General features: G+C 46.0%; 2 protein-coding genes across 2 annotated transcripts; one reads left to right on the top strand and one right to left on the bottom strand.

Moving 5' to 3' along the window:
* Positions 1-25,609: 25,609 nt before the first annotated feature.
* RHOV (ras homolog family member V) lies at positions 25,610-33,208 on the bottom strand. Its single transcript, XM_077820271.1, has 3 exons — positions 33,013-33,208; positions 26,371-26,429; positions 25,610-26,050 (listed from the first exon to the last, which is right to left on the bottom strand). The coding sequence occupies exons 1-3, from the start codon at positions 33,206-33,208 to the stop codon at positions 25,610-25,612; spliced, it is 696 nt and encodes a 231-aa protein (XP_077676397.1).
* Positions 33,209-42,782: 9,574 nt separating this feature from the next.
* VPS18 (VPS18 core subunit of CORVET and HOPS complexes) lies at positions 42,783-57,215 on the top strand. Its single transcript, XM_077818872.1, has 5 exons — positions 42,783-42,920; positions 51,497-51,638; positions 51,822-51,913; positions 52,718-54,588; positions 55,822-57,215. The coding sequence occupies exons 1-5, from the start codon at positions 42,830-42,832 to the stop codon at positions 56,548-56,550; spliced, it is 2,925 nt and encodes a 974-aa protein (XP_077674998.1). The 5' UTR covers positions 42,783-42,829; the 3' UTR covers positions 56,551-57,215.
* The last annotated feature ends 7,132 nt before the right edge of the window (positions 57,216-64,347 follow it).

Raw genomic sequence — 64,347 nt, 5'->3', positions numbered from 1 at the left:
CTATATGGGGCATGGCTTAATAATTGGGTGTCAGTGACTTAAGACCTGGGTTTAATTATGCTTGAGGAGTGGTTTGATGCTACAGTTTTCACCCTAAACCCCTTATTTCTTGGACCTTTGTTTTAGGGCTTGTCTACATGCAGAAGTTATTCCAGAATAAGGTATGGTGTGAATTTAAAATGCTAGAGCTATTCTGGAATAGCTTTTTGTGTGGACACCCTTATTCCAGAAAAAGTGCCAAGACGGGGCTATTCTGGTCAATTTCCCTATGAAGACAAGCCTTATACTGACCCCTGTTCATCAGGAATAGATCTGAGTGTCATTACATAGATATAATATAGGGTGGGTTTTCCCTGTGGGTATTAGAGCCTTATTAAAAAGAAGTTACAGTATTCTGCAGTACAGTATCACTATTGTAATGTGGCCCATATAAGGTATTGGAGTATCTTTTTACAAGGAAGGAGTTGGTTGACTATGGGTATGACTTGGTGCAATATGACTCTGGGTTTCCTTGTTCATAAGCCAGCCTAGGTGTGACTGGAGTCCCTGTGAGTCTCTGTCACTGATTGGCACTCAGAAATGCCTTTGCCCATTTCTGTCTGTATCCACGATGTGGTTTTCATGAAAAGCCTCCCCTTGTTGCTGGAGCACTGATGCTAGTGAGACTGGGAGTGTTGGTGTTGAGTAGCCACTGGCAGTTTTACTACGGTTTTGCCTAAGTTGCTCACAGCAAGTCTAGACAAAATTATATTTAAAATGCCAGCAAATATTGGACACTGGTGCTCTTTCTTTCCCTCCCCTCCTCATCCCCCCATTGCTGGTGAAGCCACATATGATAGGGATATTTTCACAAATCTCTATGTAGACAAGGTGTCTGCATCTTTGTTCTCAGTTCTGACACGCCCAAGGAGTGACCAGACGCTCTGGTCTGTTGAAAAATGCCTGCAAACACTTTTGAAGACAAACTTTTATTCTGTTAGCCTGAGAATTGGAGCTTTCTGAACTCCCCAAACCAGAAATTCTGCTCTTTACAGTAAGTTGTTCTGTCATTTGTGTGTGTACACGTTTCCAGCCAACCATTCATTACACCAATTCTACCCCTATGGAAACTCACTTCCCCACCCAGTGACTTCTGGCTTAATGAAGATCAGTACTGTACTGAAATTAACATGCTAGAGCCTTTTCTCCCTTCAGGCTCAAGGAGCAACAGCCTCTCGTTCCATCCCACCCTCCTTATTGCATCCTTCTGTGTACCCAAGGTGCTTATATGGCCCCCCCTCACAATAGTATTTGAGCACATCACCCTATTTCATGTATTTATCCTCACAACACCACCGTGATGTAGGGAAGTGCTATTATCCCATCTTACTAATGGGAACTGATTTACAAACTAAGTCATAAAATTTAAGGCCAGAAGGGATCACTAGTTCATTCTAGTCAGACCCCTGTATATCACAGGCCACCAACACCACCCAGTACCCGCCCAGTAAACCCAACAACAGAAATGAGACCTCCAGGAGACTAGACTGTTATGTGCCATAGGCAGAGAACAGGAGACATTGAGATGCACCAGTGCTCAATGGTAATTTCATCTAGCTCACGCTGCCCCAGTTTGCTTATGAGATCTCACATGGGAGTGTGTCAAAAGCCTTACAAAAACTGAGATATATCACATCTACTGTTTCTCCTCATGCACAAGGCCAGTAACCCTGTCAAAAAAGGTTTCAGAGTAACAGCCGTGTTAGTCTGTATTCGCAAAAAGAAAAGGAGTACTTGTGGCACCTTAGTCTCTAAGGTGCCACAAGTACTCCTTTTCTTCCTGTCAAAAAAGGAAATTAGGTTGGTTTTACATGATTTGTTCTTGCTGAAGCCAAGTTGACTATTTATCACTAGAGCCCTGTGAAATTCTTTTTTAATTTTCCATTTTATTTCTGGGGAATTTTGTGTTATTTCATTTTATCCAGGCTGGGGGAGGGTGTATGTGTGTCAAGTCCTGCCCCCACAGAGGTGGGATGCTCTCAGGGTCGGGGGGTTGCAGAATGAGCCCTCCCTGTGCTCACCACATAGTGATGACTCCTGTCCTGCAGGGCTGGGCCCAGCTTCCCACTCCAGGCATCGTGTCCTGGCACTCAGGTTGTCAATGTCACTCATCCTTGACCCAGCTGTCCCTCTATATTCATGATACAGAGGCAGCTGTGCCAACTTGAGTGGTTCTGTGACTCTGTACACCAGGTCACAACGCCCAGAGCAGGAAACCAACCAGGCCTAGCCTCGCAGGGGTGGGAACTGCCACTGAGGGGGGAGTTTTTCATTTTATATGTTGTTTTTCATTTTATTTTGTGTTATTTCAGATTTGCAAAAAACATGGGGCTCTCCGTATCACCCTATTGTCCTCCAGGTGCTCATAAACGGATTGTTTAACAATTTTGTGACGGGTTGGATCACAGAACTCCCCTTGGGAACTGCCTCCTGATGTGCTGAGACTACCTCTGAGCCCGTTTTCCCTGCCAGCTTGGGACTCCAGTGCCCTGCCTGGTTGTGCCAGACACGCTAGCCTGCTACAAACCCAGACCCAGGTCTGAACCACGTCCCTCATAAGCTGCTGGCTTAACTGAAAACAGCTTAAGAAGTGTTCCTGTCTCCAGCACTCAGATACCCAACTCCCAATTTGGGGTTCAAACCCCAAATAAATCCATTTTACCCTGTATAAAGCTTACACAGGGTAAACTCATAAATTGTTCACCGTCTATAACATTGATAGAAAGATATGCACAGCTGTTTATCCCCCGTATTAATACATACTCTGGGCTAAATAATATGTAAAAAATGATTTTATTAAATACTGAAAGTAGGATTCAAATGGTTCCAAGTAGTAACAGACAGAACAAAGTGAATTACCGAGCAAAATAAAATAAAACACACAAGTCTAAGCCTAATACAGTAAGAAAACTGAATACAGATAAAACCTCACCCTCAGAGGTGTTACAGTAAGCTTCCTTTTACAGACTAGTCTTCTTCTAGTCTTGGTCCAGCAGTCACTCACACCCCCTGTAAAAAGAAAAGGAGTACTTGTGGCACCTTAGAGACTAACCAATTTATTTGAGCATGAGCTTTCGTGAGCTATAGCTCACTTCATCGGATGCATACCGTGGAAACTGCAGCAGACTTTATATACACACAGAGAATATGAAACAATACCTCCTCCCACCCCCCTGTCCTGCTGGTAATAGCTTATCTAAAGTGATCATCAAGTTGGGCCATTTCCAGCACAAATCCAGGTTTTCTCACCCTCCACCCCCCCACACAAATTCACTCTCCTGCTGGTGATAGCCCATGTAACACACAAGTCTAAGCCTAATACAGTAAGAAAACTGAATACAGATAAAATCTCACCCTCAGAGATGTTTCAAGAAGCTTCTATCACAGACTGGACACCTTCCTAGTCTGGGCACAATCCTTTCCCTTGGTACAGTCCTTGTTCCAGCTCAGGTCGTAGGTAGGGGATTTCTCATGACTGCAGCCCTCTTTGTTCTGTTCCACCCCCTGATATATCTTTTGCACAAGGCAGGAATCCTTTGTCCCTCTCTGGGTTCCTACCCCTCCTTCTAAATGGAAAAGCATCAGGTTAAAGATGGATTCCAGTTCAGGTGACATGATCACATATCACTGTAAGACTTCATTACCCACTTGCCAGCACACAGGTATACAGGAACAGTTACAAGTAAACAGAGCCATCTACAGTCAATTGTCCTGGTTAATAGGGAGCCATCAAGATTCCAAACCACCATTAATGGCCCACACTTTGCATAATTACAATAGGCCCTCAGAGTTGTATTTCATATTTCTAGTTTCAGATACAAGAATGATCCATACATACAAATAGAATCACCACACTCAGTAGATTATAAACTTTGTAATGGTGCCTTACAAGAGACCTTTTGCATGAAGCATATTTCAGTTACATTATATTAAAACTCATTAGCATAGTTTCATAAAATCATATAGAGTGCAACATCACAAATTTGTTCCATGAATGGAAGTTCGGCTGACTGTTGTATAATTCCCAAGGTTCTCTTTGTTCCCCTTTGCAAAGATAGGTACTTTAATCTAAAAAAGAAAAGGAGTACTTGTGGCACCGTGAGAGTGAGCTGTAGCTCACGAAAGTTTATGCTCAAATAAATTCGTTAGTCTCTAAGGTGCCACAAGTACTCCTTTTCTTTTTGCGAATACAGACTAACACAGCTGTTACTCTGAAACCTGTACTTTAATCTGTCTCTTCCCTTCTCTAGCTGGCCTTGTATTTTCTGCTTCTTTCTTCTTTCTCTTCCCTTTCCTTGAAGTCTGAACCTTCGCTGAAGTCTGCCCAAGCACAGTCCATACCCATTCAACCATTGTTAACTTATTCATCCAGCCATATGGGCAGCGTATGACTCCCACATTTGACGAGGCTAGGCCTGAGCGCCGGAAGCTCCCCGGAAGTGTGGGGAGGGCCACCAGCGCCTGGACTGTGGCCCCGCCCATGCTCCATCCCAGGCCCAGGTCCCACTTGGCTTCCTCCCCTGAGCCCCTTCCCATCACCTGGAGGATGCACAAGAGCCTTAGCCTCCCCTGGCCCATTATACCTGCTGCCCATGTCCAGTCATACACTTTCCAAACCCCTCTTCATTTCTCTCTCTATCCAGTCAGCCTGCTCATAGGCTTCTCTTAGAGGCTTAGGATCTGCTCAGAGAGCAAGGAGCTATTTAAAGTGATCAGCCTCCATAATGTGTGCACCCAGATTGACACTTCTCATACACACCCACTCAGCCATCAAATCACCCCCCACCCTCTCACTTTCTGTTGAACCCACAGCCATGGGCATAGTTTGACTCCCCAAACTGCAAGCCTCAGGCAGGTGTGGAATTTGCCCCTCCCCTGCCCCCGCCACGCATGGCCCCATTGGCCTGACTGGAGCTGTCCCCCCAAATATAGAAGTCAAACTATGCCTATGTCTCCAGCCCCCACAAGTGCAGTAGAAACTTGGACACCCAGCTAGCCAATCAGATGTCAGGGACATTTAGTATCTCTGACCCAGAGAAGAAAACGCCAACCAAATACACAATGAGAGGGGTATTGGCATCTCCCATTCAACCACTGAGACACTGGCCTTGTCTACACAAGGGAGGGAAACTTTCTAAAACATTCCACCCTTGCTAACAGTGGTTTGGCTCCTGTAGTGTTAGCAACATTGCACCCCTGCCCCCAGGACAGAGTGGCTATCCGTTATCAACAGCATTTTTTATCACCACATCAAGTAACCCTGCTTAGACAGGTCTGAGTGAGACACGGATGAGTTTCAAAGGCACCTAACTCTTGTTGACTATCGGTGGGAGTTAGGTGCCTAATTCAGAGAGGCAGTGTGGCCTAGCAGATAGAGCAGTGGACTGGGATTCAGGACAGTGGTGGGCTAATGCTGGCTCTGCCAGTGGCCTGTTGGGTGAACTTGGGCAAGTCACCTCCCTGCTCTGTGCCTCAGTTTCCCCATCTGTAAAATAGGGATAAAAGTGCTTTGAGATCTAGGGAATGAAAAGCACTATGCAATAGCTAGGTATTTATTATGACTGACATTTAAACACTAGGGAGGCTTTCAAATACAAAACAGTGGTGAGAGCTGGCAGGATGTGTGCCCTAGGAGACTCCTGATTTTGCCAATGGCAGTGGAGCTGAAACTGCCTTAGCAACAGTAGGAAACTTTTCTGAAATTGCTGTAGGTCCGCTCCCTCCTTATGGAGTCCAGCAACAACCTCAGGAAGGATTTACTCCTGCCCCAGCCCCCTGGGCTTTCTGTAAATTGCCTGATCCAGCTGTGAGGAAAGGGTGTGTGTGGGTTTCCCCAGCCTTCACTTTCCTTAGTGCAGTTGGCTTATGTTCATTTGTTCAGTGATTAACTGGCCATGGGCTGGACCTATTATTAAAGCCAGTTCCAAAAGAGGTGTGAGGAAATAGCTGGGAAATGATGGTGGAGAGGGAGGTAAAGACACCACATGGGCAGCTTTTCATTGGCAGCCTGGATTTCCACAGCAAAGGACAGCTGGGTGTGAAGGACACACAGACATGAAGATAAGAATGAGAAAAAGAGCTTTAAAAAGGAGACACAGCAGACTGAATCTGCTTCTCGGAGCTGGGGCATAGACCAGCCACACAGTCTCCCTTGCTCCCAGAAGGGCAAAAGAAATCCCAGCCCAAAGAATGGATCTAAATGACTTTGAGATGGAGCTATTACTGAAATCCTTACAGCAGATAGATAAAATAAGACTTTGTACTCAGCATTTCTGGGTGTTCTTGTAATAACGGTTTATATATTAAAGTATCTCAATTTTACAGAGGGGAAAAGTGAAGCGCAGTGAGGTTTAAAGCAAACATTTTCAGATGTGGCCTCTGGTTCTGGGTGTCACAATTTTGCAGTGCACAACTTTGAGACACCAAGATCAAAGACCACCTTTGAACATATTTGCCTAAACTTAAGCCACACATTGAGTCAGTTGCGGAGCTGGGAACAGAACCCAGGTGTCCTGATGCGCCAGTGGCCTGACTCCCTTCTGATTTGTACCATGTAGAGTCACTTGCACCTGTATAAAGTGTGTGTGAAGTGCTACCAAGTTAGAATTCACCCTTATTTATACTGGTAGTCGCAGTTTATACAGCTATAAATGACTACATAAGGTTCAGGGCAGTGGAGAATCAGGCCCCCAGTACCTTGTGCTAATCACTAGACTACAGTAATGTCTCTGCACAGACTTCTTATTCCTGAGAGCTAGAAATACAAGTATCCTGCCGCTACAGGAAGACCCTTGGAATGTAGGGTCTTCAGCCTCCTTCTCCCTAACTTTTCCTTGCTAGGAGCTGAATACACGCATACAAAGACACAGTCCTCTCCTCAAATAACTTCCTGTTAGGGCCCTGTGGGTGTCTCAGCTGGGAGTAGAAATTGGACGTAGTCTGCTATTTCTTTGACACAGTTCTGTCACTACAAAGAATGTATGAAGTCCTGCATCTCTTATTCTGAACACAGAAGGAATCAAATAGCAGGAAACTGCTTCATTTGTTCCATAACCAAGAACGCTCTTTTCAGCCTGCACTCCTGACCCAAAAATCTCTCTCCACATTTCTTTCAGGGTCAGACACTATGCTTTCAGCTGCTTTGTCAGGGCATCTGTCTGTCTCTCCTCTGTGTTTTCTGTCCCCTCCCAATATTCAGTGAGACCACTCACTCCAAAAACTCCTGGGCAGGTTCACAACTCCCTTTTGTCTTAGGTGAGAGGCTTGTGATTCATTTATCCTGACAGTTATGCTAACCGAAGAGTGTGCTCACACCCAGTCCTAAAGAGGTCTGTTGATCCACGCAGTAACCAGATCTTTCAGCATAAGAGTATGATCTATGAAGAGAGGTAACAAATGAAGAGTGGCGGGAGAGAGATATAATCAAATACACACCATTTTATATACACTTATTTTAAAACAATATGATAAATAGATAGTGCTATATAGTCCCACCTGTCCCTCATCCTAGCCATGATTAACTGGCCAATTTCTTACAGGCTGCCTGGCAGAGGAGAGGCTTGAGGAGATTTTCTGTGCAGAGGTTTTTATCTTCTTGTATTTCCTCAGGGTGAGGTTTAGTGGGGATAGAGATAATGATCTAATGGGTCACCCAGGTCTTGAAACAGTGCTGGCCAGCCCCATTGCACAAGCTCCTTTGCTATGCCTGTAGGGTTGTGCAGACAGATGCACCAGTAGATTGGATGCAGAGTAGTGACTTCTATCTTTTCACTTTCCCACAACCAGTCATTTCCAAAGACTTAGCTCCTGTAGACGTCATATGTAAACAATCGCTTCCTCCCTGTAATGCCAACCCAGGGATTTTTGGTGAGGGCTGCTAGATGACTAATACATTCATCACACAGGGGGTTGACCAACTCAGCTCCGCAGTGATATCACCCAGCAAATTCTTCTTGTTCTCCTGATCTTGGTTTGTCCCAGTTCTTATGGCAGCTGCTGGGCAGACTGAGCTGTGGTCACACTTAGGGCAGGTAAAACAGGTACCTGGGCATGACTGGGCTTGTTCAAAGTATTGCTTTCTATCTCTCTTGTTTGCCCCTCTCCCCTTCACTTTCCCATGTACTCTTTCTTTGTTTGACTTGCACACTCCCTTCCCATGTGTCTGGGTTTTTTTCCCAGGGGCAGAGGGAGCTTTGATATGCCAGGCAGAAGTTTGAAAGTGTTCAGATAGCGTGCAATCCAATCAAACATGTAATAAATAACACCATCTAGCTGTGTAGCACCTTTCATTCTGAAGGATCCCACCAACATTAGAGAGTGTAGCCTCTTCAATTCACACACCACTGAAGTGCAGCCATCACTGGGCTGGGACCCAGCAGACTTTCTGCACCAGTAATGCAGGGGTTTCAGGAGGGGAAGTGAAAACTAATTTCTCCAGTTTGAACTGGTAAGGGAATTTTTGTCATAGTGCAATTAGCCCAAACTTACCCACTTGGGTAAGTGCTCCTTGCAAAAAGGCCTTGGGAGCATTAATAGCCACAAGACTGAAGCTGTGTCTTCACTGCTTTACATCAGGAGAGCTAACTGGAGTGTAAAATCCAGCGGGAGACAAGGCACTATAATTTCTCCCTCAGTGTAAGCAGTTGGGGTTGATCCCAAGTGGGAGGTATAGTGATCTTGCCTACACTGAGGTAAAAACTACAGTGCTTTGTCTCTGTTAGGATTTGACATCAAGAGCTAACTGGATGTAAAAACACACTTTCGTCTGCAGTGAAGACAAAGTCTAACTGTGCATGAACCTTTCAGAACCAAACCCTGTTGCATTACTATCAATCTGCAACTCAGTCTACATTCATTCAGACACCTTTTGGATGAGCCAGGCCCAAGTTATGGCTCAAGATGAAACTCTTTGGTGACTTCAGTTGAGTTTCACTTTGAATATGGGGAATGTTTGAGCCAGAAACTAAAAATCAAACTTGGAAAGCAACCAACACCTTTTGTCCGGCTCTAGTGAGGGGCCTGTTTTTATGTCTCATGTGACAGACTGCACCTTCAGCAGCATGGCTTCTTAGCCCCATGCTAGCGCTCTGGTTCAAGGCTGACTCAGGGTTCGTCTACACTGGCAACGTTAAAGTGCTGCCGTGGCAGTGCTTTAATGTGGCTTGTGTGGTCGTGGCACGGCACTGGGAGAGAGCTTTCCTAGTGCTCTAAAAAAACCCACCTCCACGAGGTGTACGGCTCACCGCACTGGTGCACTGTCTATACTGGCGCTTGACAGTGCTGAAACTTGCTGTGCTCCGGGGGGTGATTTTTCATACCCGTGAGCGAGAAAGTTGCAGCGTTGTAAAGTGCCAGTGTAGACAAGCTCTCAGAGGGACAGAAGACACCTGCTGTCTGGAATGGAGAGTAAAGTGACTCTGAACAGAATCCTAGCACGTTCCAAATGTTCCCATGCATGTTCCAAGGGAGTTGAAAACACCAGCCTGTAGCCCCCAACTCCAGGGCTATCAGATGAGACACATTTGCTCAGATGCCACTCCCACCTCCCCTAAATCCTTACTTGCTGGACTGACTGGTCAGACTGTATTAAAGATTAAGTTTAATTTTTAGGTGCCTAAAGGTCCCTGAGTGACTGATGGCAGCAGAGCCCTTGCCCTAGGCCCAGCAGCCAGGGAATTAACTCACTGTTCAGCTTGCCTGCTTCCCATACCCACCCAGGTGAAAACAGTTAGGATAATGACATTAGGCTCCTGATTAAGGTCTCAGTTAGGAATCAAGAGCTTTCATGTGGGAGCTTTATACAACCAGCCACTGAAAGTCGGAGAGCAGAGGTTAGCAGTGAACTAATCCATATTAGGGTTTGTAATCAAGTTTATACTTGTCTATGCTACAATTACAATGAAGTCATGGATGTCACTTACAACATGGTTCAAATTTGTAATGTAGTAGGACCTTAAGTGTTGCATAAGTGGGCTAAGACATTGGGTGTGTCCCCTACTCACTTATAATTGTAAGGTAGACTAGGCCTTTGAAACCATTTTCAAATATGTAGACAGAGTTTGTGTCATAAGAACATAAGAATGGCCATACTGGGTCAGACCAAAGGTCCGTCCAGCCCAGTATCCTGTCTACCGACAGTGCCAATTCCAGGTGCTCCAGAGGGAGTGAACCTAACAGGTAATGATCAAGTGGTCTCTCTCCTGTCATCCATCTCCACCCACTAACAAACAGAAGCTAGGGATACCATTCTTTACCCATCCTGGCTAATAGCCATTAATGGACTTAACCTCCATGAATTTATCCAGTTCTCTTTTAAAACCTGTTATAGTCCTAGACTTCACAACCTCCTCAGGCAAGGAGTTCCACAGGTTGACGGTGCGCTGAGTGAAGAAGAACTTCCCTTTATTTGTTTTGAACCTGCTACCCATTAATTTCATTTGGTGGCCCCTAGTTCTTATATTATGGGAACAAATAAATAACTTTTCCTTATTCACTTTCTCCACACCACTCATGATTTTATATACCTCTATCATATCCCCTCTTAGTCTCCTCTTTTCCAAGCTGAAAAGTCCTAGCCTCTTTAATCTCTCCTCATATGGGACCTGTTCCAACCCCCTAATCATTTTAGTTGCCCTTTTCTGAACCTTTTTTAATGCCAGTATATCTTTTTTGAGATGAGGGGACCACATCTGTACGCAGTATTCAAGATGTGGGTGTACCATGGATTTACATAAGGGCAATAAAATATTCTCCATCTTATTCTCTAACCCCTTTTTAATGATTCCTAACATCCTGTTTGCTTTTTTGACTGCCACTGCGTAGCCATCTTCAGAGAACTATCCATGATGACTCCAAGATCTTTCTTCTGATTAGTTGTAGCTAAATTAGCCCCCCATCATATTGTATATATAGTTGGGGTTATTTTTTCCAATGCACATTACTTTACATTTATCCACATGAAATTTCATTTGCCATTTTGTTGCACAGTCACCCAGTTTTGTGAGATCTTTTTGAAGTTCTTCACAGTCTGCTTTGGTCTTAACCATCTTGAGCAGTTTAGTATCATCTGCAAACTTTATCACCTCATTCTTTACCCCTTTCTCCAGATCATTTATGAATAAGTTGAATAGGATTGGTCCTAGGACTGACACTTGGAGAACACCACTAGTTACCCCTCTCCATTCTGAAAATTTACCATTTATTTCTACCCTTTGTTCCCAGTCTTTTAACCAGTTCTCCATCCATGAAAGGATCTTCCCTCTTATCCCATGACAACTTAATTTACGTAAGAGCCTTTGGTGAGGGATCTTGTCAAAGGCTTTGTGGAAACCTAAGTACACTATGTCCAAGTATACTATGTCCCGCCTCTAACAGTGTGGTCTTGATAGTATGGCTTCTGACCATAACTACTGCAAATAGTCATAGGCTATGTCTGCGTTGAGGACTTTCTCAGATTCTCCCCACCAGTTCAGTTTCTTCTCTGCTGCTGACTAGTGTAGACAGGCCCCTAGTGTTTTGCCTCCAAGTCCTCTAACTCTGCAGGGTTAAATGACGCAGTGGTAAAAAGACAGCAGTCAAGCACTCCCACAGTCTGTAGCACAGGCTGGGAAATTTGAGTAAATCCTCTGTGTGCATAAGGTTTGGACTAGTGCAGTCATCAAAAACAAAACGACAAAGTTCAAAGAAACCACAGCTTCCTCCTACAGCAGAGGCAGGTATTGAGCACGGTTCTAGCATGCTTGATAGCCTTTTTTGAATTGCTGGTCAATTGCTAGCGCTGCTCAAGCCATAGTACAAAGAGGATGAAGGAAAGACAAACCTTCGAACTCCAGCAACAAGATGTTTTCTTAGCCTGGCTGGACCTGTTTGGTCATGTAGTTTGAAAAGAGTTTTGCTGAAACCTCCTGACAATGGCAGGAAGCTCTGCCCCCAGGCAAAGTTCCCTCAGCTCTCGGAATCACTGGCCTGTGAAACATCTTGTCAGGTTCACTGCAAGTTACACAACCAGTATTAGGATCTCTAGTGTAGATAGCCCACTGGTTGCTGACACCGTTATTATTAGTTTGCAATAGTGTGTAGGAACCACAGGTATGGACCAGGACCCCACTATGCTAGGCGCTATATGAATATAGAACAAAAAGCCCCAAAGAGCTTAACAGCATAAGACAAATATGGCACCGTATCCTCTAACCCAGGGGTCAGCAACCTTTTAGAAGGGGTGTGCCGAGTCTTCATTTATTCACTTTAATTTAAGGTTTTGCGTGCCAATAATACATTTTAACATTTTTTAGAAGGTCTCGCTCTATAAGTCTATATATTTGTAACTAAACTATTGTTGTATGTAAACAAGGTTTTCAAAACATTTAAGAAGCTTCATTTAAAATTAAATTAAAATGCTGATCTTACAGTGCCGGCCCACTCAGCCCGTTGCCGGCCTGGGGTTCCATTCACCTAGGCCGGCAGTGGGCTGAGCGGGGCCTGCGGCCAGGACCCTGGCTGGCAAGGGGCAGGCAGCCAGAACTCCAGACAGGCAGTGGGCTGACGGCCGGGACACCAGACCAGCAGTGGGCTGAGCAGCTCAGCTCAGCTCAGCTGCCGGTCTGGGGTCCCGGCCCTGTCCACACAGAGTAGGTACCTACCTTCTCCCTGCTTCTGGCCCATTCTCTTCCTCTCTCTGCACTGAGATGCAGGTGGGAGTGCACTGAGACCAGGGCTGGGGGTGAAGGAGCAGGTTGGGGTGCAGGGTCAATTGTTTTGCACAGACTGAAGCACAAAAACTTGAGCGTGTCCTTGCTATAATAAATATAATTAATTAATATAATAATACATTGTGCTAAGACAGCTGCTTTTTTGCCTTGCATCTACCCTACTGCTCTGCTGATCCATGTGAGGCCCAGTACTTTCTGGGTACATTACATATCCCATCATTCCTGGCATAGCTTCCAGATTCATTATGTTCAAAGAGACTTTGGTAGTTGTCACGGCTACAGAGTTAGCTGCACCCGTGTCCCCTTTCTGGTCTCTCTGAGAGCAACCCACAGGTCTCAGGCATCCCACCTTTACCTCTCCTTGGGTGGAATTCTTCAGTTCTCCCACTCTTAGCTTGGCCTATAGAACCATGTGCATCAACTGTGCTTACCCAGCAGGTCTGACTGAGTTTGGACACCTGTGGCTTTTCTGTTTGGGAGTCTGTGACCAGTGGTACTCAGTGATCAGACAGCATTATTAAAACAATAACATAGTTTACTTTGCAATAGGAACAAAACACTGAAGGGAAAAGGGTTTTCAAACAACAGTCTACAAGCGTGTTTCTTACCTAAAGACTCCCCTGAGGCAGGGACGAAGGATTCTTCCTAAAAGTGGGGAGGGCCATGAGTCTCCACCCCCTTCGTGGCCCTCCCCCGCCCCACCTCTTCCCCCACAAGGCCCTGCCCACCCCAGCCAAGCTGGAAGCCGGAGCTGGGCAGGGGAGCTCCACCTGCTCAGGGTGAGGGCGCCGAGAGCAGCCCCTGGCCCGTGTCCCCACCTAGGGCAGGTGGAGGGTTCATGGCTCCTCACAGTTGCCCGCATGGCTCTTACCCCGATCCAACTTCCAGTCTGGCCTGGGGTGGGGCCTTTGGGGGCCAAAAGGCCGCAGTCGGGCCATGGTAAGCGTGGCCCAGGCAGATGTGGGGAGCCACAGACCCTCCATCTGCCCTGGGTGTGGGAAGCGAGGACATGGGCCAGGGGCTGCTCTTGGGCCCCCCACCTCAGGCAGGTGAAGGGGCCCAGGCTCCCCACAGCTGCCTAGGCTCCCTGTGCCACTCTTACCCAGGCCAGGCTCCAGGGTCTTACGGGGGAAGAGGACAGGCAAGGGGCCAGGCCTGTGGCGAAAAGTGGGAGGGCCATGACCCCTTGGCACCCCTGTTCTGTCACCCCTGCCCTGAGGGTAACCTAGGCAGGCCTACCTTCTCCAGGTGCCAGGGTCTCAGCCTGCTTTCCTTAAACTACCCACTTGGGAGGAACCCTTTTTAAATGGCCAGCATTCTTTCGCATTCCTGGGCTTTGACCCTTCTGGACAAAGTTAGTTGTGCAAGTGGTTGTGGAAAGAGCAAAATCTTCAAAGTTAATAGTTCATGCGTTGCCCTGCAACAACCCTTAGCTGTTTGCAGAGAAGGAGCTCATCTAGAGCAGGGGCGGCCACATTAGGTTTCCAAAATTGTATGAAGGGCCGGTTAGGGGAGGCTGTGTCTCCCCAAACAGCCAGGTGTGGCCTGACCCCCGCCTCCTATCCAACCCCCCGCTTCTTGCCCCCGACAGCTCCCCCAGGACTCCTGCCCCATCCAACTCCCCCCCCTGTTTCCTGTTGGCCCCTCCCGTGACTGCTGCCCCATCCACCCCCCCGGCTCCCTGGCCCCTGACCATCTCTGACTGCCCCCTGCTGCCCCATCCACCCCCCATTCCTGACTGCCCCCCCCAGGACCCCTGCCCCATCCAAACGCCCTGTTCCCTGCCCTCTGACCCCTTCCCCTGACCCCCATCCACACCCCCAAACTCCCCTGCCACATGCAGGCTAGGGGAAACCATGGGTGCAGTTTTTGGGGGGAGATTGCTCACCACAAACAGAGGTGAGGCATGGGTGGGGGCATGAGGTTACATGCCACTGCCCCCCTCCTCATTTCTGCAAGCATGGAGCTGCCCAGCTGAAGGAGGCTGCCTCTCAGTGCCGCTCCCTGGGTCCTAGTGCCAGTCATGCTCCCCTTCTGTGTGCCGAGAGCCTTCCTGTTTTCTGTGCAACAGTGAGTGCTGCAGGATGGCTGGGTAAGGGGGCGATGGGGGAAAATGAGGAAAGTGGGAGTGAGGGGGTTGGGGGAAGAGCAGTGCCAGCTCTAGGATTTTTGCTGCCCCAAACAAAAAATTTGCCACCCCAAGTTCCGAGAGCGCAACCTCTTGGTAGAGAGCTGGTGTTCTGGGCTGCCACGTTCCATACCAGAAGTAGTTGCTTTTCATAGGTTAGCAGGTGATCTGTATATGTTCAGTTTGGGATCCTTCTGAAATAAGACACTTAAATGTAATGGTTTATTATATTATTGTGTGTCTGGACACTTTGCAAAAAAAAAAAAAAACAAAAAAATCCCACAAGGACACCCTATCTCCATCTGATGGAAGAGATCCTAGAATAAAATACCCTCACATGTGCTCTGCTTTGAGATTATACAGGAGTCCCCAGATAAAAGTCCAAGGTATGACTTGTTTCATTTCTTTTATTTAAATTGTCAGCCCCCGAGGGGTGTTGTACAACAGTCATCAGCTGAAAACTCACCATGAAGAGTTACAGTCAATTAATATCCGAATCTTTAGACTCCCTCCCGCACTCAAACTTCTTCACTGAAAGCAGCTGAGTAACTAACCTGTGGGTCTGACACGGGCCTGGGATTCTATCTCTTGTTTGCTCTCATTTCTTGAGAAGGATTTGGCAGGGTTTCAAAGTCTAGATCACTGTGGTTATTAAAGGCTTTTGGTTATCTTGTGAAATCCACATTCTGAGTGCTGACAATGACTGAAGTGCTGGGAGAGCCTCCCTTATTCTTTCTCTCTCTGTCTCATGAATCTGTTCCCATGAAAATGATGATTTAGGCATGCAGCGTGTCATAGTACTGCCCAAGGCATTACTGGCTGACTTGAGGGGAAGATGAATGTGCAATTTTAGGAATCCTGTGTAAACTTTTATATCTACAGCCTCTCAAAACTTCAGATCTTCACCATCTCATGAGTTCCTGCAAAGGTCCACAGACCCACATTTTTACAGCCAGCTGCAGCTTCTGGGGTGCAGAGACACAGAGGGTGACAACTTCCCTGCCACTTTGTTAACTGCTCTTGGCAGGGGACTATCGTGTGCTCTGCAATATTGTCTTCATTCAAAGACTTCTTCCAAAGGTATAGAGAAGAGTTCCCACCAGGCCTTGCAGGGATCACCCTCTCCAGAGAGGAGCCCAGTCTCACTATTCATGAAAGCCTGGCTTCCACACAGGGGCCCAGCACAGCACTTCAGAACTGACTTTTCTCCTGGGGTGAGAGGGCAATTCAGTCTCCAGGTTCATGCTGTTTGGCATTCTCAGGCAGTTGGGCCAGTGGAATCCAGCCCTGGAAGTCCCACCCTATCCTAGGGGAATAAAATCTTGGCCTTTTCCACTCAGTGACCTTGTCTGTACTATTCTTATGTCTGTAAGATTTAACACCATTGCCACCAGCAGTTCATTGCTGGGGTACTAGAAAACATGGAGGCTTCCATTTAGATTAAGGTGCCAGTGGCCCCTGCGTTGTGTAGACCTGCTTTGAGCAAGATTAGACAACACACTGCTTAAAATAACAGTGGCTGCCTGGAGCCTTGTCTACACTAGTGCTCTGCCACCACAGGTGAGTGGACCGTTGGCAGCAATGCTGTGAAATCTTTGGCAAAAAGAATCATCCTATCTATATCAGGCTCCTCTATAGCCATACTTGATGTAAGATGACAAAGCATGCATAGGGCAAAAGACAGCAGTTAGACAATGTGGGCCAAATTCTGCCCTCAGTAGCACAGAATCATAGAAGGGTAGGTCATCTAGTCCAGGTCCCTGCACTCAAAGCAGGCCCAAGTAATAATATAATAGCACTATGTTCAGGGGAGTTGTAACATGGGACAGAAAATAAACCTGCATTTATTACTGTTTGCAGTGTTGGTCCTGGGTGAGGAGAGTGACAAGGTGGGTGAGGTAATATCTTTTATTGGACCAGTTTGGCTCTTCTTCCCCCAGAGCTCTGAAGAAGAGCTCTGTGGAGCTCAAATTTGTCTTTCACCAACAGAAGTTGGTCTAATAAAAGACAAAGCCTAGGTGGGTGAGGTAATATTTATAATTCTTTCTACTAGACCTGTCTCTGCTCTCATTTATTCTAGATTTGAAAGGGTGTCATTCCAATGACACCACTTAGTGAAAGCAAGAGCAAAATAAGAGCCACTGAATTCAGAGCATGTCAGAACCAATGGGCTATAAATCGGTTATAGCACGGAGTGCTAATAGTGTTTAAGTAAAAAGAAAAGGAGTACTTGTGGCACCTTAGAGACTAACCAGTTTATTTGAGCATGAGCTTTTGTGAGCTACAGCTCACTTCATCAGATACATACCGTGGAAACTGCAGCAGACTTTATATATACACAGAGAATATGAAACAATACCTCCTCCCACCCCACTGTCCTGCTGGTAATAGCTTATCTAAAGTAATCGTCTGTGCTGGAAATGGCCTAACCTGACGATTACTTTAGATAAGCTATTACCAGCAGGACAGTGGGGTGGGAGGAGGTATTGTTTCATATTCTCTGTGTATATATAAAGTCTGCTGCAGTTTCCACGGTATGTATCTGATGAAGTGAGCTGTAGCTCACGAAAGCTCATGCTCAAATAAACTGGTTAGTCTCTAAGGTGCCACAAGTACTCCTTTTCTTTTTGCGAATACAGACTAACACGGCTGTTACTCTGAAACCAGTGTTTAAGTAGTTCCTGAGACCACAGGGTTACCTTCTGTGGCACTAACCTTGAGCCTGTTTCACAAAACCCTGGCTGGCTACCTGAGAAAACAAGAAAGGGAGATTTACGCTAACCCGTGGGAAGCCATTTATTTTCATTGTATTTTAATTTTAATAGATTGTCTGCCCCGCCCAGGATTATCTCATGGGAAAGAAAACCCTGGCTCAATGACTTGTGGTGAAACTTGTTTCTGAGCCAAATTTCCTGCACCTGATGCATCTCTGTGTGAGAAGAAACCCATGTATTTCAGAGCACAACACAGCCCTGGGGCAGTGGTGGGGTAAAGGAGGAGAGGGTCCGTATCTCACCCTGCCCTTCCAGAACAAGTTAGGCCTGTTTGGACACTAAGCAGAGCAGCCCTCCGAAAGGAAAGGGCATCGCGTCACCCTGGGAACTGACATCACATGATGTGGCAGCAGAAGGAACCTGTCTAAGGGAGAGGTTGAATCATCTCCCCTTTTCTTGTGCAATAGGTCTTCACAAGTACAATATCATATTTATATCATGGGAACTCTTGTTGAACACAGAGGGCTCAGGGCTTGCCTCTAGTGTAGATGAGTCAGCAGGTTTCAGTAGGCCCAGGTACAGGATGGGGCAGCTCTTTGCTTCTTGCTACAGGATCAGAGCCATGCTACAGACTGTATCTTAAATAAGATATTGCAAACAGCATTCTAGTGCAGTTTGTCTGACCAGGGATTTCATTCTTGTAACTGTTATAAAACTATGCTAGCCACTCTGTAATACATAGACCCATAGTCTATAGCATAGGCTTTGTCTACACTAGCACTTTTATTGGTCAGAATGTGGAAAAAAAACCCCACAGCCTGACAGATAAGTTTTGCTGACAAAAGCGCCTGTGTGAATAGCACTATATTGGCGGGAGACGCTTTCCCACAGATATAGCTACTGCTGCTTGTTGCGGGGGAGGGGTAGTTTAATTATGCTGGTGGGAGAGCTCTCTACCCTTGGCATAGAGCAGCTACACAGGAGAACTGACAGCGGGGCAGCTGCAGCGGTACAGCTGTGCTGCCATCAAGTCTGTAGTGTAGACATAGCCATAGTGTTTTAACAGACTTATATCATTGTAAAGAGGGTCTGGGGAATAACTAGTCACTGGTCAGGGAAACCACTATGAACCCTGTTGGTAACAACTTCATTTAAGCAAGGTTGTAATGATTAATACAGTTTTGTCCCTAGTTGTCTCAGATGCATTACAAATTCTGCTGTGTTACTGGACCCATCACAACTTTGTAGTTCCCTGCTAGCAGTGCCAATGCTAACCCATTGGGGCAGTAAGCAGGAATATTTTTGCCCTCCCCCCAACCCATACTAATAATTAGAGGGCCCCCAAGCAATTGCTTAGTCTGCTTATGCCTAGCACTGGCTCTGTCAGATAGGGTTCAAACAATTGTCTTACATGCGATTAGGTCCTGTTTACACTAACAGGGTGTACAATTTTGTTGGAAGGGACCCCCAAGGCCTTGCCAGACCAGGCTATAGGAGGTGGCTGTGCTGAAACAGACAATGTTTTGTAATTTGGGTGGTAATTTCCAGCCAGGGTTCAGAGGCAGCTTACAGAGGCCCTGCCAGCTGGGAGCTAATTAGGCACAGCTAAGCCTATTAGGGTGTGTTAGTTTGAAAGGAGACACACAAAAGGGCCCTCTCTAAACTAGGGAAAATTTCCCACCATTGAGAAAGTAGAGTTCAGCTGCACCAGAGCTAGCTCTAGTGTACACAAGCTGGTGGCTGCCACCAGGGACTTAAACACCTGCTCTGAGCCAGGTTACACTATTTGGTACCATCTGCAGCTGGCAGCCTCTACTGCTCCCAACGTTGCTCATACCACCAGAGTTGATGAGATGTTAGCATTGGAGGTGGGGGAAAAAAGATCTTGAAAAATATGCAGAGTATAAGCAGGGCCACATGGGCTGTGCTGAGTAGAGTCCACTGCGGGGAAACAGGAGCTACATGATATAACTTGTACCCTTTTTCTTTTGAGTTTTCTTCTTATAAAAAAGAGGTTATGCAGGAGGTCACACTGGAGGATCATGCTGATCCCTTCTGGCCTTAAACTGCATTAAAATCACATGGAAAGAATGCAGCTGGAGGACTATGCCCAGCTAGTATCAATCTGGGGTCAGGCTAGATCTCCTGCAATAAAACCCAACCTGAAGAGGGCGATTTGTATTCAAACCTGAGCAACAGTAACTTCTCTCATCATTCCACCTATAGTCCAAGGGTGTTGTAACTGCATCCAAGTTGTTAGAGTGATCTAGAGACACAGTTAAACTCTGGGTAGAGCTGCCCTGCAGGAGCTTTAACTGTGCCAGAGCCAAAGGGCTGGCAGGTTGTAACTGAGTCTGTCGCTATGAATAGGGCCCTACCAAATTCACAGTCCATTTTGGTCAATTTCACAGTCATAGGATTTTTAAAAACTGTAAATGTCACCTATTTCAATCTGAAATGTCAGTGTTGTAATTGTAGGGGTCCTGACCCAAAAAGGAGTTGGGGGGGGGGTTTGCAAGGTTATTGTAGGGGATGGTTGCAGTACCGCTACTGTTACTTCTGTGCTGCTGCTGGGGCAGAGCTGCCTCCGGAGCTGGGCAGCTGGAGAGCGGCGGCTGCTGGCAGGGAGCCCAGCTCAGAAGGCAGAGTCGCCACCAGAAGCGGCACAGAAATAAAGAGTGGCAATAACATTCCATGCCATCCTTACTTATGTACTGCTACCTGCCAAGCCGGGCCCTCAGTCAGCAGCTGCCACTCCCTGTCTGTCCAGCTCTGAAGGCAGCAGCGCAGACATAAGCATGCCAAGGTATGGTATTGCCACTCACTTCTGCACCGCTGCTGGTGTATTCAGAGCCAGGTACCCAGCCAACAGCCATTGCTCTCTGGCCACCCAGCTCTGAAGGCAGTGCAGAAATAAGGGTGGCAATACGGCAACACCCTAAAATAGCTTTGTGACCCCCTGCAACTCCCTTTTGGGTCAGGACCCCCCCATTTCAGGAATGCTGGTCTCCCCTGTGAAATCTGTACAATAAGGTAAAAGCACAGGCCCCATGAAATCCGGTCTGTGACTTGTTTTTCATGGCTGTGAATTTGGTAGGGCCCTAAATATGAAGCATAGACAGGGTCCATGTGGGTGAGGCTTCAAGGCACTGAGGATGAGCTTGCTCCCTGTAGTTAAGGGGTAGATGGCACTGGTCTATTGCAAAGCATTGACACAACACTGCATGCAATAAAAAACAGCCTTCCCCCTGTTAGTTCAGGATTGTTCATTGTTGACATTTCCTTGAGTTTTAGCACACTTGCTGTGCACATGACAGAGGAGGTGCTTTGTAATGAATCACTCCATGAGCTCATTCACACTTCACTGTTACTTCCAGTCAAAGATCCCTCCACGATCTCTGTAGGTCTTAATTATTAGGAAGATGGGGCAGTCTTGTGGGAAATAGCAGAGCCAAGCGCTGACCCCATAGGTTGTTGCATTGAGCATTGTGCTGAGAGCGTTTAACACCCCCCCCCCCCCGCGCAACCCTCACATATTCTAACTCAAGAAGATCCAGCAAGTGGCAGATTGCAGTCAGTGAATGAGCCTGCCTCCCATGCTTGGAAGAAAGGTCATAATCAGAGAGCCTTTCAGCAGGAACCCTCTTCCTCCCTCACAGATTCATCTTTTCAGCAGCCTCCGTCCTCCAGCTTGTTTCTTCCCGCTTAGTCCCCAACCCTTCTGCTGGATTCTGTCTCTCCCCCACCCTCAGAGTGGTTGGGAGGCCCCAAGATTTTGATTGGAATGGTTTAAACAACTGTGGTTCTAATAAACTAAGATCTTTGGGACAGGGACTACATCTTCCTTTGTGCCTTGGCCAGCACAGACCACTCAGTCAGCATTTAAATACTAACTGAGCTACTAGGAATGAGGCTAGCTTGATGCCAGAGCAACACATTGTTACCCTAAAAGAAAAGGGGTACTTGTGGCACCTTAGAGACTAACCAATTTATTTGAGCATAAGCTTTCGTGAGCTACAGCTCACTTCATCGGATGCATACTGTGGACGGTGTAGAAGATCTTTTTATATACACACAAAGCATGAAAAAAAAATACCTCCTCCCACCCCACTCTCCTGCTGGTAATAGCTTATCTAAAGTGATCACTCTCCTTACAATGTGTGATCACTTTAGATAAGCTATTACCAGCAGGAGAGTGGGGTGGGAGGAGGTATTTTTTTTTCATGCTTTGTGTGTATATAAAAAGATCTTCTACACCGTCCACAGTATGCATCCGATGAAGTGAGCTGTAGCTCACGAAAGCTCATGCTCAAATAAATTGGTTAGTCTCTAAGGTGCCACAAGTACTCCTTTTCTTTTTGCGAATACAGACTAACACGGCTGTTACTCTGAAACATTGTTACCCTGAGAGGATCTAAGGGTGAGATGGGCGTCTCGCCCTGTGTTGAGAGTGCTGCAAAGGCAGCATTCTTAAGGAGCTGCTGCTGAGTCATGGCTGATGAGACTAGCTTGCTTCTTGTGTCACTACCAGCCCTTCTTACCCAGAGGGGTATTCACCAGGACTGGCCTTTGAGGGTGGAAGGAAGAATCTCAGGTGACTAGGAGCTCTTGGGAGATTCCCCACCCCAAACTAATTTACTGGCAGTTAAGTTAAAGAAGTGAATTGGACTGGGACTGAGGAAGGCATAATGAGCAATGCTAACAAAAATTGCGCTGGGGAACAGAGGACAGAAAAAGGGTGGGATGGGGTGCTCCACTCACCACTAGTTTGGCACCTCCTCCTGGCCACTCTGGAGATTAGCTCATCAGGTCAACATCCATTCCCATGGTTGCATGCTGTCCTCCACCTGTCTCTCTGGGTCTGCAGTCTCTCTTACTCCATGAGCTGCTGCAGCCTCTTTGTGACTCAGCCCTGCTGTTAGGTCACCTTATGTGTTATACCCTGAAAGGGGAAATCAAAGTCTTTCCTTCCACTGTCCTAGGCAGTGTTCCCATTCACTGCCTCAGGTGCCACTCCAGTGGCTGGTAGGAGAACCCAGGCCTACCCTCTACTCCAGGGACCCTCAATCCAGCAGTTCTGGGCTTCACTTTTTCAGCCCTTACTACTCCTTTCCTGGGATGCTTCCTACCACTCTTAGCTTCCCTAGGAATACTAACACCAAACCTGCCTCTCTTTTCCCAGGGAGTGATTGTCCTTCCCACTAGCAGCCCCTGTCTAGTGCCAGCTTCCTCGCTTTATAGGCCCCATCTATTCCTGCCCAGCCGAACCTGCTTGCAATCAATTCCCTGCTCCCTGGCTCTTCTTCCTCCAGGTGCAGCCTATGGAGTTAATAGGCCTATGTGGCCACCTTCACCCCCTTTCTATGTGGGATGGACACCCCCTCACAAGGGGACATAGGTCTGTTCTGAGGGCAGCTATCCAGTAGAACATTCCCATTACCCGCAGAAGGCCTCAGGCTTCTTGCCACCAGTGAAATTATGAACACAAACTTCAGTCACTCTCAAATAAGACCATTTTATTTGAACAAACATTAGACATGGTGAACAGTGGACAAAAGCAGCTCTGAGTGCAGCTTCTTTCCTGGGACAAAGCAACCCCATTGTCCGTACAGAGCTATTGAAGGGCAATACCAGCTCTCCACAGCACTCACTCTGCACTGGGGAACCAGGGAAGTCCAGCACTCCCAATGAGCTCCTGTAGGTGCTTTCACCCCTCCTCAGGCTCACGGGGTGTTCTCCTTATCGGCCCCGTCTCCGGGTTTGTTCTTACATTATGGAAATGCACAAAGACCCAACCTGGAAGCTGAACTAGTTACACAGAAGCGCTGTCCTACACAGCTAGGAAAGAAATGCAGTAATATATCTATGGCTGAAAGTGATATTCAACTGACAGTACCCTGCCCATGGTTGTATAATGGCAAAATAACCCAGGACACCTCTCTTCAGTTCTAATTACTGATCTGCGTTCTCCACAGTTTGGCCCTGCATGACTGGATCCAGCTGAACTCAGTAACATTTCAGAAGGGCCACACCCAGTTTGCACAAAAGGGAACAATTGCAGCTATGGTCAGCTTTAATACAGGGATACAGCCAGTGGAGACTACAAGTCTCTACATGCAATGCTCCATCTTACCTGGCTGCACTGCATACTTGGGGCTCTACTCTTAGTGGACTGCACCTCTCTGTTAAAGATGAAGGTAACTGTCATCTGAGTGGCATTTAAACTATGGGTCACATTCTGGCCACCCATGTGGAATGCTGTGGTTTTTATAGTCAGCCTAGACAAGGGTGTGTGTATAAACAACCCCCAAATGTATCCCCTGGTCTGACATTATTTCAGAGAGAGTGTCCAAAGGCATGGTTGACTGTCAGGTGCAGAGCATCCCCTGACTCTCCAAAGCATTGCATGACAGGCCTATGATGTTCTCTACCTTGTAAACTAGATTGAAATGTCTCTGTGGAAATTTTTTTAGAAGTGGAGATAAGCTCAGTAATAGGAAGGGTACGAAATCGCATTGGGAAACTGACCCTGCTCTCAGGATCATAGGGAACAGACTCACAGACAAAGTGGGCTCCTTCGCTGCAAGGGCATGAAGCAGACAGAGTGGGTGTCTTCCTATGGCAGGATCTTTAAGGGTTTCTTTTGTTTCTGACCTCAGTGGATCAAGCTGTAACTCCTGAGAACAGAGAGGAGAGCCCTGGGCCCTCAATTCTCAGCCTGCAGCCTCAAGGTTTGAACAATACAAGGGGAACTCGATTCTCTCCTGTTCTGCCGTACAGCACCTAAACTGATGGTTTTATTTGAACAAGAGGAACTGTCCATCCCGTCCCCCCACTACTTTCTCCTGAATTTTGAAACTGAGGGACAAAAATATTTTAAAAAGCAAGCTCACTAGAGTTTTCATCGTGAGCCAAATCCTACAAGTATGATAGTGGAATAACTTTTCTTCCTTCCCTTTCCCCTTCCCCTCTTTCCTCCCTTCCCTTCTCTTTACCCTTTCCTTCATTCCTCACCTTCCCCCCTCTCCTTCCTTCTCGGCTTCACTCCACATCTCTCTCTTCCTTCTATCACATGCTTTTCCTTCTCTCCCTCAACACCACTGCACTTCCCTGTTGCATTATCAACCCCTCACGGTCACAGCGTTACCTTTTTGCCTGATGTCCAGAGGTGCTAAGGCCCAGCAGTCCCACGCCTCAGCACCTCTCAACATCAGGCACAAAGGTGTCTCACAGTGGGCACCCAAAAGGAGTGATCACTTCTGAGCAGCACAGTCACCCTCTGTACTATGGAGCCCTCTTTAGGCGATGTTTTGCTTCAAGGATGACTGCAGCTTGCAGTGTGCTTTCCCTCAGACAGCCACTGGTCTCTTCCCAGGATATGCCTCATAGGTAAGCCCTTTCCCACATGGTAAGGTATCTTTACAAACCCACGAGCACTGCTCTATCACATCTTGATGACACTCTTCCCCCACCCCCTTTTAGTGATCAGAACTAGAGGGGAAGCATTTAAGTCCTACTTTTTAAAACTGAGCAGCCCCTATCAGACCACACAGTAGTCTCCATTAATTACCCCCTCCCTCTTCCCAACCAAGACTTTAGAACGGCCAGAATAGAGCCAGCTCTCCAGAATCCATCAAAAGGTTTACACCAGAGTTAGATTATGCTGGGACAGGATTTTGGAAGTTTTAGTTGGGTTTCAGAAATGAAACTGGTCATACTGGGCATAGTGAACCTGCTTTTTCTTTAGGACCAAGTCTGAGTATATTAAAGGCTCCCATTGATCTGGGACACCACAGGCATGTCCACCAGATGCTTAAAGCTAGAAGGACCATTTGGTAACCTGGTGCAATGGAAGTCCATTTCATGTCTCCCAGGCCTCTGACCACAACCCAGCAAGTGCCAGGACTCCAAGTCTCAACAGCTCACAGCACTCTCCTCGCAGGAGCCATAGGTGCAGTCACATGGCTCTCCAAGAAGGTGTGGGATCAGCACTGGCATGAGGTGTTTTTGCCAAACCAGCTTCAGACAAAGCAGAAGAACTTCTTCCAACGACACTTGGAGAGGGTTTTGATCCCTTTGGCTGTCATCTTCTTTTCCTGCCGGGCTTTGTGCTCCACTGCACTGACAATGGCTGTGTCAAATACTTCTTTCAGGTTCTTTTGGGTCAGTGCTGAGCACTCCACGTAGGTCTGTGCCCGGATTTTCTCTGCCAGGCCTTCAGCCTGAAGCTTGGGCACAGGCCTCCCACGGTAGCGGTCCAGGTTGATGAGGACATTGACATCATCCCGCAGGTCAGCCTGTGTCCCCACCAGGAGCACTGGCGCCTGGGGGTTGTGAGTCCGTATCTCAGGGATCCATTTCTCAGTAATGTTTTGGAAGGAGCTGGGGTTCACCACACTGAAGCAGACAAGGAAGACATCAGTGTCAGGGTAACAAAGTGATCGGAGGCAATCAAAGTCCTCCTGCAGGAGAAAAATGAGAGAGAAGATCATTGGACTGAACTCCAACAGTGTGATACTGGAGTGACTCCTTCACACGATGAATATGCTAGCAGCATCTCAGAGACAGGGCACAATGTCCCCTTCATGCCACTTCCACGTCATTCTGGAAGGCTGAGTTTCAGGGACAAGAGTCCTTGTCACATTCTGTTTAATTAGTGTCTTTACTGAATGTGTCCCTCTTTCCCAGCTGTACACTACCCTCCCCACAAACCCTGCTAATAGCACCTGTCCCACAGACTAGTCAGAACCAAAACTGCTGGTTCCCTTTTGACTGGTCTCACCTGTCCAGCTGTGTCCCAGAGCTGGATCCGAACCGGGGCTCCATCCACCAGAACCTGCACTGCAACACAGAGAGACAGAGAGGATGAGTACAGACTTGCTGCCTTTGAGACAGACGCACACACACACGCACGTTCCTCTCTCCAGCTCTGTTTTGTGTCCCTGGGGAGCTCTTGGAATGAATGCCCTGACTCAGTGGTAAAGTGACTCTCAGTTTTATTGCATGTGTCCACCCTGTCTGGCTATCTACCCAGTCCTCACTAAAACACCCAAACCCTGTCCTAGCAAGCACTTTGGGAAACCTGCACCAGCTTTTCTGGGGACAGTCTCTTTGGTTGCTTTGACACCTTGAGGGAGTCCTTCCAGGGCATTACTACACAAAGACCTTCGGTAGGACTGGCCTTTTAGTCAAACAGTGTCCTAGCAATAATTTGACAGTCTTCTCCCACATCCCCAAAAGATCAGTTAGGGATACATGGAATCTTGCACTTTAGGGACTGATTCCTAGTTTTTTGCACTCTGTGACTACTTGGGTATGTCTATAGTGCAATTAGATACCCATGGATGGCCGGTGCCAGCTGACTCAGAGCTTGGGCTGGAGGCCTGTTTAATTGTGGTGTAGGCTTTCAGGCTTGGGCTTCAGTCCGAGCTCTCAGACTCTCCCACCCCACAGAGTCCTAGAGTCTGGGCTCCAGCCCGAGCCCGAACATCTACACTGCAATTAAACAGCTCTGCAGCCTGAGTCCCATGAGCCTGAGTTGGCTAGTATAGACATATCCTTAGATCACCCTCCCTGGGGCTGGCCAGGACCCCACCTTCTCATCCAGGGCAAAGATTTGGCATTTCAAGAAAAACCTTCTCAGAGATGCTCTCTTTTAGTATTGCCCCAGCTGTAGAAAGCCAAGAACATAAAACACTGTTTTAAAGCAAAAGTGCTTACAGGAAAAGGAATGTGATGTAGTTCTTCTGGAAGGCCCTTTCATGGCCTATCTGCACTCTGAGGCCTTGCCGCCACTAGAAAACTCCAGCGGCCTCAGATGTTTTTACCACTGTGTTGCCTACACTACACTACAGTTGTCACCATTTCTACCACCAGTGGCGTATTATGTATGCAATTTTTGCACCCACATTATTCCAAAAGTGCAGGAAGCTTTAACATGGTGTCATCAACCTTAGCCGTCTCAGAGTCAGGCCCTGTTTCCTGCCCATGGAAATTCAAAGCAAAGTTGTTAGACCTCTGAGCATTTCAGACTCCACAGAGAATGGCTGGAGGAAAGGGTAGGGGCTGGGAATTGCATTAAAATCTTGACAGCATGTCAAAATAGCACTTGTCTGCTGAAGGAAGGGAGACATCCTGTGCTAAGGTGACAATGGTGAGCACTTGACACCACCTAGCAGTATTTCTGATGTGTCATTGGCTCTGGTGGGATGGGGAGGGGAGCGGGTTTTGTTATTTTAAAGAAGCAAACTGAATCTTGTATTATTCTTCAAGTTCTTAGCTGGTGAGTGAAGTGGCAGAAACAACTGACCTCATTGTCAGTGGGGTCATAAAAGCCCTTGGGGAGAAGAATGATTCTGCTTACTGACAGAAAACTGTGAAAGAGAAAGAGAGAGAGAAGATGAACTGAAATTAAGACACCCACACACAAAGAATGAGGGAGGGAGGCACACAAGGGTGCACTGCCTCTCCTGCCAGCATATGTGAAAGCCATTGCTTCCTTGTGGCTGGAAAACAGTTGAGTGGTATTACCATATCTTAGTCCCAGAGGAGGAAGAGTAACCTGTTCCAGATCTAAAGAACTGCTGGGAATCTGAGCCCCGGTCTATGCTTAAAAGGTAGATCAACCTAGCTACGTAGGTGCCAACTCCATGGGTGCTCCGGGACTGGATCCAAATTAGATCCAGTTTGGATCCAGATCCAGTTCCAAACCCACACTTGCCCAAAGCCTGGTGGAATTTGGGTTTCCCTTTCAGGCCCATTATAAAGATGGGCCTAAACTGTGCAGTTTGGATCCAGAAAGGAACTTCCTTAAAGTTCAGGGGTGTTCTGAGGATGGATTCTGGTTCAAGCCAAATCTGTATTCATAAATGGGAAGGGTGGGAATTCTTCCATTTTCCTATATCCTATAGCTGGCGGGCTCTTCCAGGTAGGCAGAACAGGTGACTACTGAAGTTAGCAGCAATATGGTGAAGGCCTGGTTTTCAAAGGTGATGAGCACCTGCCGTTCCCTTTGAGTTCAATAAGAGCTGTGGATGCTCAGGCCACCAGTGACTGTTCAGCGTGGGACTGACTGTGGGCTGAGAACAGCCATGTCCGTATTGCAGAGAGCAGCAAGATCCCTTGAGCTAGTGCTGCCTCCTCCTTTCTGGATCATTCCTTAGCGATGGGCCCCTTCAGAAGATGCTGATACAGAAAAACTATAACACATAATTGTTGTGAATGATGGCAACCCCCTGTCCCTCTCCCCAACGCTGAACATGGTAGCGTTGAGGGAGCAGAATGAGAACGGACAATTACCCGGGTGGCATTTCTTCAGAGACCCAAGAGAATGATGGCACCTCAGACCATTTTCTAAAATTCCCCTGCACCCTGGAACAGCAGAATGTTGGTTGGTTCTTTCCAGTAGTTCTCTGGGGGAAGCCAGTAGGGCCCAGTGCAGACCAGCAGGTCTCCCATACCTCTTCACAACTGTGACTGAACTAGAGGGGCATCTGAACAAAAAAGCAACAACTCAGGGCAGAGCAGCCCTCAGCCTTGGAGGTATGTGAAACCCAGATCTGGATCCCAGCTGAGCCTTTAGTTTTGAGCTGACCTGCAAAGGAATCGCAATTGGCCTGGTGCCCTTTTGTGTTTCTTTACAATGGATAAAGGAGACCTGAAATGTTTTTTAAAGGTTTTGTTTCTGCTTGTTTTCTATGTTAGAAGTTAATAGTTTTTGAAGCTCAGCCATTGAGAGGGGAATGGATTTTTAGTCAGACTCTTTAAACTCTTCATTTTTTCATTATTCACTGCCAATGCTAACGAGCATTTTGGAGAGAGGACGTCATACTAAAGAAGAGAACATCCCTTCCACCATCAGTTAAGGGTCTCGAGAACTAACAGTACACATTTCTGGTATTTCTAAAGGCAAAAAGAAGCAGAATTATTCTTTTTTTTTTTTTTAAAAAAAACCCTTTCAGCCCATATTTAGTCATTATAAAGTAGCAAAAAAGGCACAAGCCCAATTTTAAAAAAGAAATCTTTTGCAGGTTACCATTAAACATGTCTGAGCCCTGTCTCCACTAAGGCTTGCACCACTGATGAAAAAGCAAGCAATATAGACAAAGGGGTAAGATTTTCCGAAGTGCCTAAGGGTATGTCTACATGAGGGAGACTATACTGGCATAGCCCCATAGTATAGACACAGCCTACAGTGGAAGAGGGTTTTACACTGGTGTACCAACACCACCTCCCCAAACAATGGCAGCTTTATCCAAGGAAGCATTCTTCCATCTACAGTGGGGGTTGGGTTGGCATAGCTACATCAGTCCGAGGTGTGGATTTTTGCACACTCTCACCAATGTAGCTATGTTGACCTACCTTTGAATGTACACCAGGCCAAAGTGACTTAGGAGCCCCAATATCAAAAGCGAACTAGTTACTCAGGAGCCTAAGCCTTATTCAGAGTCACTGGGAGTTAGGCTCCTTAATGCCATAGTCCCTTTTGAAAATGGGATTTAGGCACTTTTGAAAATGTTACCCAAGACCTATTAGAAAAGGAAGGAAACTTTCTTAACCCCATAACACAGACACAGGCTGGGCTTGTAGCTGGAGAGCTGAATGTGTGACGCTACAGCATTAGTTAAAGGTTTCAGAGTAACAGCCGTGTTAGTCTGTATTCACAAAAAGAAAAGGAGTACTAGTGGCACCTTAGAGACTAACCAATTTATTTGAGCATAAGCTTTCGTGAGCTACAGCTCGCTTCATCGAATGCATCCGATGAAGCAAGCTGTAGCTCACGAAAGCTTATGCTCAAATAAATTGGTTAGTCTCTAAGGTGCCACTAATACTCCTTTTCTTTTACCATTAGTTAAAGTGACTGCTCAAAGTCCAGGAGAAGGCAAGAGTTAGTGGGGTGTTAACGTATCACCAGAATGTTATTTACTCTCCTGTCCCTTCAGGAGCCATGAAGGGATCAGCAGAGCTATCTCCAGACAGCAAACACCCATATCTTTTAATATGCAAAGCAAACTTTTAGCAGACAGTGTTTACTTATGTGCTCTTTAATTATGCCGTTTTTTCATTGGGGGTAAACCCCAGGTTCCAGTCTCCCTTTCCCCAGAGCAAGGGCAAGAAATCAGAGGAGACTGATTTCCACACAGCTGTCTCTTGCCCTGTATCTCTGCCCTAACCAGCTACACAACCAGAGCAATAAAATTCCAAAGCTTTACCCACAGATGTCTCCCTCTCCCTATCTCTGTCATCACAACAGGAACAGAACCGGGCCATGAATTTCCAAGCGTTTTCACACAGCTGTCTTTCCCCCAGTATTTTAATCTTAAATAGGTACATAACCAGAGCAGTAAACCCCTTAGGAACCCATACGGTCACCTGTCTCCCTGCATCCCAATCCTAACCAGTGACATAAGAACACCAGTGAAAGTATATCTACACCAGTGGTGTACACAGTGGGGATACACAGAGGTCTTCCAGGGCGGTACATTAGCTCATCTAGATATTTGCCTAGTTTTACAACAAGCTACATAAAAAGCACTAGCGAAGTCAGTACAAACTAAAATTTCACATAGATGATTTGTTTATACTACTCTATATACTATACACTGAAATGTAAGTACAATATTTATATTCCAGTTGATTTATAATTATATGGTAGAAAGTGAGCAATTTTTCAGTAATAGTATGCTGTGACACTTTTGTATTTTTATGTCTGATTTTGTAAGCAAGTAGTTTTTAAGTCAGGTGAAACTTGGGGTATGCCAGACAAATGAGACTCAAAGGGGTACTGTAGTCTAGAAAGGTTGAGAGCCACTGATCTACACAGCAAGTCTCAGAGATCAAGTGTACAGACTCAGGTTTGCAGGTTTCATGCTACCATGCTAAAAACAGCTGTGTAGACATTCGTCCTAGAAAGATTCTGAATCCCACCCCCACTCTGTAGGCTTCAGAGCCCTGTTGCGACATCTACCCAGCTGGGGCAGCTGATTTTAACACACTGAGACTCTCTGCTGTGGGCTGTGTAGTCATACTCTGCGAGCACCACACAGCTGTCCCTTTCCCTGGATCTCTATCCTGACCAGGGTTACAATCTTTGGGGCACAGTCTTGTCTAATTATATGTCCATGAAGCCCTCAGATACTACAGTGATGAGAGTCAGTATAAAACCTTACGATAGAAAGATCAAGGATGAAATCCTGACCCTACTGAAGTCAATGGGAGTTTTGCCACTGACTTCAGAGAGGTCAGGATTTCACCCAGAGTTGAGCACAGTTATGGGTAATATGTAATACATTCATCAATAATAACCCCCCTGAGAGTTCCATACAGCTCTACCTCCCACCCCTTGTTCATAAGGAGAGATGCAGGCAAGGCAATGAACCCCTAGATAAGTCTCTTGGCAATGTCTCAGGCCTGAAGGAACAGACTCAAGCAGAATAAACTTCCTTTCTACAGTTTTGCACAGGCTCAAGCCAAGAACGAGAGTTGCCTCCCTCATTGCGTGTGAGAGGCAAAACTGGTTTCCCTTTACAGCCTCCTGTGCAAAGCTTATGCTCAAGCCTTGTCTACACCAGGGAAGCTTTAAAAAAAAATGTCTGTTTGGGTTCAGCTCCTGCAATGGTTAACTGTGGGAACTGATGGCTGCTGCTGAGGTTTTAAGCACTAAAAAAGGGACCTCAGAAGGTCATCTAGTCTAACCCCCTGCTCAAAGCAGGACCAATCCCCAGTTTTTGCCCTAGATCCCTAAATGGCCCCCTCAAGGATTGAACTCACAACCCTGGATTTAGCAGGCCAATGCTCAAACCACTGAGCTATCCCTCCCCCCTTTGACTTTATTGGGTTTCCAACAGGGATAGATGACGTGGTGCTTAAAATGTTGATGGTAGCTGGTAGCCCCTCTATACTAGGACTGGTTTCAGAGTAACAGCCGTGTTAGTCTGTATTCGCAAAAAGAAAAGGAGTCCTTGTGGCACCTTAGAGACTAACCAATTTATTTGAGCATGAGCTTTCGTGAGCTACAGCTCACTTCATCAGATGCATACCGTGGAAACTGCAGCAGACTTTATATATACACAGAGAATATGAAACAATACCTCCTCCCACCCCACTGTCCTGCTGGTAATAGCTTATCTAAAGTGAGCATCAGGTTAGGCCATTTCCAGCACAAATCCAGGTTTTCTCACCCTCCACCCCCCCACACAAATTCACTCTCCTGCTGGTGATAGCCCATCCAAAGTGACAACTCTCACCGTTGCTACCACTGGAGTGGTAGAACTGCACCCTTTGGAAAGATGTGTCTGAAAAACCCTAGTGTTGACAAGGCCATTGTAACAGTGAAAAAAAGGAAGAAAGTCAACCCCAGAAGGCAATAGCATGCTGGTGTCAGGCAGGATTCCCCAACAGGCACTTAAATTCCATTCCCCCTTACCTGAGAATGTGTCCAGGGCAGTGGGTTGGTACTCATCAGGGTATCCATTTGTTGTGTAGCTAATGATCAGGCTGGTCTTGCCCACAGCCCCGTCACCTACTAGGACACATTTGATGCCCAGCTGTGGGCCACTGCCCCTTGGGGTGCTGTTTCTTCGCAGGGCAGGTGAATAATCCAGCAGCTCCTGGGGGGGCATATCTTGAACAGGAAAAAGGGGAGCAGCTCTGCTCCCCCTTCTAAAAATGTTTGGTGAATGTGAGGGGCAAGCTGCAAAACTCTGTTTAAAACAAAAGCAAAACCAGCAAAAACCTAAAAAAGCCCCCGGCAGCCTCAGGAAACTGTCAGTGGGTAAAGCAAGGCAGGAAATGAGTGTGGCTCAGCCACGATAGCCTAGATGGAAGCTTCTTTGCCTCTGGAACTACATCCCTTGGAGTGTCTTGGAGCTGGCAAGGCAGCGGCTGCAGTGAGCTCTGTGCACTGGCCTGTGGGTCCCACCTTCTCTCCCTCTCACTAAGCTACTATTGCTTAACTTAGTTCTACACCTGTAGTGGTTTAAAAAAAGCCTGATTTGCATAGTCCAACCTCCTGTCCTGTCCTTGTAACCTGACTCTGCTTCATGGGCGTCTGAATCCACCAGCCTCTCTGCTTGCTCTCTACATTTTCTTCTCTTTCACTTACAGTTTCAGTGACTTTAGTGTTGGTGAAAGGTGGTGGCCCGACAGCCCTGCAGGGTGAAGTCCTCTATGCTCAGAACAGGTACAGCAAAAGCAGTGGCAATGCAAGTTTTTCACATTGCCTTCCCCAGGTGCCTTTACCCTGTTCTGAAGGAGAATGAGAGGGGATTTCAGCCTATAGCCCCAGAATCTTTCCTTCTGCTCAAACAAGGATGCCTATTAGTACAAAATGCAGTGGGGCTTTGTGATGTGGACACCTGTTCATTGGGAAATAAATGGAGACCAACAAATGCATATTAGGGCTTGTCTACACGTACAGCGCTGCAGAGGCGCAGCTGCACCACTGTAGCACTTTAGTGAAGACGCTCCTATGCCAACGAGAGAGCTTCTCCCGTTGGTGTAGTTAATCCACCTCCATGAGAGGCGGTAACTACGTCAACGGGAGAAACTCTCCCATTGACATTGTGCTGTCTACAAGGGGGGTTAGGTCGGTATAAGTGCGTCATCCCCCTGAGTGACGTAGTTCTATCGACATAAGTTTATAGTATAGACCTGGCCTGACAAAGGCCGCTGAAAAGCCATCAAATGGCACAGACTTTCAGTCACTACCAATCTGAGCTGGATTCCAGCCAGCATCCTCCAGGTGAAAGGCTCTGTTATGCATTATCAATTCCCTAATCATTATTATTATTATTATTGGTGCTTATTATTAATTATGTGCATTACTGTAGCTCCGAGGAGTCCCAGTCGTGGACCAGGATCCCATTGACCTAGGTGCTGCACAAACAGAACAAAAAGAAGGTCCCTGCTCATCCCTCAAAACTATTTTTTCTTCAGAAGAAAGAGTGATAATGCACTTCGAAGCCCAATGCCAGTGGGCAGTGGCCCCAGCAGGGAGAGTCTGTGATTGTTGAAAAAGATTCCCACAGATGTACAGGAGCTGCAACCTTGGACAATATTGCATGGCAACAGAAAACAAATGAAAGACAGAGAGCATGACACATGTCTTATTGGGTAACTTTCTGTGCTTGGAACCAACTGAGTCCAGCTTGTATAACACAGGTGAAACCGTTGCTACGTTCTGGCAAAAGCAGGGAAACATTTTCATAGCTCTCTGGATGTGCATGGGGCTTTCCAATCTGGTCTCCCATTTGTGCATTTTTTATTCCTTTCCAGTGGTGCTCACAATGTGCTAAGCACTTTATAAATAGAGAAGAAGACACAATCCCTACTTTGAAGAGCTCCCAATCTAAAAAAAGACAACTAAACAAACAGACAGAGGGGAGGAGACTCAGCGGCAAAAGTAGCACTTCCACTGTTATAACACAGTAGAGAGGAACAAATTATAGAATGGTGGGAAATTTTGAGGGGAAAAGGCCAATGCAGACAAAGATTGCACCATCAACCTTGGATATGGGGTTAAGTCCTGATGTGGGAGTTGAATCCACAGCCTGCTAGGCTAGAAGTCTGAGTGCTACCAGCTAAGACCTGGCCCACCTACAATTTAAATCAACCAAGTGACATCATTCTTGTCTACAAAAAATTTCACCCCAGGCCGATGCAGTGTAGTTAGGTTGACTTAACTCTCACTGTATACGCAGCTAGGTGAACAGAAGAATTCTTCTGTCAACTTAACTACCACTGCTTGAAGGGATGGATTCACTACAGTGATGGAAAAATCCATAGGCATTGCCAGGTTTGGAAAGTACCCAAAAGCCTTTGATCCCAGGAGCAACATTGGGCAGTGTGGCCATCTCTACCCTCACATTTTTCTTAAAATCTCCCACCATTGCATTCTCACCAGCACAACTCTGTTCATTGCAACGATAGCTAGTATAGTTAAGTTGCTGCCAGTGTTTTAATCACTGTGTTGTCCAGACCTGCTCTGAGCCGGGTTAGATGATATGGTGATTAAAATGGCAGTGGTTGGTCTACATTATAGTCCCTGTATTTGTTGTGCTGATGGGAGATTTTAAGAGAAGGTTTGTCCAAACACAGGCTATGGGTCAGCTACTTCAGGAGCCCCAGAATGCATCGGTACAGTCAACACTGTAAGGTGTGCTGTTTGTGTTCCTCCTACTGCTGCTTTGAGAAACGGTACTGCTGTGTACATGCACCAAGCCATAGCAAGGAAAGGCAATGCAACAAATTGTTTCATGTGCTCAGAGTCCCTGCAGTGGTTTCTTAGCACACATTTGAAATATGAGATAACACTATGGGAGCTGTTGTGCTCTGAAAGATTTGGTGCTGCTTCCCAGAAAAAAGAAAAGGAGTACTTGTGGTGCCTTAGAGGTGCCACAAGTACTCCTTTTCTTTTTGCGAATACAGACTAACACGGCTGTTACTCTGAAGCTTCCCAGAAAGAGGAAGAAGTTGAATGCAAATCAGAGGGAGTGTGAATTTCCCACAGTTAGCAAAAGTGACAACAGCAGCAGAAGGAGGAGATGAAAAGGACCTGGCAGACTTTGTTTCCCATTTGTTGTTTACCCATGGGTGGGTCTCCTATAAGATGAATTGTCTCACTGGGAGTACAGAAAATCCCCTCTCCTAAAATCTTATATTTCTCTGTGGGTCAACACTTCTCTTCTTTGTAGACAGATTTCTGACAACAGTCGACTGATGAGGCACTCACCTCCATGGGGTGAGATGCCCTGATTCTCCTGTTTAAATTATTTTTAAACTACCTTTACCAAGCAATTAATTTGTGGGAAAGAAACTGGGCAGCTCCCACAGGTTTCTTCCTCATGTCTTATCTGGCTCTGAACATATAGGTACAGCTCTGCCCGGATGGAGAGAGGATTCATACAATAGCACTCACCTGTCCTGAATTAAGAGTTTGTTTTGGTAATGAAAGTACATCCCAGTTCACAAGAGATACTGGATTGATAGCCATGGAGACGTATGTGCTCTTTCAATGCAACAGGTATGCCATGGCAGCTGCAGTGCAAGCTGTCTCTTTAACAAAAAGAGCGGGAGTACTTGTGGCACCTTAGAGACTAACAAATTTGTTAGTCTCTAAGGTGCCACAAGTACTCCTGTTCTTTTTTCAGAGACAGACTAACATGGCTGCTACTCTGAAACCTGTCTCTTTAACATGCTTCATTCCTAGCCTGCAAAGATAATCTCTCTGGGTTGGGGGGGGGGAGGTGAGGGGTCGGGAGTGACTTGGTCACAGGGCTATTCCTGGCCTCTCTCCTGAGAATGCTTATTAGTACCAACTGCAATGTTTTTTTTTGTGATGCAGACACCTGCCCATTAGGAACTTAACTGAGATGACCAAACACATTTCATACAGACTACACAGACTTCATATAATAACAGCATCAGTCATTACTAGCCTGGGCTGGAAGACTAACTGCAGCTTCAGATTAACACAAAATTGTTGCATTAAACTAAGTACAGGTTTACAATGAACTTTCGACTTACACATTTGAGTAGTGAATAGTTCTGAAGGGTGCCAAGCAAACTGATATATAGAGGCATATAATCTTATTATTAACAAAAACAGATGATTAATTAGGAGAAAAACACTGGTTTTAGCCTCAGATTCTAATTATTGTAGCCAGCTTTACAGGTGGAGCAGTCTATCTAAGGACAAAATCTAAGCCTAAGGACAAAGGGGCATCATTACAATATTGGGAATCTGTCATGCCAAGGTCCTATATGTGTTGACCCCTTAGGATATGTCTATATGGCAGCTGGAAGTGTGCTTCCTAGCCTGGGGAAGACAAACATGCACTAGCTCTGCTCCAGCTAGCATGCTGAAAATAGCAGTGTACCGACGCAAGAAATTAGGTGGGCTTGCACTCATGTGGCTAGCCCAGGGATTGGCAACCTTTGACACGCGGCCCGCCAGGGTAAGCCCCTGGTTTGTTTACCTGCTGTGTCTGCAGGTTTGGCCGATCGTGGCTCCCACTGGCCACAGTTCACCGTTCCAGACCAATGGGGGCTGCAGGAAGCGGCATGGGCTGAGGGATGTGCTGGCCGTGGCTTCTCACAGCCCCCATTGGCCTGGAACGGCGAACTGCGGTCAGTGGGAGCCATGATCAGCCGAACCTGCGGATGCGGCGAGTAAACAAACTAGCCCAGGCTGCCGGGGGCTTACTTTGGCGGGCCACGTGCAACAGGCGCACTGCAGTTTTTAACACTGTCTTGAGCAGAGCTAATTAGGGTTGCCAAGTATCTGATTGCCCAAACACCCTTGCCCCGCCCCATTCCCCAAGGCTACGCCCCTGCCCTGCCTCTGGGTATGGCCTCTGGGCTGGGGAGTGAGGCCAAGGGGTTCAGCGTGTGGGAAGGGGCTCTGGGCTGAGCCTAGGGTAGGGAGTTAGGGTGCAGGAGGGGGTGCAGGCTCTGGGCTGGAGCCAAGGGGTTTGGAGTGCAGGAGGGGGCTCTGGGGTGGGGCAGGAGGTTGGGGTGCAGGAGGAAGTGAGGGGTGCAGGCTCCGGCCGGGCAGTGCTTACCTTGGGCAACTCCCAGAAGCGACCACCATGTCTGCTCCTAGGCTCAGGGGTGGCCAGGCAGCTCTGTGCCCTGCCCCTGCCTACAGGCGCCACCCCCGCAAGTCCCATTGGCTGTGACTCCCAGCCAATGGGAGCTGCGGAGTAGGCGCTTGGGGTAAGGGCTGTGTGCAGAGACCTCTTGGCTGCCCCTTTGCCTAGGAGCCAGAGGGACGTGCTAGTCACTTCTGGGAGCTGCGCGGAGCCAGGGCAGGTAGAGAGTCTGCCTCAGTCCTGCTGTGCCACTGGACTTTTAGTGGCCTATTAAAATCTTCCAGATTGTTTTCAGTAGCCTCCGGGAGATTGAGACTGATTCCGGGAGACTCTTGGCTAATGCACATCTATCTATCCAGGCTGGCAGACATGTTCCCAGTCCCAGCTGAAATGACATGGAGACATACCTACAAATACTCCTGTTCACTCTCACATCTTAGCTTTTTGTAAATTGATTGAACTATTCAAACTGCACTAGAAAGAGCCCACATATATCTATGAAGTGGAGCCTAGATTTAAAAATACCTGGGTTTCTTCCTTCTGGAGTGAGAGAGAAATTCATAAAAACCACTGGCAGCAAGTGTTATTGGCTACTGAGTAAACTTTACGTTCACTTTTGTCTAGTCACATTCAATCAGATTAGTTGTAACTGCAAGTACACACGAGGTGCACTGTGGTCACATATGTGCAACTCTCTGAGGAAGTATAAAGTTGCAACTACAGGTGATATATTCTGGTACAGGGAAAATGAGGAACATAAAGATGATGAAAGCAAAGAGGAAGCTATCTGACACTAGGGCAGAACAGCTGGAGATGCAGGTTAGGAGAGATGCAGAGGTGGTGAGACAGATGTTAGGGTAAATGAGACCTGGTGAAACTGAGACCTGCTAGAGGAGCTGAGACACACACACATCTTCCTCACCAGTCACCTTCATAATCACTATATTAACGAGAGAGACAGCGAATGCTGATTCATCATGCATCATGTCAGGCACCTCATTGCACATCCCCCTGGACTCTGGAAAGATGTCTTACCATTTCCATAGACAAAAAGGTGAAGAGAAGATCCTGGGTTTGATCCTCCATTGCCATGTGCCTTGTATAGTCACTTACATCTACAAATAGTGATTGCAAAGTGGATGTAAAATGCAACCGTTCTTTTTTGCCAGCATTTTATACCCACTTTGCACAGGCATGAACAATTATATAAGGTGCAAATCAAGGGTGAATCAGATCCTCTTTGTGTACAAACTGTATACCACAAGTGGATTTAAATTGAGGTCCCCAAATTTTGTGACAGATAGGGCCCCACTGGCAACCTACAAAGAGCCAGAAAGCCACAAATAAATTATCTGGTTCTGTATATTCTTAAATTAAGAAGGAAGACAAACCTAATATTTGCTTGTACTTATGTTTTCCTTGATCAATTAATAGGAATTGCTTATTTTTTGAACTCACTAGCAATAAAAACATTTAAAGCCCCTGTGTATTACATTTAGTACTTGGACTAATGGGGATGTCTGATTTTTAACAGACTTTCACAGAACACAGTCATGGAGCATACAGAGAAAGTACTAGCACATAGTTCTCCCAGTCCCAGGATCAATGACCCTCTCTATTCTTTCCTGGAATTAAAAGCGATGACATAGAAAAATGCACAGATGTTGCTTGGCTGTCATCCTAGCTTCATACAGAGGCAATTAATAAATAAATAAAATAAAAATCCTGCATTAATTTTAATATTAAATCAGAATAAATGAGAATGAAATACAAATAAAGTTATCTCCCAAAATGCTTTCTTAAAGGCCCCTCCAAAATAAGCATAGATATTAGTCCTAGTCTCTTTTTTTTTTCAAGTCAACGATTGTAGGTCAAATTTATCCCTTATGAAACTTGCACCAGAAATGAGTATGGTCTTGTGAATGCATATGATGAAGTGAGCTGTAACTCACGAAAGCTTATGCTCAAATACATTTGTTAGTCTCTAAGGTGCCACAAGTCCTCCTTTTCTTTTTGTGGACACAGACTAACAGGGCTGCTACTCTGAAACCTGCCTGTGAAGATGTCTCATTGTTTAGGTGCATGTTGCCACCTGCTGGAGAAAGCTTATGTTTCTGTTTTTCTTTTCTTTTCTTTTGTTTTTTGGCAAAGCCCTGCAAAAATGAGTCACCTTATTGTCCGTGAACTCCTAGACACCTAAAAGAACTGAAAAATGCATTGCATGTTTTTACCCACTTAAAAACAACTCCTGTCTGTAAACCCTGAGTTCATGAATTTAGCACTACAATGTAATTATTTAAAACGTTTGTACGTAAATTGAATGAGCATTGAAGGAGAAATAACAGATGGGTAAACAGATGTTTAGTTCAGAATCTGGATTAGGTTTAGGCTGAAGTTTCATTTCAAATACATGCTAAAGTCTGGCTTCCAATTTAACAGCACTGAAATCAGACAAACAGATCTCATGAGATTTCAGCCCAAAATGACCATAATCTCACAAATTCAGCTGTTGTCAGCCAAACGAAAATAAGAAAATAGGCCTCTTCCAGTTTGGGTCTGATCAAGAACCAAACACCATAAATAGGGATTTGGATCTAGGCACTGAAATCCAAACACCCCACAATGATGAAACCTGATGGGGTTTGCTATGAGGTTCAAGTTCGGGCCCATCTCTAAGTTACTATCATAACATATTGTAGAAGATGGTTGGTATTTTTAAACTCAGCTTTTAATGCTAAAATTAAGTGAAGGGTCCAGAAGGGAGGAAAACATCTAAAATAATGGGTTGTATTAATCCAGTTGGACTGCAGTTTACTATCAGAACAGAATGGCATTAGAAAAGGTTCAGAAAAGGGCAACTAAAATCATTAGGGGGTTGGAACGGGTCCCACATGAGGAGAGATTAAAGAGGCTAGGACTTTTCAGCTTGGAAAAGAGGAGACTAAGGGGGGATATGATAGAGGTACATAAAATCATGAGTGGTGTGGAGAAAGTGAATAAGGAAAAGTTATTTACTTGTTCCCATAATATAAGAACTAGGGGCCACCAAATGAAATTAATGGGTAGCAGGTTTAAAACAAACAAAAGGAAGTTCTTCTTCACTCAGCACACAGTCAACCTGTGGAACTCCTTGCCTGAGGAGGTTGTGAAGGCTAGGACTAAAACAGGGTTTAAAAGAGAACTGGATAAAGTCATGGAGGTTAAGTCCACTAAAGGCTATTAGCCAGGATGGGTAAGGAATGGTGTCCCTAGCCTCTGTTTGTCAGAGGGTGGAGATGGATGGCAGGAGATGGATGGCACTTGATCATTACCTGTTAGGTTCACTCCCTCTGGGGCACCTGGCATTGGCCACTGTCGGTAGACAGGATACTGGGCTGGACGGACCTTTGGTCTGACCCAGTATGGCCATTGTTATGTTCTGATGTTAACTGGAAGAGGTCTGTGTAAGCTGGAAAGCATGTCTCTTTCACCAACAGAAATTGGTCCAATAGAGATATTACCTCAGCTGCCTTGCCTCATCCAAACAGAGCCCTTTACATTAAAAAGCCTTTTCTTATTGGCTAAGGTGGCGTTGGACAGATCAATGTTTTTCATCCTTTTCAAGTTGGCAACGCCATATTTGAAAGAAAAGTTCGTGACCCTTTTACTTTTACTATACAGTAAGAGTAAAAAATGTATTGATTATAAGCCAATACAATTAATTTGTGGGTATATTTCTAGGGGTTGACAGAGAACACTTGACCATGAAGTGCACTGGGAATGGGGGACAAAGCCTAAGAGTTTCTTTGCTTTAGATTTTTATTCAGTGTTCAAGTTCACACAACCCTTGACTGCCTCATATGAGCCCCCTGCCTCAGGGCCACCGCCCACCCACTGAGACACACCGGCCGGAGAACTCCTGATGTGGGATTGCTCTGTCTTTAGGCCACACGCCCGGCCTGTTCCCCGTAGGTAACACTGGGATGAGACGCTCCCCCCCAGGCAGAGTTGGCCCGGCTGGCGTGCGGACGGGTGTACATCCAAGATGAGCAGGGCGGTACCGGTGATTGGCTGAGCAGCGTGTAGTGCTCGCAGCATCGGGGCTTACGTGCAGCCCCTGCAAGCCTGCCCGTGGGGGGCTCCCTAGGCCGGCGCTGCCTGTGACTAGTGCGATCACAGGGAGAAGGGCTGGAGCGAACCAGGGGAGCGGCGTCAGGACAGCCCCGCGCCTATTGGGTGACACAATAGGCTGCCGTGTGGTGAAGGGAGGCGGGGCGGCACTAGGCCAGCGACAGGCGCGCGACCTCCCGCTCAGGGCACGTGAGGGACACACCGCGCAGCCGCGCTACCGCCCGGAAACCGGAAGCGCGGCGGCCCGCAAGCCGTCAGGTCACGTGGGGCCGCTCAGCTGGGCGTCTGCGGAAGTAGCCGGGCCGGAGTGACCTGGGCCGGAGGGGGGTCGGGCGCGGCCGGGCTCGCCGCGCGAGACAGGAGGGGCGGGGTCGGTGCTGCAGGAGCGGAGTTGCTCCCCGGTCTGTCGGGGGGCGGGGCGTTCTGCAGGAGGGGAGCTGTCGGAGGGTGCAGGGGGCTGCAGCGAGGGGGCTGCGTCGGGATGAGTTGAGGGCAGGGAGCTGAGTGGGTGGCGGGGGACTGGCTGGTGAGGGGGCGGCCATGGCCTCCATCCTGGACGAGTACGAAGATTCGCTGTCCCGCTCCGCCTCCCTGCAGCAGAGCCGCGCCAGCGTGGGTATCCCGCACTCCGGTAAGCGGGGGCTGGGGCTACGCGATCATCTGTGCAGGTCACAGCATGAGAACTGCCCTGGGGCCACGATGCCCCGCCCTCCCCCTTAGTCTGATTTGAGCAGGAGCGCTGCAAGCGACACTGCAAGCCTGCAGGATCCTGCCCTGTTGACTCGAGTCTGGCTGGCCTTGGGAGGCACCGTGATCTTACTGGCTAAATAGGGTTGCAGAGTCAGACTTCGGTTTCAGAGTAACAGCCGTGTTAGTCTGTATTCGCAAAAAGAAATGGAGTACTTGTGGCACCTTAGAGACTAACCAATTTATTTGAGCATGTCTGCCAGTGGCTTCCTGTATCACTGAGGTCAAATAACCCCTCCTTGCCTCCCTTTCCCTTTTGTTAAATGGGTGTCATAATACCTCATGGATAGTTGTGCGGTTTAGTTTGTAATGCGTTTTCAGATTCTGTGGTGACACTATAGAAGAGCAAATTATTAATGTCATCATGCAGTACTTTGAATGAATTCTCAGTATTCCCATCTTTCCTGGTTTTCTCTATGTGAGGACAATTAGGGCCTTAATTAATCACTATAGGTACCAAAGATAGGTGCTATAGCATAGAGAGGGCACTCTGTCATGTGATTCTGCTCTATCTCTGGGTCCACATTGGATATTTGCCATTACTACTTCATGTTGAGGCAGTTGCAAGGAAATGAATTTTACATTAGGTTTAACAAATGGAAGCCTTGCTAATAGCTGAAGTACAGAAAATGAGAAGATGTGTACAGTATTTTTGACAGGTTTCAGAGTAACAGCCATGTTAGTCTGTATTCGCAAAAAGAAAAGGAGTATTTGTGGCACCTTAGAGACTAGCCAATTTATTTGAGCATAAGCTTTCGTGAGCTACAACTCACTTCATCGCATCCTGTAGCTCACGGAAGCTTATGCTCAAATAAATTGGTTAGTCTCTAAGGTGCCACAAGTACTCCTTTTCTTTTTACAGTATTGTTGTAGTCACAAATGCAATCTGTGCACTTAACCTGTGAACACAATGTTACAGTACATCAGTTCTTCTCAGATTCTCTATTGTGTATAAATAGGGCTCTACCAAATTCACAGTCCATTTTGATCAATTTCAAAGTCATAAGATTTTAAAAATTGTGAATTTCATGATTTCAGATAAATAAATCTGAAATTTCACAGTGTTGTAATCATAGAGGTCCTGACCTAAAAAGGAGTTGTGTGTGGGGGGGGGTTGTGGTACTGCTACCCTTACTTCTGCGCTGCTGCTGATGGCGGCGCTGCCTTCAGAGCTGGGTGGCCGGAGAGAAATGGCTGCTGGCCGGGAGCCCAGCTCTGAAGGCACAGCCACCACCAGCAGCAGTGCAGAAGTAAGGATGCCATGGTATCGTATTGCCACCCTGTGCTGGTACTTGTAGGGTACCCTCTTCAGAGCTGGGTGCCTGGCCAAAAGCCACCGCTCTCCAGCCATCCAGCTCTGAACGCAGTGCAGAAGTAAAGGTGATGATACTGTGACCCCCCTAAAATAACCGCATGACTCCCCTGCAACTCCTTTTGGGTCAGGACCCCCAATTTGACAAACACAGGTCGCCCCCATGAAATTTGTATAATATAGGGTAAAAGCACATAAGAAATCAGATTTCACTGTCCATGAAGCGTTTTTCATGGCCATAATTTGGTAGGGCTCTATGTTTAGAGCGTAGCTTGAACTTGGTTATAGAGTGAAACTGTTTGAGGAAGAAGGATGCCAGTCCCAAATTGCTTCATTGCAATTTTGACTGTAGTGAACCTCTATTTAGAGTGAAATTATTATGTGGGGTGGAAAATGACTTAATCCTAAAATATCACTGTTATATGAATGCACTTGTATACAAGGCAAAAGAGAGAATGTGAAATGGTTTTAAAGTTATGAGCTTGGGGTGAGCTCTAACCACTGCTTCTCCACTTGTCAACCCAAATTTGTGGCAGTAATGTCTCACAGGAGGCCTCCTGTCTATGCCACTTACTACTTGTTTTTGTTTTTTAATCAGTTTCTTAGTCTTTCTTTGCTCCTTTCCTTTTAGAGGAACTTGAGTAACTATAGAAACTATTAAACATTTTGTATGTGTGATGCTTAGTGACATCGTGTTAGTTGCCCAGCCCAGGGAAACTTACCAATATACTGGATGCAGAGAACATAGGTTCCATCACATGTATAATGGCTGTGTAATTCTCATGGGCTGATTTCATATTAGTATGGTTACCACTACAGAAGTGTGGCATGAAAGCAATCTGTGTTGGTCTGAAACTTTATGCCACAATTTGTGAAATGCTGGCACCTACATTAGGTCCACCTGTGTAATGTAATATAAATATACAATAATTATGTGACGGGTTATACCAGCTATGCAATATGAATGAGGAGTAACTTGCTAGAGGGGCAATTAGGTAGTACATTCCCCTATTAATCAAACTAGTGAGTCTTGAGTTTCACATGTGGTTTCTCCTACTGCCACCATATAAGGTTGAATTAGATATGAGACCCAGTTAGCTTTAAAAGGACTATGTTCTATCTAGCATTGCCACTTCAGTGCTGGCCACTCAGCAAAGTTGGCATCTCTTTGCTGAGTTAAAAATCTATAGGCATACGCTTCTGAAAGTATCTATGACTGGCTCCCCACTTTAGTTGAATCCTAACCTATCAAAAGGTTTTAAGTATCGTCTGGAACTGCTAGATAAGCAGGGTTGTGTGGTGTATATCTGTGGGAAAAGTTTGATTATACCAGGCTGTGTATAAAATAAAAGGGATAAACAGAGAGAGAACAAATTAAATATAGTCCATACACTGAAGTTCATATTTCTTAAAATATGGCTTGTTACCTTTATTTGGTTAAGTTTAATTGAAGTCAGGGTTCTGAATCTCTAACAGAGGTCCCCCCCACCCCCCGGTTAATTAGTTTGGTGCTAAATGGAAGTTAACAGAAGCAGAATGGTTTTAAGAGTTTGGCTAACAATTCCTTTCCTTCTGCTCTGCTTTCACTCTTGACTCCTGCATTATCATCTCTTAAGTAGTTTTTCAGTTATTATAGACTCTGTCTTCACTAAAAATTTTACCTGTTGCTGACAAATGGGTGTCAGCAAAGGGGACAGCTGAACTGTATTTGGGTTGAGAGGCAGCCATGTTCATCACCATTTTAGAATCTGCGGGTGTCCCTTCAGGGCTCCAGTTGTGGCTTTGAACATGCCTTGAAAGTAAATTGGTTGGCAGCGGTTGCAGACTGATCTAAAGTTTGGGGAATAGATAAAAATAATAGCTTTACATAGAGCACATTCACATAAGAGCAAACCATAACATTGTACCTGAAATTTTGTGCGGTGTTAAGCTGGTTGAAGTGCGTGCCGAAGTGCTGTGCTTTTACTGATGCTATTTCAGAAAGATTTAGATCGCAAAAGAGCAAAGACTGGGGATGGCTGAAATGCAAACTGCAGGTTCCTCAAGTCCCAAAAGACCTGGCTGGAGTTAATAGTGATCTTATTTCATTGTCTTTCTCCAGATCTTTCAGCCTCTGGGAGGTAGAAAGAAAGAAGGCTCATCCAGAAATCTGAAGGTGTAACATTTAGAATCCTAAATGATAGATAAAGCACATTTGAAAAGGTGTTTTTATGCACATTTGAGAGGAATGCAGAGGTATGGGACTGAGACTCCAAACCAAAGCTAGTTCTCCTGTTCCAAGTCAGGAAAAACGATATATGATGGAATAAAACCAATTGAATCCTACCCAAGCTTTTTGTGTAGAGGAACAGAGGCTAAAAAAGTACCTCTCTCCCCTTCTGGTGAAGATCAGTAATTAAAAATCTCAAATTAATGACTGAAGTGCACATACAACTGACTGCTTTGTTACAGGTAGTCTCTCAAGGAATCTAAAATACATAATTTTAAATAAAACTGCTTTTAAATCAGTAAAACCTTCCATCCAAAAGCTAAACTGCCCCTTTCTTTACTGAGTTACGTTTTCATTGGTCCTCTGACTGAGACAACCTTATTTTTTCCTGAGTGGGCAATTAGCCAGAAAAAAGTTACCTTGACTCTAAGTGAATGTGACTTAGAGATCTCATTTTAATGGCTTGATTCTTGTGCCTTTGATCATCCTCCATTCCATGTTCTTTTGTTTTCAGTAATGGGTGTCTGTATCACTTTCCCATCAGAGTGAAACTCCACTTTTGAAAATTGGCAACCCTACATGGTCTACATGCAATTTGAGCACCGATTAACTGAATCAATATGACCACTAGTTATGGACCCTCTTATTTCGGGATAACAGTGTCCTTTTTCAGTTTTCCTTATATCAGTTCCTTGCTGACTTAATCAAAGCCAAAATAGGACACTCAACCTGAAATAAGTGTCCACAGCAGGGGGGTGCTGCTGACTTAGTTAAATGGATGGTCAAACTATGTGTAGGCAAAGGCTGAATTAAGTGCTAGCCAAAAGGGGTGTTGCATAATTAGCATGAAGTTATTTCCCATCTCTTCCAATGCACACACTTCGGCTACCTGTAAGCTTGCTATTTTTTGAATTTGCCACTATTGAACTAGGATCAGTGCAGTAATGGGGGATAGCGATGGTAGAGCAGGTGCCAGCACTTTTGTCTCCATGTCATTTGACTGTGCTTGCAGCAGGTCTAGATGATGCCGTGATAAGTGTTGACAGCCCATCTACACTAGTATTAATCTTTTCTAGCCAGTAACTGGGCTACACTGGTGCTAGACCAGCGGTGGGAGAGTTGCTGAAAATGACATAGGGACAAGACTGTAGGGGCTGATTGTGCTTTCCCTGTGCTGTTCCAGGCCCCTGCCAGGCTACAGAGCTCTCACATGGCAGCAGAGCATTCGCTGCCTCTACAGTACTGGGCTGACCACAGAATCCTATCCTGCCAATCAAACGGTCTTCTAACCCTCCTTTTACACTGTGTGTTTAACTTTGTCTGCTGTTTGGCTGCTTTAGCCAGTGGCCTTGGTTTCCAGCAGCCTTGTTCTATCTTTTACTCCTGGGGGCATTCTGTTCCAAAAAGATAAAAATTCTGCACACAATATTTTAAAATTCTGCATATTTTATTTGTCAGAATAACACAGTATAATCATGCCAGCTTCAATTATTTTGGTAACTTATTTAAAAATACCTGTCAGCAAGTATGTCTGTAACAATACAGACAATGAAAAAGATTCAGGATTTTTTTTGACAAATATATTCCTCGCTAGGCATATTAATACAGAACTTTGATTAATCATTCATTCAAACTACAATACAGAACCATATTTCCTGCACCTCTCAGAAGCAGTGCAAAGGCTTGGGGGAGTTGGTGTAATGGAGCAGCTGAGTGAGAGAAAAGTAATTGCTGGGAAGGAGCCTGGGAGTGAATCTGGAGGGTTGTTGGATGTGGGTGGGAGAAGTATGGAACAGAGATTTTTTTTTTGGGGGGGGGGGGGGGGAGGGATTATTAGAAAGTTGGGGAGCCTCCCCCATACAGACCTTGGTTAACCCCTAGCCTCTCCCATTCAGTCAGGCACATGAGCTCCTGTCCCCATGTGTCCATGCACTCCTTCCCCTGTCCCTATACACCCCCTGTCCACATGTCCCAGCATCTCCTTCCCCCTGTTCCCATGTGTCCCTGCACCCTGTCCCCATGTGGCCTTGCACCCCCACTCCTATTCAGCCCCTGTCCCTCCATTAGCCTTTCTAAACCCCAGTCTGTGACCCCCCAGCAGCCCAATGTGCCCCACTCTGTCTGTGTCTCCTCTCCCACCCCCCCGATGTACATTCTCATCTGTCTCTGTGGGCAGGACGCTGTGAGGAATGCAGGCTGTCCTCTCTATGGGATGTTATGGCTGGTGAGCAGCTGCCCTCTGTTCTGGCACCACAGCAATCCCCGGTGGGTGAAAGGCATAACTGCAGCATCTCTCTCGCAGAATGTATTTTCTGTGAAGGAAAAAGAAATCTGCAAGGAACATGAATTCTGCACATACGCAGTGGTGCAGAATTCCCCCAGGAGTAACCTTGTGTACCTTGTAAATCCTTTGCAAGTGAAGATTTTCCCAGGCTAACTGCACTAAATAGATATAACTGTCCTAGAAATCCCTGTGGAGCCAGTGGTTTTCCATCCTTGGAGGGAGGCCAGTGTAAATTTAACCTAGGAAAGAAACCAGAAATGACCAGTCCTTTCTTGTTGTCTAGCCTGAGGTGGCCTGGTCATTCTGTTAGAGGAATGCAATATTCTTGGTCAAGGGGCTACATGGTGTCCTGTGAGGGCATGGGAAATTCAGGCAGAGGAAAAACTTGCATCACGGGACTGATATGGAGAGAGCTTTGTGATACAATCTTTTTGTTGACATACAAATGTCCCCTGGATTCTACTAATGAGTATCATTCATGTTTTGTTCCATGTGAATGTCACATTATTTTACAGTTCCATGGCAGAGTTGAATTCCTTTATGGATTTTGGCTAGTGTCCATCCACCATAGGAGAGCAGCCTTCAGAAGCTGCCCCATTTAGGCATGGAAACAGTGTGCTTCTAGGTTGTTCCAAGCTTTTGAAAGCTGAGCCCTGTCCAGCTTCAGAAAAATGAAACTAGTCATGCCATTCTGCCACCCTGCTACATGGTGTTAAAAGCTTATCCATCTTAATGTATACATTTCCCATCCCCCTGCCCTGGCTAGTCCTTCACCCTCCTCCCTTCACCATCTTAGTGCTTGGCCTTCTCTTGAGGTCACTGCACCTGCTTTAAAACAAAGCTTTTATGAACTGAAACAAAACAAAACTCTAAGCCTGTTCTGAACCAGTTTCTGTAGCAGACTATGTTGCCATGCTGCTGGTATAAAACTTTCTCCTCCTACCTGCTATACAGACCACGCTGTCTAGTAATCTGCTACCATCTAAATTTGGTGTCTTCCAAAGCTAGCCAGCTTGGAGGTCCCCTGGCGTGTAAGTGGAGCCATTAAAGCAAAATTGTTGAATAGTGGTGGTGGTTCTAGTTTAGGTCAGCATTGTGACTAGAACAATATGAAAGTCATTAGTTTCTACTCACACTCTGACTCCCAGTTTCAGTTCACACACACCTGAGTTTCACTTTGAGTTTCAGGCTTCAGCAGACCTAAAATGCATTGTGCAGCTCTGACAAAATGACCACATTTGCCAGGTTTAACCCCAAATCTTAATTTGGCCTCGCCTTGCTTGAAATTCAATCCAGGTTTGCCAAAAGATCCAGAAACTGGATCACACTGGCTCAAGTTTTCAGTTTGTAATTAAATTCGAATCCGGTTCTACCTAGTTTTGGCTTTTGTTGGGCAGCGTTGTGGTCTCACGGTTAGGGCACTGATTCTGGTACTCACCAGACTCGAGTGCTAGTCTCGGCAAGCTGTGTGACTTCAGTCAATTCACTGAACCCCATGGTTCAGTTTCTCTCAAATGTAAAATTGGAGTAACGGTACTTATTCATCTTTATCAAGTGCTTTGAGCTTGGTGGATGTAAAACATTATTCAAGTATTATGAAACTTTTCTACTGATCTAGTTGCGAATTCCAGCTGTATTGCTTGCAGTCACTGATCTTAAATTGTTTTATGGCAATTAAATGATTAATTTTATGGAAAAATCTAGCTATCTTTAATCTTTTGAATAATCTCAATTTCTGCCTTTTCTTTTGTGTGATGGGTGCTAGGCTGAATAAGAGAGAAATTAATTTTATCCTCCCCAAATGAAACATTTTAAACTAATGCCACCTCTGATTTCTGAGTCTTTCATTAGACTGTAAACTCTCTGGAGCATAGATACCATCTACGTTGGCACCTTGTACAGCACCATTTCAGTGTTTTAACAAATAACCTGATTTTCCAGTAGTTGACCATTTGTTTTCTTAAAAAGAAAAGAAGTACTTGTGGCACCTTAGAGACTAACAAATTTATTTGAGCATAAGCTTTTGTGAGCTACAGCTCACTTCATCAGATGCATGCAGTGGAAAATACAGTGGGGAGATTTTATATATACAGAGAACATGAAACAATGGGTGTTACCATACACACTGTAACGAGTGTGATCAGGTAAGGTGAGCTATTACCAGCAGGAGAGAGAAAAAACTTTTGTAGTGATAATCAAGGTGGGCCATTTCCAGCAGTTGACAAGAACATGTGAGGAACAGTACGGGGGGAGGGGGCACGGAATAAACATGGGGAAATAGTTTCTTTGTGTAACAACACATCCACTCCCAGTCTTTATTCAAGTCTAATTTCTTGTCCTCCTCTTAATCAGCTTTTTATGAAGTTGTCATGCAACTGTAATGTGCAGTTTCTTCCAGAGTTTTCAGGGTTTGCTGTGTTTGTTTTTCAGGTTAGTTCCATGTGACAAATTGCTCCACTGTGGCAGAATGGGAAAATAGACTTTTACTGTATCTCCAAACATGCACCTGGGGAAAAGATTAGATGCTACTCCCCATGATTCCACACCATGGAGCACTTCGCTTTCCTGTAGCCCGCCCTGTTTCTGCTCCCTGTATTAGGTTACATTTAGTATTGTCTCTTTTCTGAACTACATTTGTATTTTCACGTTTCCTAGGGTATGTGAATGCTCGGCTGGAGAAGGAAACTCCAATATTTAACAAGCAAAGGATTGATTTCACTCCTCCAGAGAAAATTAACAGCCTTGTGGTCTCCTGTAACCAACTCTGTATGAGCCTTGGCAAAGACACCCTTTTCAGGTAACTTGTACTACTTAAGACCTGAAGCCTTCACAGCCTGTTTTTGGGTCGCGTGGAAACCCTGTCTCTAAACTAAATGCAGATTCATGGTCTTTTGTAAAAGAGAAAGGTATAATTTTGTTTCCACAGTTACATGGGCTCTTCCTGCATCTTGGTAACTTGCTTTGTCATTCCTCCATGCAGGATTGATCTTGGCAAGGCAGATGAACCTAATCAGGTAGAGTTGGGACGCAAGGATGAAGCCAGAGTCTACAAGATGTTTTTGGACCACACAGGTGAGGTGATGGTGTAGGGGAAATTGCAAAATGCTGTTTAATATCTACAACAAATGCAATAATTGTGTTAAACAAGCATTTAATTAAGGAAGATTTCCGGTTTCTGTTCTGTGTGTGGAAGGAGTACGTGGCCCACCTGGGGAATGAACTCAGACTACCTAATTATTGTCCAGGGACTCTGCCTATTTAATACCCAAGGGTTAGAGGAAGAGTACTGTGCCTCACTCCTTACATTTTGGTGTATATGAACCACTGTCCAAGTTCTTTATTGACAGATGTGGGCTGATTTGAGTGAGCTTATTACAACTGATAAAAGAAAATTCTCCTTACACGATGTACATCTAACTTTTGGAGCCCATTGCCTCCTTTGGCCTTAGGAGGCCAGGAGCTTAGCAGATTTCTAAATAGGATTATAATTATAATATCCACAGTTAACTCTAGCTGGGATGAAACACTTATAAAATATAAAACCTAATGACAACAATTAGCAGCCTGGACTTTCTATGGGCCATTTATTCCAGAGTTGTTCATATAGGGTTTCTTGCACCTTCCTTTGAAGCACTGTCAGTTGTGATACTAGGCTAAATGGACCACTGATCTCATCCATTATTGCAATCCCCAGGTTCTTATGAATTCAAATTCTTGGGGGAACTCTAGGAACTTGACTTCCATGTTTTGTCTAACGTGACTCTGAGAACAACCAGAAGTCTTGCTTTACAGTAGTGGTCTGCCTGGGTTGTGGTGTTTGCAGTTCCTTTAACCCTGCACCCATTAATCATCTATCTCTTGCTATATGCCTTACAGGATCTCATCTTGTGATTGCACTGAACACTAGTGAATGCCTGTATTTGAACAGAAGTGCTCAGAAGGTGCGGACGCTCTCCCGCTGGAAAGGTCACTTGATTGAAAGTGTGGGCTGGAACAAGTTTCTGGGTTCAGAGACTAACACTGGTCCTATCCTGGTGGGGACAGCCCAGGGCCAAATATATGAGGCTGAGATCTCTGTCAGCGAGGGAAGTCTCTTCAGCACTAATCTGGACCAGTATTTCCGACTGGTGTATACCTTAGAGGAGGAGGCAGGACCGACTCCAGTCTGCTGTCTGGAAATAGAGCGAGGGCTCGATGGGAAATGTTTTATCATTGCCACTACTCGTAAGAGACTCTTCCAGTTTGTTGGCAAAGTGCCTGAGGGGGCGGAGCAACAGGGCTTTGGCTTCGTGTTTGGCATGCATGCAGACCACTTGCCCAGCTTCCGAGAGTTCCCAGCCAGCTTTGGCTACAGCGAAATAGCATTTTACACTCCAAAGCTACGCTCCTCCCCACGCTCCTTTGCCTGGATGATGGGAAATGGGGTCTTGTATGGTACATTGGACTATGGACGGCCTGACTCTATTCTGAGTGATGAACGGGTCTGGGAGTATCCCTCTGATGTAGATGTGGCGGCTAACAAGCCAATCTCCATAGTGCTCACCCAGTTTCACTTCCTGCTGCTACTGCCTGACAGAGTGAAGGCTGTGTGCACTCTGAATGGGCAGGTTGTCTTCCAAGACCTGTTCTTGGAGAAGTTTGGCTCGTTGAAGCGCATGATCAAAGATCCCACAGTCGGGCAGATCTGGATCTACACGGAGAAAGTTGTATTCCGCTACCATGTACAACGGGAATCGAGAGATGTCTGGAAGATGTACATGAACATTAACAAGTTTGATCTGGCCAAAGAGTACTGCAAAGACCGTCCTGAGTGCCTGGATATTGTGTTGGCAAGAGAGGCAGAACACTCCTTCCAAAACAAGAGGTACCTAGATAGTGCCAAGTGTTATGCACTGACCCAGAACTACTTTGAAGAGATTGCCCTTAAGTTCATTGAAGCCAAGCAGGAGGAGGCATTGATGGAGTTTCTGCTCAAGAAACTGGCCAGCTTAAAGTCCTCTGAAAAGACCCAGACAACTTTGCTGACCACCTGGTTAACAGAGCTCTACTTGAATCGGCTAGGTGCTCTGGAGGGGAACACCTCGAAAAGGAATCTCTTTGAGGCAACTCGGGAGAAGTTCTGCAGCTTCCTGAGCAGCCCCAGAAACAAAGAGTGCCTGTTCAATAACCGAGCGTCCATCTATGAGTTGCTAGCAAGCCATGGGGACACAGAACACATGGTCTATTTTTCAGTTATTATGCAGGACTATGAGAGAGTGGTAGCCCATCACTGCCAGCACGATGACTATGATGAAGCCCTAAACATCCTTACCAGACACAGAGATGAGAAGCTCTTTTACAAGTTCTCTCCGGTCCTGATCCAGCACATCCCCAAGAAGGTGGTTGATGCTTGGATCTCCATGGGCACGAAACTGGATGCCAGGAAGCTCATACCTGCTCTCGTCAACTACAGCCAAAGTGGGAGCACCCAACAGATCAGTGAAGCTATTCGATACATGGAATTCTGTGTGTGTGAGCTGGAGGAAACTGAGCAAGCCATTCACAACTATCTGTTGTCTCTCTATGCTTTGTGTCGGCCAGACTCGCTGCTATCATATCTCAAACAAGCAGGAGCCAACCCTAACAGGATCCACTATGACCTGAAGTATGCGCTTCGGTTGTGTGCAGAGCATGGACACCACCGAGCCTGTGTCCATGTTTACAAAGTGATGGAGTTATATGAGGAAGCAGTGGATCTAGCTCTGCAGGTGTGTGCTACTATGTTTAGTACTCTTAGTTAATTTGTTCTTGAAGGTCCAATGGTGGAGAGCTTTCTCTTTCTTAAAGGGAAGGGGTGGGAAGGCTGGCTAGTGTGTTTAAAGGGTTATAAAGGCCCCAAGAAAGGGAGGGAATGTCTGTCACCATATTAACTTAGAGCAATAGTGAAAGCTCAGAACCATCAGGGTATGTTTACACTCCAATTAAAAATTGGCTGGCCTGTGCCAGTTGGCTCTGGCCCATGCTAAGGGGCTGTTTAATTGCGATGTAGATGTTTGGGCTCGGTCTAGATCCCAGACTCTAGGACCCTGCGAGGTGGGAGGGTCCCAGAGCTGAGGCTTGCAGCCCGATTTGAAATGTGTGTACCACAATTAAACAGTTCTTTAGCCTGAGTCAGATGGCATGGGCCAGCCCTGGGTGTCTAATTGTAGTGTAAAGATACCCACAGTGGATATCTGACTTTCACAGACCATAATCTTAGGAGAGTGAAAGAGACTGTGTGGTGGGGGATATGGTTTCTGTTAATGCAGTCCTAGCTCTGTGGAACTCTGCTCGTTGATAACCAGCTCTGCTGATTTGAGGATCCCACCCTATTCTTAATCTCCTGATTTAATATAAAAAAAAAAAAGGCAAGAAAAACTTAAAATGAATTTATCCCCCATTGGTCATCTTGTAGAAAGTTTAAATTAGTGTGGAGGTAACTTAGGTTCTGAATGATGATAGTGCAGTGTGTACAATTTAAAGTGCTGACATTTACTGAGTTTAGTTCATCACAATATTTGCAGAATCCTACATTCTGAGTATAGAGAATACTGTGGAGGAGATAAAGGCTCTAGCTTGGTAAAGGTCAAAAATTGTAACTGTGCCTGCTGTGTGAGGGTGGATACTTAATTCATTGTTGTAACCTTGGAGGTCGAAGGTCACTAGTGGCTTTGGAGAGCTAGATCTTCCTGTTGTGTTCCTGGACCCTAATGACTCTTCAAAGTGATCCAGAATTGCTATGCACACCTTTTGTGTTGGGAGTGGATGTCTCAGGGGGAGAGAGGATGTGGCTGACAAACAGCCAAGTGGGCATGTCCACTGTATAGCTGTAGTTATGACTGACATAATGGAGAGATCTCCTATTCGTGTCCTTCCTTTACTGGTAGTGGGCTCTCATGACAGAGAGAGAAGTGAAGAGGAAATCATAATTTTGTTTCCTTACTGTTCTGTTCAATTTTCAGGTGGACGTGGATCTAGCAAAGTCATGTGCAGACCTCCCTGAAGAGGATGAGGAACTCCGGAAGAAGCTCTGGTTGAAAATTGCTCGCCACGTGGTCCAGGAAGAGAAGGACGTCAAGAAGGCTATGGCCTGCCTTTCTAGCTGCAACCTACTAAAGATTGAAGACGTCCTTCCCTTCTTCCCTGACTTTGTCACCATCGACCACTTCAAGGAGGCAATCTGCAACTCTCTGGAGGACTACAACAGGCACATTGAGGAGCTGAAGAGAGAGATGGAGGAAGCTACACAGAGTGCCAAGAGAATCCGGGAGGACATCCAGGAGATGAGAAACAAATATGGCTCTGTGGAGCCTCAGGAGAAGTGCGCAGCCTGTGACTTTCCACTCCTAAACCGCCCTTTCTACCTTTTCCTTTGCGGCCACATGTTCCACTATGACTGTCTGTTCCAGGCAGTTTTTCCAAACCTGCCTGCCTACAAGCAAGCTAAGCTAGAAGACCTTCAGAAGAAGCTGGGAGCCACAAGCCAGCCCTCCAAAGCCCATCATCGCCCCAAGGACACAGATGCCACCAGCTTGGGGAAGGGACAGCAGAGTCGGGAACAGATCAAAGCAGACATTGATGATATTGTAGCAGCTGAATGCGTGTACTGTGGGGAGCTGATGATCCGGTCCATAGACAAGCCTTTCATTGACCCACAAAAGTATGAAGAAGAGAGGCAGAGTTGGCTGTAGGATCACACAGTTATTGTTCGAGGCTGCGCATGAACACAAAACTTTGAGTTATACGTCATGTCCACTGTCTGTGAAATATGCATATTAGGAATTAGCCTCCAGAAATCTGAAAACAAATGGATTCGATAGAGCTCTAAGGAGAGAGCAGCTGGTACTGTTATGTGGAAAGCAATGAGTTAGTCCTGGAGGACTATGAGAGAAATGGTTACGGTTGTCTAAGAACTGGAAGATTAATTTTCACAAATGCCTCAGAACTTCTTCTGGCTTCTCTCTGAAGGTGAGCTTGAGCTTGCCTCTTGAAGCTGCTCTTATGAGACCCTTTGGCATGAAGATAAGAATACCTCATTGCCCAGAGAGAACTGGGAACAGAAAAATGATTTCAGTCAGTTGGATTGCTTCCCCATTTTATAGTATTAATTTAGGTGAAGACTGGGGCGATGGGAAGAATCAGTGGGGAGTGCTTGGTGGCATAGGCTTTCATTCATCACTTTCAAATTAGGAATTGCTTTTAGTTTGCTTCCTAATGAGATTGTTTAGTCAGCTTTACTGACAGAAATGTAAAAGGAAGGCAATAGACTTGCCTTTACATGTGTGTCTACAAACATCTGTCCTGTTACACGAATGCATGGTTCTGTATAATAACATAAAAATATGATTCTTAAGCAGCGCAGTGTCTAAAAAGATGCATCTTAATCCCTGTCTGGAATTTCGGGGTTGTGGTCTTTCCCCAGTTTTCCAACAAGTTTTTTGGTCTGATCCATACAGTTGAATCTTCTGTAGGATCTCTTCATTTTGTTTCCAGCCATTATACTGTAGTCCATTCTGAATACCCATACTGGGACATTTTGCCCAATTACCTGTTTTGGTTCCAGCACCACTGAAGTACAATACTTGCTAATGGTAATTTGAGTATTACATATAATGATACTTCACAGGTAGCACCACTGAGTGGGCACTCCAATGAAAGTCTAGCAATCAGTATCCTCAAGGACTGACCACAGCACTTCTCTATGAGTCAGTGACACCATTTCATCTTTCATCTTGAAGCAGAAACTTGAGTGTCTTTGGCGTCCTTTGCCAAGCAATCTAACTGTTCCCTTCATGGCTTAGTTGAGTGCTCCTGTAGGTCAGTGTATTTCTCCCCAACCCCTCCAGATGCTGCTCAGCATTGGAAGATTTTTTTTTTGGTCCTGTTTTTGACAGGGAGATCATTACACTTGAGGTGGAGGATGAGATTTTTCTCTAGGACCTTAGTAGGGGTTAGTAGTGGCATGTGACATTTAGATCTGTCAGCACTTCCTCATGAAGGAACTAAACTTCCCATGGAGCTTTGGCTGGGACTAAATCACAAAGATCAACAAGTGAGGGGCAGCAGTGAGAATCACGTTTTGTAAAGCGGTGGTGGATATTTGTCATTTTAGTTGAGAGGAAATTAAAAAAAAAAAAAAATCTCTCCTGACTTCTATAAAACTTATGTTCTTGTCTTGAGAACCTGTCTGTGACCTGCTAGCCACTCACGACAGCTGCTGTGACTGTGGAACTGGGTCTTGGTGTAATACAAAATTACATTTTGTCTTCTTAACTGGGGGTCTTAGTAGCCTCACAGGGTTCCAATAGAGCTTCCCCAACTTCTGATCAGAGCATTTCCTAACTGAGGGCTTAGCCTGCAATGTTTTACTTGTGCAATGCTGGCAGGAAGAGGCCTTAAATCAGAGGTGGGCAAACTATGGTGCGCGGGCCACATCCGACCTGCGGGACCATCCTGCCTGGCCCCTGAGCTCCTGGCCAGGGAGGCTAGCCCCCGGCCCCTCCCCTGCTGTCTCCTCTCCCTTGCAGCTAACGTGCTAGCACGGCTTGCACCCGCCCACCTCCCAGACTTTCCAATAAGCCTGTCCTGCTGCCAGCATGGTAAGGGGGTGGGGAGAGTTGGATAAGGGGCAGGAGGTCCCAGGGGGCAGTTGGATGGGGTGGGGGCGCTCAGGAGACAGGGAGTGGGGGGAGGTTGGATAGGGGGTGGGGAGCAGGGGGGTTGAATGGGGGTGGGGTCCTGGGGGGGCAGTTAGGGACGGGGGTCCCAGGAGGGGGCGGTCAGGGGACAAGGAGTGCGGGGGAGGGGTTGGATGGGTCGGGAGTTCTGAGGGGGGAAGTGGAAGGGGGCTGGGGACAGGCTGTTTGGGGAGGCACAGCTTTCCTTATCCGGCCCTCCATACCATTTCGCAACCCCAGTGTGGTCCTTGGGCCAAAAGGTTTGCCCACCCCTGCCCTAAATGAACACTGTCAGAGCTGCATTTCAGTAGTAGAAAGAACTGTTGCTATTGGAAATATTATCTTTTTACTACTAGAGCTGCTGAATAACTAGTTTCATTAGTGCCAGATATTAGTGCTTGTTGATGGCTTATCAGTTCTCTTTTTGGTTGGTTCTGGATTGCTGTTTGACTTGAGAGAGCTGCTCTCTGTACCAGAAGGCTTTTGTGATGAAGACGCATGAGGTATGTCTCTCACTTATTGAATGTGATGTCTTTGAAATTCTACATTAAACCTTCCTGATATGATTGACTGCTGGATTTTTGTTTCTTGGCTGGAAGCTTGTGTGCGTTTTATACACGATGAAAGTAGTTCTGATAAAAATTGGGGATGGGCCGTCTTCTGCCTTTGTCATTGCTTTGTAAAAGATCATAATCCAAATTAATTTTTAATCCACCCCAGGGGATTTCAAATTGCTCAGTTTGGAGGCTGTCTTCCTCCTCATTCCTTTCAGATGTCCACAGCTCTCTCCCTCTGGAGTTTTGGAATTACAGGACAGTTCTTTTACATTCAAAGCTCTTGAACTGTTTTGTTTTACAATATCAAATACTTCAGAGCACAATACAAGCATTAATCATTCTATACTCCCTTCTAAAGAGAGAATATTCCTGTGTATTTGCAAAATGGGGAAACTGAGTTACAGATTAAGGATTCTCAGAGCAAGTCTTTGTCAAAGGTAGAATAGAAACATGGGAGTCTTTTGATCGTGTCTCTCCTCAAGCACTAGACTATTCTACTTAGTCAAAATTTAAATGGATAACTGTTTTGAAGCCTGCCTGTTCAAGGGGCTGTATGTTCGGGCAACAAGTTTGTTTGTTACCTTGAGCCTTCACAGAAATGTCACCTAGCATTTTGATGGATTTCAAAGCACAATGATCACCCTCAGTGCAGTGTCCTGCTAATGCCAGCTAGAACTCTAGCAGTGTCCCATAACACTGGCCCTCTTCAACCACTGTGGAAAGGTGTCCTCCGCACACGTCATAGCATCTACTAAAGGAGTTTCATAATCACACATTTGTGTGTTCATGGCTGTCTTAGAATACAGGTGTCCTTAACAGCTGAGATGTTATCCCAGTATGTTTGAAAATTGAAGAAATTTTAACCCTTCTCCCACATGGTTGTTCAACATTTGTTTTTCTACATAGAATATGGTATCTGATGTGTCAAGGAGCAGCTCCAAGACCTTGTTCTCTGCTATTCTGGAGCAGAGTAGAGTATTCCTGTCTCCTGTCATTTCAGTGGAGATGATACATTTGGATTGGAGTAAGTTTGCTAAGATACTTCTCTGTAATGGGGTCTCCTTGTTCACAAGGTATGTATGGACCAGCCACACCATTCTCTGGAATGAATTTTACATGGAGTCCTATGGGAGAGTTCTGTACCACCCTTTTCCTAGGCCTTGTCTACATGGGAAAGTTTTACTGTTTTGTACTGATTTGTACCATTTATACTGGCTTAACCCCTTGTGTTGACACTCTCATTCTGGTATATGAGGGGCCTTTTGCCAGTTTAGTTTGTTACTTGTGAAGGAGTTTAAGCTAAACTGAAAAAAGGCCACGCAAACTGGAATAAATGTGTCTACACAGGGGTTATACTGGCAAAACTACATGGATTTAGGTTCACATCTTAGTTTCTTCAGTACAACCTTTCTCATGCAGACCAGGCCTAAAACAGTTCTCCTCACATGCCCCACCTTGCCTTGTCAATAGGTTGCATATATAAGGGTCTGGAGAAGTGAAGAAAGCCAGAGAACAGATGGAAGTGTGTAGTAGAGACTACAACATGGGGGCCCCACCCCACAACATGTAGAGAGACACTTCAGAAGTTCTCGATGTTGGCCTAACTCTCTTCCCATTGAAGTTGCTGGGATTCTTACCAGTAACCAAAGTGAGTGGAGTTAAGCCAACACTGATCGCTTTATGTCCTTGCCATAGTGTTTAACTGCTGAGCTGGAAACTCAGTAAGGCAGACTTTAATTCCAGTCACTAGATGTCATTGTTCTCCATTAAATATACTGACTTTTGATGAAGCACAGCTGTGAGTGTTTTCTGTCTCTTTGCTATGGAATATTGAAGAATAGTAGTAAGAAGCAGAGGCTGCACAAGATTTCAGGTGACTTTTTTTATAGGAAAAGGAATTGTGCCTATAACAACAATACTTATTAAGGGGGAGGAAGTAGGAGAAAGGAGTTCAGATGGCCACAAATTTTTGGATCTTGAGTTTCTGAAGTTGGATTTGGTCTGGTGTTAGTAGTCAGAAGGATAAAGTTTGTTCTTCCAGTTTCTGTACTGTAGGTAGGCTTTAATATCCATGCTAGTTCCTGGATCCTATTGCTCTTAGTAAGGTGGGGAGAGAGAATCTTGGTGTGTGGCTCATAGTATTACCAGCCCATGAATTTCAGTCCTGGCACTGGTTGTACAGATTCATCCATCCATCCATCCAATCGTTTTTTGCTTAATGCTATGGAATAACTTCCAAAGGGAATTTATGGGAATGCCATCTCTTGTTGGACAAAGTAATGTAAGGAGCAATCCTCTATTAGCTGGCGTGAAGGTAGAGACTGGAATCTCTACCACATGACTAGTGGGATTGTTTAGTGATCTAAGCTTCAGGCTGAAACACCCAGATTCCTTGGAAATGCAGGCTCAAGTCTCAGCAGAATTGGCTAAGCCCTTGTAAGGTAGATAAACAAACTATGCACCATGCAATTCAGTTGACTCATTTGCCTTGTGTGGACATCGAAAAGTACCATGGCATAATCAGAGATGCCCCAGCCAAAAGGATCCCCTTTTGCCCCTTCCTCTTAAGTGTGGAGGGGGGCAATCATAAAGGGGAGGGCCGCTAGTTGATGGCTCTGTTTCTATAGAGCGTGAAACATCTTGGCATCTTCCAGCATGAAAAACTCTCTCTATAAAGACAGGTTTCAGAGTAACAGCCGTGTTAGTCTGTATTCGCAAAAAGAAAAGGAGTACTTGTGGCACCTTAGAGACTAACCAATTTATTTGAGCATGAGCTTTCGTGAGCTACATCTGATGAAGTGAGCTGTAGCTCACGAAAGCTCATGCTCAAATAAATTGGTTAGTCTCTAAGGTGCCACAAGTACTCCTTTTCTCTCTATAAAAGATCCCTCAGTCTTACTCTCAGAAAAGGCTTTGGGCCACATTCTTTGCTGGGGAAACATCACTGAAGTCAGCAGTATTGTATCGTGGATGAATTTGTCCTTTTTATTTTAAGGTGTGGAGGGAAGAGAGAAACTGGGTCAGTACAGGAAAGTCCTGTTAGGAGGGACTATTGAGATCTTAAGGATGGAATTTTTAATAGCTTAGAGCTTATTAGTGGAAACTGTCACTGGAGTTCAGTAAACTATTGCAAGTCACTTATGGATTCAGCTCATGAACTATTTGCTGTCAACATCACTCCCTTAAATCCTGACTTCTGTTCCTGTTCTAGACCGTTCCTGGCTTCTTAGCAGCCCTCTTATGAAATTTATCTTTACACTTCCATTTCAATTCCAGATATGCAGGTCCATGGACTAGAGGGTCTCGGTCTGCCCTTCCCTAGCACTGAGGCCCTCCTGTGAGTTCTGGGAGTGAGAGAGACAGTAAAGCTGGTCTGCACTCCGGACACAGGTTTTAAATCAGCCTATTTGAGAATTCGAGGGGAAGCTAAGATGTTTGTTTAATTTGTATGTGGAAAATGGTTGGGCCAGGGATAGTTTTGGAGTGGGGAGGGGAATGAGAACTGGACATTTATTTTATTTGTCACGAGCAACAGAGAAGAAGGCCTGTCTGAATAAGGTCACAGTTGCCTGGAAACTAGTAAGTGGTAGGAGAGATCTAAGGTTACAGTTAGTGTATAACTGATCCTCCAGAGTCCATTCTTTATCAGATGGGGGCAGAGTGTTCAGCAAAAGCTAGTTCCCAGGTAGAACGGGAGGAGACCAGCATTGGGCTCAAGCCTGCTACTGGAGCGTTTAAGGTCTTTTTATAGTATTCTACAGCATGCAATGCGTGTGTGGTACCATCGGTGTAGAGATAGTAAAGCAATCATGTCTATGCTATATTGGAACTCGTGTAGGTAAATATAACTATAAGATTACACACAAACTACATCAAAAACATTAAGCTTGCAAAGTCGAGCACTCGAAAGTTAAGTAATGCTGGAATCAAGATTGCCCGGGCAACCTTAATTCAGTATCCTTGTTATGAATGCATTCTTTATCTGTACTACTGTAGTGCATAATAATCCCAGTCATGGGCCATTAGCACACAGTGCTAGGTGCAGTACAAACACAACAAAGACAGTCCCTGCCCTAAAGAGCAGAGTCCCTAGTGCTACAGCTGCTGTCTTTAATTACACAATCACATACTCTTTTCCAAAAGACCCCTGCATAGAATGGAGCTTAGCTTAGCTAGGGAGGAGGGACCAGTGGACCCAGGCCATAGATGGATACTGGGAGCAACAGAAACCCCCCCACCCCCAGTTTCCTCCTCCTCCTGGCACTGGCCAAGACAGCCATTCATCATGCCAAGAGGAGGTCAGTGAGATGGCCCTGTCACTTTGTGGGGCTGTGGATGTGTGTGCATGGAGCAGGAGGTGTGGGTGAGGTGCTGCCAGAACCTCAGAAGAGATTCTGGAAGAGGGGCTGCAACCTGACGCACCCTATGCAGTTATGCACCAGGGTCTCCCTCTCCCCGCAAAAGGGGCTGGTGTTGGGGGAGTTCAGGAACCATACCAGGTACATGCCTGTGCTCACTGCTCCATGAAGGAGCAGCCAGCTGATATCCCCAGTGGGCTGTGGGACCAGAGTGTAGTACAGACTGGCCAATCGGGATTCCTTACCCTCTGCACGTGGCAACAAGTCCTGTCACTTGGTGTCAGGGTGGGACATGAGGGCGAGGAAGTGAATAGTATGGAGCATGAGCGTGTACAGATGTTTCTTGGGTACTCTTCAGAGGTGGACCAGTTGGCTCAGATTGCACATCAGGGACAGCTGGGGAGGATCGCGGGACAGCAGCGAGATGGCAAGGGCAGGAGAGCCATGGTGAGAGGAAGGCAGAGAGCACCCTCCCACAGGATTCGCTCACAGAAAGCAAGAAAAGCAGGAGGCAAGGCTGCCCTTGCATCCTGGAGCATGTGACAGGAGTACATGAAGTGGACAGCCCCATGTGCAGTCTAAGCACCTGAGGGTCCTCCCAGTCCTAGTCCAGGAGGTCTCTGATTCTGGTGGTACCATCCAGGACCAACATCAAGCGCACCAAAGTGGACTCCACCACCTGCACACTAAGGTGTGGATTGTGTAGCAGGGGCTCTGCAAGGAGGTTCTCCCCCTTGACGGCCTCTTTGGCCCTGGTTGGTGAAACTAGCTTCTAGGTCTTGAGGAGGTCCTGGCGGAAGATCTGCAGCTCGGAGAGGTCTTGGGGGAGACAACTTGGGTGGAGATAGGAACTGCCAGCTGAATCAGTGCCCTTGGAGGCAGCAGAGGAAGGCATG

The sequence above is a fragment of the Eretmochelys imbricata genome, chromosome 6 (assembly GCF_965152235.1).
Source record: "Eretmochelys imbricata isolate rEreImb1 chromosome 6, rEreImb1.hap1, whole genome shotgun sequence".
In the NCBI taxonomy this organism is placed as follows: Eukaryota; Metazoa; Chordata; order Testudines; family Cheloniidae; genus Eretmochelys; species Eretmochelys imbricata.
This window is presented reverse-complemented; position numbering and strand designations above follow the sequence as displayed.

Excerpts from the sequence above, each read along its gene's own strand:
- RHOV (XM_077820271.1), bottom strand. The coding sequence starts at position 33,208 with ATGCCCCCCCAGGAGCTGCTGGATTATTCACCTGCCCTGCGAAGAAAC. Across the intron at positions 26,430-33,012 it reads TGCCCTGGACACATTCTCAG|TGCAGGTTCTGGTGGATGGA; the intron begins GTAAGGGGGAAT and ends TCTGTGTTGCAG. Across the intron at positions 26,051-26,370 it reads TCTGGGACACAGCTGGACAG|GAGGACTTTGATTGCCTCCG; the intron begins GTGAGACCAGTC and ends TTTCTCCTGCAG.
- VPS18 (XM_077818872.1), top strand. The coding sequence starts at position 42,830 with ATGGCCTCCATCCTGGACGAGTACGAAGATTCGCTGTCCCGCTCCGCC. Across the intron at positions 42,921-51,496 it reads CGTGGGTATCCCGCACTCCG|GGTATGTGAATGCTCGGCTG; the intron begins GTAAGCGGGGGC and ends CACGTTTCCTAG. Across the intron at positions 54,589-55,821 it reads CAGTGGATCTAGCTCTGCAG|GTGGACGTGGATCTAGCAAA; the intron begins GTGTGTGCTACT and ends TTCAATTTTCAG.